General features: G+C 40.8%; 1 protein-coding gene across 1 annotated transcript; it reads left to right on the top strand.

The window, feature by feature from the left end:
• The first annotated feature begins 18,497 nt into the window (after positions 1–18,497).
• Tmem236 (transmembrane protein 236) lies at positions 18,498–62,420 on the top strand. Its single transcript, XM_005081263.4, has 4 exons — positions 18,498–18,828; positions 37,997–38,069; positions 43,133–43,268; positions 59,339–62,420. Exons 1-4 carry the CDS (start codon positions 18,572–18,574, stop codon positions 59,905–59,907), a joined length of 1,035 nt encoding a protein of 344 aa, XP_005081320.1. The 5' UTR covers positions 18,498–18,571; the 3' UTR covers positions 59,908–62,420.
• Positions 62,421–66,532: the final 4,112 nt, after the last annotated feature.

Raw genomic sequence — 66,532 nt, 5'->3', positions numbered from 1 at the left:
AAGTATTTCCTTTATTTACTAATTTGTGACTTACAAATCAAGGGCTATTTATAACTCCTTAGTTTCTTCCTGTTAATTCCAAGAGCTGTATTTTGAGAAATGTACACTGTTCTCCAGAGTGCTTACAACCAACTGAAGAGAAGCTCACAATGGTCCTTTCCAGCAGTGGGATTTTGTGGATTGATTTTTGCCTCTTACAGTTGTGTTGGGCTGCTGATGATACAGTAAGTCCTGCTATAATTCATACAATGTCTTAAAAATCTCTGTTCTGGGAAAAAGTATGCAATAAAAAATACCTTCAGATTTATGGGGGAAATTAGGCTAGAAACACAACATTCAAAAACTTCATCCATATCATGAGTAAATATGGGAATTTGATAAAACCGGAACAGTGTTAAATGACTCATGTGGAAGTTTAGGAGCCTGACAATAAATATGGCACTTTACCTCAGCAAAGAGTGGGCGTGTGCCCATGGAAGGGGGCATAGCAAGGGTTACAGCTGTGGTCTACGTAAAGCTGTGGGAGAAGTCAGTTGAAATAAGAAGTAAGCCAGTATGGGTGAGAGTGACTGCACACACCTGCAGCTGAGGTGGCCGCTGATGGTTTGGAGTGTGTTTGCATGTGTGTTTTGTGTATTCCAATGATGGCTGCGCTTTCCCACATCTCACCTTGCTTTTCTCCTAGATGAAGTCATGCATAAACAAATGAAATTTTGCATTTTGCTCATACGATTGCTCCATGTGTCTGCTTCCGGGAGCAAATGTGTGTTTTTAAGCAAATACAATACCAAGACTAAAGGTCGTGTAGGGCCGGAAGGGGTGATTCATTACCACTTTTTTCTAATTTAGCAAAATATCTTTTATCTGTTTGAGTAATGGGCAAGAATTATAGATAGCATCTTGGATCCAAAATGTTCTTTCCTCTTAGCAGATAAGAAATGCTCCAGTTAAATCATCTGGACAACTCAGTTATTTTATGTTTTCTCTAAATATAGTCTTGAAGAAATACCTTCCAGTACTAACTACCCTCTCATTCAAAAAAGAGTAGAACATAAGAAAATTGGAAAATTACGATTTTTTTCCATACTTAAGCAAGTGTGGCCCTTAAGCTATTATTTTAGTTTTGCAACTGTTCTTCATTTTGCTGTCTAGAATGAGTACAGGATCTTCAAGATTCATTAACTGCTTAAAGAGTTTTTGTTCCATAGTTGCGTGTCTGCCTGCAGACCAGGCAGTTTGACTCCATGTCATTACAAACCCATTTTGGTATTAGTAAAACTTCAGTACTGAGTGAATTCTATCCAAAATCTGTTACATAGTGCACTCTCAGGTCTAAAAAAGTCCCTGAATCAGGTGTTCCCCAAGGTCAGTTTAGTATGGTTTTGGATGTCTAAGAATGATGTTGCTGTGGTTTGAGTGCGAAGCAATTACATACAAACTCATAGTCCTTGAATAAATGGTCCTCTCTAGTGGCTATTTTGGGAGGTTGTAATACTTTTAGGGTCAGGTGTAGTTGGAGGAAGTGGGGTTCTGGGGGGTTGGCACTCAGGGGTATGGCCCTGCCTGTCATTCTGCTTGGCATGCACTCCTTGACTGGTGTCATGTGACAAGTGGCTTCCTAATGCTCCAGTGCCGCCTATCTAGCTACCAGCTGTTCTTCCCCACAGGGAAGTCCTGTGTGCTTTCAAACTGAAACAAAATAAAGCCCTTCCCTACTTAAGTTGTGTCTTGCCCAGAATTTATTCACATCAGGGAGGTGCTGAATTTACAGATGATGACATCAGACTGCAGACTTCAAGCAAAGTGTAGCATTGTTCCAGTGGTGTTAGGAAAGCACATGGCATATGTATGTTTCATGAGAAGACACATTTCAGTCCAGACTGGCTTGCTAACAGCCCATCTGGTGCGATCAACAGTTCCTGATGCCCCGTCCCCAGTCTCCAATATGAGGTATAATCTAGGCTGCCTGCTGTCTCCAGAGATCAATCTGCCTACGTTCTTTTTGCAACCTTGTATCATACTTTCTTGTCACTTGATCCATGTAATGATTATGGATGATCTGTCAGCTTCTTTTCTCAGAGCAGCTAGTCTTAGGGACTACCTGGGACTACCAAAGAAGTCTTGACAATTCTGGTTCCCTATACACAGGAGCTGACATGTGGTTCTTGTTTGAATGTAGCTTGTTCTGCTTTAACATGTTCTTCAGAAGCTTGTTTTCCTACAAACAACATACTTTGTTCTTAATTGTCACGGAAAAGGGCTGTCTATGTAATGTCTATCCATTCATGTGACAGACCCCTGGACCTGTGGACACCTGAACTGATTCCACAGTTTACTTGGCTATTGTAAACAGCGTCTTTAGTTCCATTTCACCTCAGTCAGAATGAGTATGAAACAAAATCAAAACAATATTAAGTGTTAATGGTGTGGTGGGGCAGAAGGAGCCTTTATACATCTCTTATTAGGGCTGTGTTCCTCAATTAAAATTAGCAATACCATTTGATCCAACTCTTCCACTCCTGGGTATATGCCCAGAAAAATCAAGTTACTACACAGTTAATACATCTGTGCATCCATGTTTATGATGGAGCTGCTCACAATAACTTGGAATCAGCATGAAGTTTGAATATACCATAGTAAGCTAGCTTCACCCTCTGCCATATTTTAACTCCAGAGTTGGGAAGAATACAGATAAACAAAAAATGAAAAATTTGCCAGAAAAACATGCCTATTCTTGGCATGAAGAGTTCTCACACTGCCTTTAGAGAGACAATAGAGTGCTAGGAAAAAAACCTCACAGCCTAAGACAAGATAAGCTCGTGTCCTGAGAGCTATACCTCTAGACCTCAGACTTGAAGTGATGTCACTCTCCATTAAAGGAAATAGAATTTCCCTTTGTCCCTCAAACTGTAACAAGGACATAAGAACTGTAGTAAAAAGACAGGCACTTTGGGGCCCAATGATAGAACATGTGCCTGGCACGTTTGAGGCCCTGAATTCCATCTCTTATATTGCCACCACAGAAGACTGGCAACTTGAAACACATAAAAAGTTGTTAGATCCAACTTGACATATTTGGCCTGCAGAAAATTAATTGTATGACTAGGTGCTTTTTCCCGAAAACCTGAGGTTTGGTGTTTTTTGTTTTGTTTTAAGATTTATTAAGTGTCTGGGTGTGTGTACATAGATGCATAGAGGAGTCCGAGGCAGCTAGAAGCATTGGATACCCACGGATCTGGAGTTAAAAGCAAGCCTCTTGACCTGGGCAGTGGGAACTAAGCCAGGTCCTCTACCTGCAGAGTCATTTCTCCAGCCCCTGGTGTTTGGTGTCTTGAAAACTCACACCTAACACTAGTGTCCTGCATCTAACCACTGAGCCCCCAGGGAACTCCTCTCCGTCTCAATAGCTAGGGGCAGCCAACACTAACATTATCTGAAGTGGGAGGATAGATTTTACTTAGAAATCACTGCAGCATGTGCAGACCTGGTCTGTGGGATATAGTAGGTGGGTGAGGGGAAGTAGTCAGTGGATGAGAAGTTAACAAGAGGAGGCATCAAAGATAGGGAGAGTTCTGGCATCTCCAAGCTGGGGTGGTCAGTTGCCACGGATGAGGGGGGAATTGTCTCTAAACCAACTCAGAAGGAATAATTCTTTTATCTATAGATTCATTTGTTGTTTCTTAAGTGTACGTGAATGTTAGTCCGTATGTATGTATGTGTACTACCTTCATGTCCAGTGCCCACGGATGCCACAAGAGGGTGTTGGATCCCCTGAAGCTAGAGTAATAGGCAGGTATGAGTAGCCATGTGGGTATTGGGCACTGAACCTAGGTCTGTGGCAAGAGCAGTAAAGTGCTCTTTACCACTGAGCTGTCTCTCTCACCACCACAGGAATCTTTAAACTGGGCTGTGCAGGCCAGGAAGATTTGGTCAAGGTCAAGGAATCATGGAGAGGAGACTTTGGAACACCTGGCTGAAGAGTGATGGAGAGCTTGTTCTCCATCTGATGTAACCTCACTCTAAACAACTGTGATTCCTGCTCTAGGGAGAGTGGATCCAAAGCTGTACTGCCCAGTTGGACCACTAGACATTTTTAATGATTTGGTGTTATTGTGGAACTGAACTTAAATCTTAATTTGAATTTAGAAAGTTTAGAATAATTAATATAGACTAATGGGCTTAACTTGAATTTATAATTGAAAATTAATATATTTGTTGTTTTAGTGGAATTTTATGTTATTGTTGTCACTGTATCACATAAACTAGCATTGGGGTGGTATGTGTTCTTTATGTTTTCTGATATGGCTACTAGAAAATTGAATCATATGACACACGTTCTGGTTTGGGGGCTTTGCTTGCTGTTTTTGTTTGTTTGTATTTCATGCCTTTTATAGGGGCTTTACATGGATTGGTGTACTCATGGGAAAAGTTGACAAAACCTAACTGGAAAGATAGAATTTGTTAGTAGGTGGTTCTCTATAGGACGTGGTCCTCCATAGGTGCTTATACATAGTTCTTTTGTGTGTCTGAACATCTTGCAGGCAGAGGCACTGACTTCAGGAGCAAAGAGAAAATTCTCTTGCAGCCTTATAAGAAGTGGTTAGCATTTCCGCGAAGACCCAGAGACAGGCAGGTTTGCTGACATAAAAACTGGGATCTCTAAGCTTGAGTCCCTCTCTTGTTCTGCAGCCTATTGTATGCATGGTGTGCTACCTGCCATCCTATTCCTCTGTGCCCAGAAGAAGATGCCAATGTTCTGGCCACTGCCAATGCTATGAGTAAATGGTTTTACCTCTTCAAGCTGTATGTCTTTGTCTTCCATCACCATTAGAAGAACTAAGCTTTTGTTTGCAAGTAGAATAGTCTCAGACATTTCAAAGGTCTTGGCAGTGTGTTTGGTAATTAAATTCAAGAAATTGTTCATTGTACAACAGAAGTTAACATGCTCCTAACTAAACTTTTTCGAGAATAGATTTAGATGCCTATGGAATTTGCATTATTGAGAGGATGATTTCTGTTTTGTTGCCTAATCTTGCTTTATCTATTTCTAACTGTTCTGTGTCCATGAGCAGACCCTCCTGGGAGTGGGGCTTTCCTGTGTGATTGTGGTTTCTACTGTGCTTTACTGTATCCACTTTCATTCTTCACCATGGCTCTCTTTACTTATGTTTTTCTGGGCCTCAGTGTGATCACCTGCAAGATAAGAGGATTGTATCTTTTAATATCCAGGTGTCATGCTGATCTCTGGCCACCATATGTTCATATACAGGGGAGGACATTTGCATGCATGTGTACACATGCTTACATCACACACATACAGAGACAAACACAACATTCTTTTTCAACTCAGTTCCCCCTTTATTAATTTGAAGTTTCAAGTGTACTAATGGAATCTTCTTCCTCTGCTATACCAAGGACAAATTTTTCCTTCCTTCCTTCCTTCCTTCCTTCCTTCCTTCCTTCCTTCCTTCCTTCCTTCCTTCTTTCTTTCTTTCTTTCTTTCTTTCTAACAGAATTCACTTACTAGGTGTTGAGTAATACCAATTGCACTTCTCAGTGTGCAGGTGAGGCTGAGTTTCCAGAGGGTTCTTTCACGGTCAGTGCCTTGGAAGAAACAGAAATGTACTGAGGGTATTCATATGAGCACTCTTTCAGGAAAGAACTAATTAGGACTAAGGGAACAGGCTGGGGAGAAGGCTCAGCAGACAAAGTGACTGCTGTGCAAGCATTCACATTTGGATTCCTAGCTCCTATGTGAAAACCTGGCGTGGTTGCATGCACTTGTGACCCCAGTACTAGACAGGCCAAGATAGGTGGATCTTGGGGACTTGCAGACCAGCAAGTCAAGCCTGAGTTCAGTGAATGACTCCTGTCTCAAAAATAAGGCAGAGAGCAACAGAGAGATACCTGGTGTCTTCCTTGGACCTCCAAAGGCATACACAAGAACGAACATACCACTTCCAGTGCCCTGCTCGGAGCCTCCTGAGGCCTGGGGACTGCACCCTGGGGAACCTGTCCCGGCAGACAAGCCCATCCAGAGTCTGCCAGCTTCGTCAAGGTATTAGTCCCACCTCCACTCATGGGAGGAGATAAGAGTGGGCTTGTTTCCAGCCCACCTTCCAGTGCCCTGCTAAGAGTCTCCTGAGGCCTGGGGGCTGCGCACAGGGGAACGCATCCCAGCTGGACAGCCGATCCAGAGTCTGCTAACATCACAGTACTAGTCCTGCCTCCACCCACGGGAAGAGGAGAGCCACTGGAGTATTGGACCTGCTTGCACCCACCAGAAGAGAACCTTAGTCCCATACCAACCAGGAGATGGAGAGACCCCACCATTACCCACTGAAAGAAGGGATGGGAAGACAACAGTATAAGAACACAGTCAACAACATAATCTATAATATGACGCCACCAGAGTCTAGGGACTCCACACCAGCAAGACCTGAACATCATAACACAGATTAAGCAGAAGAGAACAACCCTAAAAACAACTTTATGAAGATGATAGAGACCCTCAAAGAGGTAATGAGAAAACCGCTTTAAAAATGGAAGAAAAAAATCAAGACAAACCAAAAATTGAAACAATTCAAACAGTGCAAGGTTTGAAAGCTGAAATAGAGATAATATAAAAATAACACAGTCTGAGGGAATGCTGGAAATAGAAAAGCTGGGTAAATAATCAGGAACTACAGATGCAAGCAAAACCAACAGAATACAAGAGATGGAAGACAGAATCTCAGGTGTTGAAGATTACCAGATCACAATGCTTTAAACTTAGAATTCAACAACAATTTGCAGAAACCCTACAAACTCATGGAAATTGAACAGTGCGCAATTGCACCATTCCTGGGTCAAGGAAGAAATAAAAAAGAAGTTAAAGACTTCCTAGAATTCAATGAGAATGAAGACACAACATACCCAAAATTATGAGACACTTTGAAAGCAGTGCTAAGAGGAGAGTTCATAGAACTAAGTGGCCACATGAAGAAACTGAAGAGTACTCACACTAGAGAATTAACAGCACAACTGAAAGCTCTGGAACAAAAAGAAGCAAACTCATCCCAGAGGAGTAGACGCCAGGAAATAAATTGAAGGCTGAAATCAATAAAGTAGAAACTAGAAAAATAATACAAAGAATCAATGTAACAAAGAGTTGGTTCTTCGAGAAAATAAGATAGACAAACCTTTATCTAGCCTAACCAAAAGGAAGACTGCTTTCTGAACATAACACCAGTAGCACAGACACTAAGATCATCAATTAATAAATGGGACCTCCTGAAAATGAGAAGCTTCTGTAAGGCAATGGACACATTCAGCAAGACAAAACGCCAGCCCACAGAATGGGAAAATATATTCACAGCCCCACATCTGACAGAGGGCTGATTTTCAAAATATACAAAGAACTCAAGAGCCTAGCCACCAAAACACCAAAATAATCCAATTAAAAAGTGGGGTACAGAACTAAATAGAGAATTCTCAATACAGGAATCTAAAATGGCAGAAACACACTTAAGAAAGTGCTCAACATCCTTAACTATTGGAAATGCAAATCAAAACAACTCTGAGATACCATCTTGCTCCTGTCAGAATGGTTAAAATAAAAAACACCAATGACAGTTTATGCTGGAGAGGATGTGGAGAAAGGGGAACACTCCTCCACTACTTGTAGAGTGCAAACTCGTACAACCACTCAGGAAAATGGGAATCAGTCTACCACAAGTTCCAGTAATTCCATTCTTAGGCATATACCCAAAAGATGCACATTCATACAACAGGGATATCTTTTCAACTATGTTCATAGCAGCATTATTTGTAATAGCCAGAACCTGGAAGCAACTTAGATGCCCCTCAGCTGAAGAATGGATAAAGAAAATGTGATACATTTACACAATGGAGTACTACTCAGTGGAAAAAAAAACAATGGAATCTTGAAATTCGCAGGCAAATGGATGGAGCAGGAAGAAACCACCCTGAGTGAGGTAACCCAGTCACAAAAATACAAACATGGTATGTACTCAGTCATATATGGATTTTAGACATGTAGCAGGGGATTGCCAGGCTACAATCCACACTGCCCTGGCCAGCTAGAGTTTATTTAAAATACTGATTTTAAATGATCAGTAGGTGGTGCTGCTGAGATTTAAATGGAAAGATTGTATATGTGCTGCTGAAGTGAGCACTAAATGGAAAGATTGTAAAGTAGGCATTTAGCTGAGGATTACCAAGACTTCATTCACCAGTCAGTTAATTTCTGATCCACTGTTTTATGGTGTGACATTTGAGAATCATTGGCTTTTAGAATTTTGATTGACTTACTATGTTAAATATTCTAGATTCATCCAACAATCAGAAGAAAAGTGACTTAGATCTATGTCTCTGCAGAATCAGAAGGGTCATGTTATTGAACATTGGTAGTTTTGACATGCTGCAATGTGGGTATCTCTTGTCATATGTCTTACTCAGAGATATCCAATCAATGAAGCATAATGTATATGAGGAATTTTTTAACTACAGTTTGAGTTTTCTGGAGAAGGGAATTACATGCATTAAACTTCAAAGCTTTGCCTTCTGGCAACATCACAAGTGACCTTCTGATGCACCATTTCCTCACCAAGTCTCAAGACAGAGAAAATACTACAGACTGTCACGAAAAAAAGTGTGTCCATAAAAACCACAGTTTTACAAAATGTTGAATCTGGTAGAGATTTTTAGGATGCTGGAGTTCTGATTTTTAAATCTGCATCACAGAGTTTTTTTAAAAAACAGTTTTCTTGCAGTTTGTGTGAAGAATCTGATTTAGTCAACCTGGGATGGGGCTGGAAAACTATATTAATAGGTGTCCCTCTTCAGCCTCTTCTTTTTGAGCTAAGTCTCTTTATCCACTCTAATCCAAGGTTTAACCATCCTCTCTGAGTAAAAAAAAAAGCCATGGATCCCCAAGAAATCTCTGAGCTTCTGCCTGTGTAACTCATAAATCAATTTAAAACTCCAGCTAATCTACCAGCGGAGTGTTGGTTTCATTATCCCCAAGGCAGAGACTACAGAAATAGACAGCTTTTACAGATTACATTCTGAAGCAATGAGAAAATTAAAAACCAAAGTAATCTGTGGTTTCCTTTAAGTGTGAATGTTTCTCAAGATAGCTAATCGAATCTGTTAATATTCGAACCAGGAGTTTATGTGGTATAGTCACTAGAAATTTCCAGGAACAAGAGATGATAAAAGAGGCTGGTAGTCTGTTAAGGTATATCTTTTTCATCCCCAAGACATGGCTTCTAGGCTTTAGAGCATCATTTGGAACTAGCAAGTATCATTCTTATAACTCAGTGTTGATTTACAAATACTCACCTCAAAAGTTGCCAAAACAGTGTTTACCATCATCAGGCCTGGATCCTACAAGAAATCAGATTTCTTCAGTCCCTCAACACCGATTTGAAATTACCACACAAGATTAGAAACCAGTAATAAGAATACAATAAAAAGGAATTGAGACTAACAGGGCATCGGTCAGTGGTTCTCAATCTGTGTGTCTAGACCCCTTCAGCAAACCTCTATCCCCCAAAATGTTTACATCATGATTAATAATAGTAGCAAAATCACAGTTATGAAGTAGCAACAAAAATAATTTTATGACCAGGAGTTAGTAATGCACACCTTGATTCCCAGAAATCTGTGAGTTCAAGGAGGCAAGCTTGGTCCATACAGTGGGTTTCAGGATGGCTAGGGCTACACAGAGAAATCATGCCTCAAAAATGATAATACATATACATATATATACATACATACATATATATATAATAAAACATATATATGTTAAAGCATGTACAGGCCTCCAGCTCGTGGCAGTCTTCTTGCCTCAGTCTCCCAAATGCGTGGATTACAGATGTGGGCCATCTTACCCAGCTCTCTTTCTTTACGGCAGAGGAAACCCTCACTGTGTGTGTACATACCCCATTTTCTCTGTCTGTTCACTTACTGATAGGTATCTAGTGTGATTCCATATGGCTGTTGCGAGTAGTGTGATGGTAAGTGTGTGCAAGTGTCTCAGTAGTATGCTAACCAGGGTGATTTCTCTCAGCCATGATGATAGTTGTATGTCAGTGCTCTGAGTGGCCTGCCCACTGATCTACACAGTTGCTGCACTAATCTACATTCCCTCTAGCAGGGACCTACAATGGTTTATTTTTCATTTGAGAACATATTTTTTAAAAAACATTTTTTGAGACAGGGTCTCACTTTGTATCCCTGGCTAGACTGGAACTCACTGTGTAGACCAGGCTAACCTGAAACTCAAAGCTCCTCCTCCTCCTGTTTTCTGACTGCTGGGATAAAAGGTGTGCACAACCACACCTGGATCTTTCGAGAAACTTTTACCTGAACCTCCAGGTTGCTCAGTGTCCTCTCTTCTTTCCTCCCATGATGCCTTGGGTCTTTCTTATTGAGCTCTTTTTGGGATTCCCTGAAGATATTCCTTTCTCTCCCATTAAGGTGAAGCTGGGATTGCTGGTACAGTAGAAAGTATAGAGAGAACTACTCCGTTTGTTTGGGAAAGCGGCCACTCCTTCAGCAAAGACTTGCTGAGATCTTACCGTGTGCAGCAGCACCAAAATAGGTTTGATTATAAAACAGAGACAAAACCTTGGAAAAACAGACAGAAAGCCCACTTTCCTCCAAGAAACATATTCTAGTTAGGACAACTAACATACCAAACGAGTAGAGTTAGCATCATGCCATTGTTAAGTTTTAAAGAAAAAAATGGGGCAGAGAAAGTGATAGGAAATTTCAGAGGGATGTTGACATTTAAGGCAAGCAGGTGTCATTGAGGTGGCATCAGTGAAGAGGGTGAGGTGGGTGACTTCCCTTGGATGTTTGGGGACAGCTGTTCAAGAGAATTTTTGGGTCTGAAGCCAAGTGTTTGAAGGACCCTGAGGAGAGCAGTGAAAAGGGAGTAATAGGATACTGAGTTGCAGAGAATGGGGCTGGGAGTGGGGGCGTGGAGGGCTTGTTTGAATACAGTGAAGAGGAAGTGAACTCTGGGGAGTGGCTCTCATTTACCTGGTTCAGTGTCCACTGATAGCAGATTTACATAGATGCAACTGTATTATGATTTACCTGGTTCAGTGTCCACTGATAGCAGATTTACATAGACGCAACTGTATTATCTCTCCAAGACTCACACCTTTAGACTACATTTTATTTATTATATATTTTTAAGTTTTTTAGTGTTTGCTTTTTTTCCAGTGCTGAAGTGTAAACTCAGGGCCATTATACATGCTTACCATGTATTAAAAACCTGAGTTAGACTATTTCCTAAAGCCTTGATTTAAAAAAAAGATATTTTTATTCATTTTATTTACCAACCAAAGTTCCCCCTCCCCTCTTCCTCCTCCCCCTCTCCCCACTCCTACCCACTTCTCAGAGAGAATAAGGCCTCCCATGGGGAGTCAACAGAGCCTGGCTTATCAAGTTGAGGCAGGACCAAGCCCCTCCCCACTGTGTCAAGGTTGAGCAAGGCATCCCACCATAGGGAACCAGCTCCGGAAAGCCAGTTTATGCACCAGGGATAAATCCTGGTCCCATTACCAGGGTCCCACAGAAAGACCAAGCCATACAACTGCCACCCTTATGGGCCTAGTTAAGTCCCACGTCTGCTCCCCAGCTGTCAGTCCATGAGCCCTTACTGGCTCGGGTCAGCTGTCTCTGTGGGTTTCCGCATCATGACCTTGAGCCCCCTTGCTCACGTGATTCCCTCCTCCCTCTCTTCCACTGGACTCCTGGAGCTGAGCCCAGCGAAGGCTGATTTCTAGAGGATCAACTCTAAAACCTGACTTAGAGAAAACCAAACACGCGCCACCCAGTGGTGTTAAGGAGCACTGCTTTATGGGCAAACTGCTGGGAAGTTTTAATTTCATTGATCAAATTAACTGCCTCTTTTGAGTCTGTGGGCAATCCTACTGAGTGCTTTCAAGACTTTTAATTTAAACAAAAACTAGATCAATTAAGTCCTCAGTAGTAGGAATGTGGAAAATTTCGTCCCAAACACCCTTATGTGTTTGGGAGTGAATTCTTCTTAATTGATTAGAGATACACGCACATTTAGATAAGTTTTGATTGTGTAAATTCATTACTTTGAAGTCCTAAAAGGCGAACTCAGTTCATTGTCCTATCTTGAAAAGCAAAATTTAAGAATCATTGTAGAGAGTGATTTCTTTCCTTTTTTTTTTTTTTTCTTTGCTGTCGTACTACAAGATCCATAACTACCTTTCTCTGCAGTGGAGTAGGCTTATAGAGTGGGATGGGAAGGCGTTGTTTTAGTTTTCTCCTTTGAGATCTGGACAGTGTGAAAGGAGAACATTTAAAAGGCACGGGCCTTCTTTGCATTTTGCTGACTTCAGGAAGGGTCAGTTCTGAAAGGGCTTCCTAAGTGAATATGGTATTGCTCCGGTTCTTACACAACGGCTTCAATTATTACTACCGGAAAGATGAAGTTATAGGTGAGCACATATTAAATTTAGTAGAGTTAAACTATGAAATCGTAACATCAGAGGAGGGGCAGAGAACACAAGGAGTCATAGCTTATTAAGATGACTTCCAGTGATTCATTGGGTCACACCTGCTTATGAGGCTCAGCAAGGTTTAGAAACTGTAAATCAGGACCAGGAACATGTTTCCACCTCCACCCCAGTCTCTGTGCAGATCCAGCTTGATCCCAAGAGCAGTGTCACTGTCACCAGCTCCTGACTTTATGCACTTCAACACCACGTGAACACAGGAAACAAACCCCAAACATGCCAGAACATTCTTGGCAGTTTGTACATTTTGTTTCACAGACCTGCTGAAAACAATGAATGAAACTTGAGATTATAAATGCTCTCACTAACAGTTTTTAGAGACTTTCAGGTTTTGACTTCCTGCCTGCAGGAAGGAAATGACAGTTGGCAGTGTGGACAACAGGTGTCCTTTGGATGCAATGGTGTCTTCTGCTTACTAAAATAAAAAGCACTGCATCAACACTCCTGCATGGAAGTGAATTCAAACCACAGGAGTCAGTCTCTCCACCCGCGACCCAGCTTCAGAAACCAAATGTGTTTTTTCTCAGGAAGTTTTGACATCCAGCCAGGCAAAAGCAGGCTAAGGCATAGGCCTCTCAACTTAGTGTTGGACTCTTTCCAGCACAGCATTTGGGGCGTTTGAAAAGGGTGTTTGCACACCTTCTGGTTGTTGAAGTGCAGTTGCATGACAGATTCATCAGGGAACTTAGGAGGGAAGGCGACAGGACTGGAGTACACAGCTCTCCCCTGGAGGGTTGGTGATTTTTTTAACCCTCTTGCGTCTCCCTTTGTCTTTGTCTCCAAGTCTGGCCCTGGCATTGTTGCTTCCTTACAGCTTATTGTTAGCATAGTGAGCAAGCTAGTTGCACTATCACTCAGATGTCCTCCCTGCCTGCCAGTCTATTAGTTATAATTCAGGCAAATCAGACAATGAGATGTGAAGACTGAAATCACTGAAGGCTGTGCCTTGGATGGTACAAACACCAGGCAGTTCTCTCCTAGTCATCTTTGTTAGAGCTCAGGTCTGCCATGCAATATGGCTTTGAGGGTACATAGGTTGGAAAATTTGGGAAAGATATTGTAGTGCCTTTGTCTGGAAAGGGCCAAAATTATTACCCAGTATCGGTTATGAAATGAGTTGTGTAACCCCCTAGACTTTGTCTTCCCTCTCTGACCTTAGGACCCCAGAGAACCATATGATGGAGGAAGGAGACATAGTAGGTGTAAGTATGACCAAGCAAATAAATTGAGCATGTGTGCTGAATGAGTAGGTTATGAGGGGACAGATGGCTCTCTCTTGATTTATCCTGAAATGCAGTGTTGGGAACAACATCATTCCCTTGGAATAAATGAGCTGTTAGCCATGAGTGAAGGCTGCATCTTCTGCAGCTGCTCTGGGCTTCCCTTTTTGTCTTCATTCATTGCTTCCACGAATATGTGCTAAGGGGCTGTTCTGTGCTGAGAAATGATGACACAAAGATGAGGGCAGATGTTTCCTGCTTTCAAGGAGTGGATGTCCTCTCTGGAGATCCAGTCTGTAAACCAGGATATAGATAGTTAGATAGAACTGAGAGCCCAGAGGGCTTCCAAAAGCACTTGGCACAAAGGAGGAAATGTCACTTGGAGAAAGTGACCACAGAAAGTTTGAACAGGAGAACGTACTCCAGATGAGCACCAAAGGATGAATCCATGCTTCTCAACTAGTCTGCAAAAGGAGGAGACAGTAACTCAGTTCTACTTGGGAAATGCTTTTCCATGGCTTTCTCCTGCTTGATGTTAGTTTTGTGGCTGTCTGCTTCTATTTAGTTTTTCCATTCAGAGGTTAAGTGGAAGTGAAATTTGTTTATCTAGCTCCTGCCCAAGGAAAAGGAGGGAAGTGAACTGGCAAATTGAGGACTTAAATACAGTGCAAGCTTTTTATTCAATTGCAGTGATTATTTTAAATTTATTTTTTTATTTTATGAGAATGAGGGTTTGGTTGCATGCATGCATGTGTGCCTGGGATGCATAAGAGGGTGTCAGATCTCCTGAAACTGGAGTTAAATGAGTTATGTGAGTGCTGAGAATAAAACCTGAGTTCTCTCAAGAGCATCTTAACAGTTGGGCCATCTCTCCAGCCCAATTGCAATGATTTTAAAACACATTTTTCTTAGTCTACACTTACCATCTAATTTCTTAGGTTTATGAAATATTTAGATGTTGGCAATGCTAATAAAATGATTTTGAAGAAACTCTCTTGTATACTGCTCTCCCTCATTTCCCAGGCACAACACTATTAATTTGTTGGGTCTCTTTCTGAATTTTGCATTTATATGACTATCACTACAACATTTTATAGTGAAAAATGACATTGCATCACTGAGAGTGTTAATCATTGTCTCTTCAACTTGCTTCTCCCTTCTCTTCAGCTCTGTCTATAGAGCATGAACACTCTTAACAAGAGTTTTCAGAGGGAGGCCTTTTCATTCCCCTATGCAAACAAAATGCTTCAGCAATAAGTAGATTTTGCTTTGAGTCAAGAGGAAGAGTGGTAGAGGTCTGTACTCAGTTCTGAGAATGGTCCTCTGCTTTCTACATTTTTCCCAGTGTCATGTCTTCTGAATTACCAGCTTTTGCACGTGTCTGAATGTTATTTATCCCTTGTACCTAAACCTCACTTGTTTTTCTTGATGTTCACAGTAAACTTTGTGTGTGTGTGCATGCGTGCACGTGTATGGGAACACAGATGCAAAGAACAATGGTTCCCTTTTGTATTGGTTCATATGAACAGTTGAGGCATTGCTAGAGTGGGTGTTTCTTGCTGTGCTTACTTATCAGTCTACCCCAGTCATTTCACTCTCTGGATTAATGTCACCCTTCTGCTGAGTCTTCTGTTCCCTCTGCGTCTGGCTTCTGTTTATTTACTCATTCATCACATAGTTTACTGTCTTAGTTAATTTTTTGTTGCTGTGAGGAAATACATTGACCAAAGCAACTTAAGGGAGAAAGAGTTTATTTTGTTGGCTCACAAACTGGGGGTATGGTCCATCCTGGACATACAGCAGGAGCTTGAGACAGCTGTCACATTCTGTTCCCAATCAGGAAGTGGAGGGATATGATTGTGGAAAGAAGACTTTCTCCTTTGTGTTCAGTCTGGCACCCTGGATGGCACAGCACACAATAGGCAAGTCTTCCCAACTTGTTTAGCCTAATTGAGATAGTCTGTTTGTCTTAGTTAGGATTTCCATTGCTGTGCAGAGACACCATGACTCCAGCAACTCTTATAAAGTAAGGCATTAACTGGGGCTGGTTTACAGTTCAGTGATTGGAAGCTTTGTGGTGCACAGCAGACATGATGCTGGAGAAGGAGCCAAGAGTTCTACATCTAGATTGGAGGCAGCAGCAAGAGCAAGAGAGCCACTGGGCCTGGCTTGGACATTTGAAACCCAAAGCCCACCCTCAGTGACACATTTGCTCCAACAAAGTCATACCTACTCCAAGAACATTTTGGGTTTTTTTTTTCAATGTGAGACAAACTGGGCCATGTGGGAAGAGGGTCCTCAGCTCTGAAAATGCTTTCGTTAGATTTGCGTCTTGGGGCTGAGTCATTGCATGGTTTTCAGGGATTGACCTGACTGGGGCCACAAGAGAACAAAACAATGATAGAAACATGGACTCAAGGGCATAGAAGAGCTGGAATCAGGTGGGCTGGGGTCTCTGAAGGAGAAACCACAGTAAATTTAGTATATACAGTTGCGTGGGAAGATGGGGCTATCACATTCTGCCGAATAAAGGTAAGAACAGTCTCTTTAGGGTAGCAATCTTCAGACTGTAAGCATTCATGGCGGGTGATGGGGAGAAAGCTATGCTGTACATTCTCCGCACATGCTATCAGTCCCCACACATAGACAAGAGGTGCTTAGCCATCTCTCTAGGCCTCACCCTGGAGGGAAGGCTTTGCATTTACCCATGGATCTGAGGCTATGGTCCTTGACATGACCATGACCATGACCATGTCAATAACATGTTCACTCAGACCTTCACACACTCAGAGCTTCCTCTATTCCTCACAGGTAGACAACTCCATTGGGGGCATTTTCTTGATTAAAGATTGATAGGTCAAGGTCTTGAGAGGTATAAGAATGAGCAGCCAAGTGTGAGCCTGGAGCCCAAGCCAATAAGCAGCATTCCTCCATGGCCCCTGCTTCACTTCCTTTCTCTAGGTTTCTTGCCTGGAGTGCCTTCCCTGACTTCCCTTCCTGATGAACTGGAAAGCTGTACAATGAGAGACCCCCTTCCCACAAATTGGTTTTGTTGGTTTTTTATCATAGCAGCAGATAGCTCACTTTCTGGAGGGAAAGAATCTGATGGGCTGAGGGGACTTCAGGTCTTAGGTAGATTGCAGGATGTCCTGTGACCCGGTGCCCTTTGTTCAGGCAGATGTGGCTGGAGAAGAGTGAAGGAATTAGACACCAAGGCTTTCCCCATCCCTGATCTGTTCAGCACCTTCTATAAGGATTTCCAGGTTTTCCTATGCATTTGTTTCATCTTGCATAGGGACTGCAGTGATCTGGATACATTAAATATTCAGTGGATATCAATATAGTCAACAATTATTCCCATGGTATTGGGTTCTCTGTGGGCAGATAGCAAGAATCACAGCCAGAGAGATGGCTCAGTGGTTAAGAATACTGCTCTTACAGAGAACCCAAGCTCAGTTTCCAGGTGGCCTACACGTGTGTTCCTGACACACGTGCATACACTCCCCCACACCCCACACCCCCACCCACATGAGAGAAAGAGAGACAGAGACAGAGAGACTAAAAAGAAAACACTGAGGATTTTTTTGTAATAAATTCTTTCCATGCCACTGTTCTACACTTATCGGATATTTATTTGTGGGGGAACTCAGTGGAGTATTCTAATATAACCTTCTCCTAGTCCCTGCTATGCTCTGCTGGCTCTTGCTGATCATTGCAGCTTCCTCTGTAGTTTTCTATCTGAAGTATCACCAACATCCCTCATTTATCTTAGTCATCCTTTATCTTTCTTTCCCTTTCTCATGGCCCAAAGGCAAAGTTGTCCCATGCTTTAGCTTAACTGTATCATATAATTTATACCTTTGGTCTTTGCTCTCTGTTGTTACTTATAGGTTTGTTCTTTCTATTGGACTATGAACACTTTCAGAGTAGGCAGCTCTGTCAGTCATTGTCACACCATAATACCAAGTAAAATGATCATCGTGGGCCCTCAAGTAAGTTTTACAAGGAAAGTATCCTTCATAAGTGGCTATGCATTTTACATATTTCATGTAATTTTTAGACAAGATACTGAGTTATGAATGTGGAAATCCTGATAACAGGTTTCTAATAGCACTATGACAGTTTCCTGACCATGGAATGAAGAACAGTGTAAATTTGTGTTGCACACTCATCAGCATGAAATAATGAATAAATACTATATCAGGAGAGATCCTGGTTAGGAAAATGATAAACTGAATCCAAACTCCCTTTCTCAGAACTTTGAAGAATTACAAAAAGTAGATTTGAAGATGAAGACTTAAGAGTTTGAGTACCTCTCTGCATGAATTTACTTATATATATATATACATATATATATAAATGGAACTAAAAGTATAGATGTATTCTAGTAAATGAAATCCTTTTCAACTGTAGAATTACATTATTCTAATAGTTATACCTACTAAGGGTTAACTATTATATAAGTGACTTGCACCAAAATTATCCATAAGCATTACAATAAAAACAAACAAAAACATCTGTTTTTAACCAGTATTCCCATGCTTGAGAGACTTCTAATAGGAGATGTGTGAATGCATTTAGTGGTCACTTCCACAGTGGCTCTGTTTCTTTAAGAGACTATGGTTGTTAAGTCAGAAGATCATTGAACCATGAGGGTCAATAAAAGAATAAAATCCCTGGTTAGCTATTGGAGTACAAGGAACTTGATCCCGGTGTGTGTTCGTATGCTGCTCACAGTCAACAGAGGAGTGCCAGACACTTGGTTGCTTGCTGCTCCTCAGGATGGCTTCTGGCAAAATAATTAAGCTGGTGTTTTTTGAGCTTCTGGAGTTTGCTGCCTTCTCCATTCCTACCCTGGTGATAATGGAACAATTTGCTACTTCCTATCAGAGCACAAAGATTTCATCTGACAGAACGCACTATTGGCTCATTGTTTCCTGTTCCATTGCCTATGTGGCTGTAGTGAGTCTCTTGATCTGGGTTCCGATAAAAGTTGTCTTATACAAGAAACGGCATCTTTACAAAAAAATTATAGGATGGTAAGTAAAAGAGCTCATTAGCAGGGAGTCCCTGCCATGTTTTTAATTCATGAATGTGATGTGCACATGTGTGCCAAGCATATGAACTTAGCACAAGTGTGTATTAGATTAATGATGAAATTGCACTCGCTGCCTGTAAATGTATTGATGCTGTGGTATCTTTTATATCTTCTCTATAAACATATTGATGTTATGCTATTGCTACATTTTCTATGATCATTTTTTCTGAATAACAAATTATGTATATTAACAAGGAATGTTGGTTTGACTGCTGCCAGTACTTTCTCAGTACTCTGAACTGTACAAAGTCTCCAGAGTTTCCCTACACACATCATGATCAGAAGATTAGCATGCAGAATTTCATGTTTGTGCCAACTGAAAGCAGCACTTCCTTCTAAGGGTTTACGTTGCCCTTTGTGGGTCCAAGGCACGATTTGGCCGCTCATTAACTGAGATGTTTTAGGCAACTTGATTACCAAGATTAAGTGGTGGTAAGTCCCATTATCCCTTGCAGGGAGAAAATATGTCTGTGATGATGCAGAATTACCTGAGATAAAGATTTGATGTTGCTAGGTTCAGTAGCATATGCCTGCACACCCAGCAAGCAATCAGGAGGCTGAGGTAGCAGGATCTAAAGGTTCTAGGTCGGCATGGGCTACATAGCAAGATTCTCAAAAGAAAAAAAGTGAACATAACAATGAAATCATCTTACTTTGGCATCCTATAGAACTACTGGATAGTACTGCAATCCTTGTTACTACGATATTTTCCCTTTTAGATCTTTAGATCTAGTTCTCACTTCTGGAATTTCTTTATTGTCTCTGATGAGTTAAATTCTCTTTGTTACTTTGTTACCAATCCTTTACTTTACAGGTGAGTAATGCGTAGAGAATTTGAAATAGGAAGAGCTAAGTGTTGTAATATAATTTAGGGCACAAACATAAAAGTCAAACATACATGGTAGAATAATCTTTGGAAGGGTGTTGACACAGAGAGCTGAAGTATGAGTAGAATTTACCAAGGCTCCTTAGCTTCTGACACTGAATGTGGCTCCCTGAACCTTGCCAGGGCGTTTTCTGTTCCTTAAGGGCAAGGCTTCTCAGAACTAAATCATTTTGTGGTTGGCACTGCTTTTGTCAATGGGAGGCAGAGACTTTCCAACCCTGGCTTGAGTCTCAGGCTCACAAATAGGGTACCTTAAAGGTGAACCATGCACCCCAAATTCCTTTGACACTCCAAGACTGTTGAATGAGTAAATGGTTTTGAGGAAATAGTGGCAATTCCAAATGACAGAGTGAAACAGTAGGACAATAGTCTACTGCAGTGACCCCGCCCCAAGACTCTTGGTTTTGATGGCTTGTTTTGACATTGTCTCATTTCTAGCACCTTATGCTCTTAATGTTATTCAGATCGCTAACTTTTTCATATAATTACTTTCCCATATAATTTATTATCAATATGAGTATTAAGCTACAATTGCTTTTTCACAGATCTGTGTGTTGAGGGTGTTATACATGGATTTTTATTTCTTAATTCTGACCACCTCATACAAGTATTTTACCTCAAAAAGTAGATGTTTTTAATGGTTGTGTCATTACTATTGCCAAAAAAACTTAGAAACTTTCCCAAAACCAGTTTAGTAAATAATAGAACTGGGCATTGGACTTTGGCCTGTCTCAGGCCATACTCGATATTCCAACCACGATTCTACACTATCTCTGATGGACAAGGTCTTGGCCTTCAGGGCAATTGAGATTGAGAAGCCTTTTGTTGCCAGTCTTCAGTGCATGGTGTACTCTCACCCTTCTGCTGTCTGCTCAAACTTCATTGCACACATCTGTCCCCACTAGTCCGTGGATCAAAGGGTCTTTGTTTGTTGCTACAGCTTCATCTTTCAGTGAGTTCTTCTGGGGAATCCTTGCCCTGTCTTTCTTTTCTGTTCATGGGTGAGGCTGGCCACAGGTGCTGTAAATGGTTTTTCATAGATATCAGTTTTATCTGTAATTTCAGTGAACTCTGCAACTATTTCCTCATGAGCTCATTCATGAACACTACCTAATAGTGACCTTTTAGTGTCATTAAAGGGAAGAAACAGCTCATGAAAACAACTTGTAGGCGTTTTACACACTCAGCAAACCTAAATTTAGACTTTATGGCAACTCAGTGCAGTTAGGTGTTGCTGTCCTTATGTTCTGGAGCAATAGAAACTTAAGTGATAACTTTGTTAGGAGATACAGCTGCCTTAGGGTGGGTCTGGGATCTGTAATGCCAGAGTTGTCTGATTCTGCACAAGTTCTTCTACTTTAGAAAAATTTTTTTCTTTCTTCTTTCTGATTTTGAAGGCCAGCCATGGTATACTTTAATAGTATTAAAATATATTTCTCCCAAGGATGTGCATTTCAGTAGTACTTATAACATGACTTCCAATGATATTTTGTTTGTCAGTTGAACATATGAGAGGCAATGCAGCAGTGATACCATTATAACCTCAAAGTTGTTTTTGCATTTACACAAATGCAATCATGTACAGTGTATCAAACCTTAGTTGCTATATGAAGATAGCTTTAAAAAACAAGATATATAGTGGGGAGTCACAAACATTATTATTTTAATTTATTATTTATTGTTGAGTAACTAGGTAGACAGTTGTTCATATAGTTTCACAAATCTTTAAGTTCATAGGTTTGATACTGATGAGACTATTTGAGAACTTCTCCAAGAGGCCCACATGAACCCTGTAGAATTCTGTCCAAAGAACAGGGGTAAGAAAGAGCAGACATGGATTCAAATCTCAGCTTTGACATTGTCAGATGTGAGTTATTTGTATTCCCTGAGCTTTAGTTTTCTCAAGAACCAAACAGGGACCATCTAGTCTCCATTTTTGGGATTTTTGTCTTAAAAACAAAAAACAAACAAACAAAAAAAAAACAGCATAAGACTGTGCATCTCAAATTGCTAATGAAGTGTCTCAAAGCACTATATGGATATCAGTGTTAGTGACCTCCAGCCAAACTGACTATATCCATTTAAACTGTGAGCTTGTTTAATCCATAGAGTATTAATCTATGAAAGACGTCATGATAAAACTGAAGTAATGTGGTGCTGTCAGTGGTACTCCTAAAATGTGAATCTCTTTTGTCATTTGAACATGAGAACCTGTAGAGTGATACCATTATAACCTCAAAAGAATTTTTGCATTTACCCAACTGCTTTGAGTTTCTCTTTCTCTGTGACCTACTGGACCGTGCTGCAAATTGACTAGGTGGCTATAAACCTTTCGTAAAGAGGAAGCAAGTCACGGAGCTGAAGACATAAACTAAGTCAACAGTAGAGACTGAACTTTCACTTGTGTCAAACACTTCCTCATTCTTTTAGAATCATTGTTCCTTTCTTCGTTGCCTATTATCATTCATATGGATTAGGGAGAGACTAGGTGGAACAAAGAAAAGCTGCTTAAGTTAATACCCAATCCATAACAGAGAGCTCTTCCTGGAGGAACAGAAGGCTCACCAGGGACATGTCTGTAGATATGTGGAAATTCCCAGATTGCCTCAGGACCAAGAACTGGGTTTCAGAGATCCTTCCCACTCTTTTTCATAATTCAACTCTTTCAAACTATGATGTACCAGGGATCTGCAGGATCTCAAAGTTTGAAAGGCCATGCTTTGAATTTGGATGTCTGTCTTCAGGGTCCTCCAGTAGGACACACAGCACCTGTGACATCTGTACTGCATTGCAGGGAATGCAGCCCACTGTTTTCAGTAGGATATCAGTAACCATTTATTATTATTATTATCATTATTATTATTTATGAGTATGATGGATGTTTTTGGGGTATAACAGAAGCATATCAAACTTTGTGTGTAGCTGATGATGACTTTGAATTCTTTAAGTCTTTTACCTCCATCTCCTAAGTGCTTGGATCACAGAAATGTACCCCCCCCACACTCCCAGTTTTGTGCAGTGCTGGGGATCAAAACCAGGACTTTTTGCACATTAGACAGGCAGCCTGCCAACTGAGCTGCATTCCCTCCTTGATCTGTATATCGGGGCCTTATAGTTATTTACTTACTAGTGCTCCCATGTGGCTGTCACTTTCCTCTCTATTCAGAATCAGTGACTTTAGCATTCTAGAATGCAGGCTTTCCTTCTTTACCCTACTCTATTTCATAAGACAGCAAGAGCTACCCTTTTGGTCTCTACCCACCATGTGCAAAAGGTCTCCATAGTCCATCATTTCTTCTCTTGTGGACCAGCTCCCTTTCCCCCTATAGGACCTTCATTTCCAGTCCCACCATGGATTTGATTTTCTGGCATGTTTCCTCATATTTTATATATTCAGACACAATATCAGGCCATTGTCCTGAGTTTGTTTAAAGAACAAGAAGAGCATGTTGCTAATTATGGCTAGGGTTGTGGAATTCTGTTCATCTCTCATTCTTGTCTAGTCCTTTTTAATTAGGATAGTGCAGTCATAAGTATTTAAAGATGGAATACCTTCTAAGACATGAGTCTCTTTTTTGTTGTTTGTTGTTTCGTTTTTGAGACAGGGTTTCTCTGTATTGCTTTGGAGCATGTACTGGAACTCTCTTTGTATACCAGGCTGGCCCTGAACTCCTAGAGATTTGCCTGTCTCTGCCTCCCAAGTGCTGGGATTAAAGGTGTGCACCACCACTGCCCATCAAGAAATAGTTTCTTGATGCTTCAAGAAATAAATGCCTGAGTCCTCTATACATACTGTGTACTGCTGAGGACATTTTTTTTCATTTGTTTGCAGTACTGAAGATCAAAGACAAGGCCTTATGCATTCTGGGCTGGCTGATCCTCTATCACTGAACTGCACCCCAGTTTTTTTGTTTTTTATTCTTGAGACAGAGTCTTGCTGTATGGACCACATTGCCCTGGAATTCAGTATATTCCCACATCCATCTCCAAAGTGCTAGAATTAGAGGTATGTACCACTATGTCTGGATAAAGAGTTTTTTAAATTGAAATATTTAAGTATATTTTCTTTTAATGGTCACATAGTAATTATACCCATTTTGGAGGCACACTGAGGCATTTCAATACATGTATATGATGTTCAAGGATCAGGTTAGGGTAACTAGCATATATATATATATGTATATATATGTGTATATGTCTTTACATGTTCTCAACTCTGCACTGAAGATATGAGTTTTCTCTTTTATTTGAAATATTCAGCTAAGTGGTGTTAACTCTACCATCCTATTGTTATTCTTCCCATAAGTCTTCACCCCTGTACTCCTTAACCTTCCTTGTCCATAAATTCCACTTCTGCATTCCTCCTGCCACTCCTAGCAGCTTGTTTATGAAGTAGGAGTACAATATAAAACAACAATAAAAGCACAGAATAGTAACCGTAGAGACCACTAACATGCTTATCACCATTTTGGTATTATATACTGTAGATGGATTGTATGTGATGTACTTTATGTTTGGCAGCATGATATATATATATGTATATATATATATAGTATACATTATCAAAAATATGTAAGTAAATCCTTGTGTTATGACTATAAGCTGGCTATGACATCACCAGGTGAGAGGAGTTTTCAAATCCATTGTTACCTTTTGAGATTGCTGTCATATATGTCAGTCATTGTCTACATAATCACTTTGTGGCTCATGGCTGCCTTCCTCTTTAATAAAGGTTTCTGAACATCATCTTTGTCCCTTAAAAATCAACTTGCTGGCTAGAAGAAATCTAAGAACTCAGGGTCTAAACTATTTCTTGCAAGATAGATAGACCATCTATCTCTTTTTTCTCCCTTTAAAATGGGATCTTAGTGTTTTCTGTGGTTTTAATTACCAGAATGGTCTTCCTTATTTACCAGAAAAACTCTGCCACCATGCAGCTTCCCTCCTGATCCACTTTCAAGACTTTGCTTCCCTTTGTATATCAGTGATCTTGGCCATGGCCAGGATATCTGTCCATCCCTCCCATTACACCCCTCTCTCTATGTTCCTTAAGCGTATCAAAAATATAAACTGCCATTTCTGTGATGTATCTTCAGGTTACTTCTAGGAGCACACTGTATCTGTCCCAAAAGTTTTAAGACACATGAAGGTATTCATGTCACCCTTCTGTCCTCAGACATGGTCCTGATTTATTTTTCAGTTTGTAGAATACCAGTCCTTTTTAACCATGGTTCCTGGACTTTGTACAGTTTTTGGAAGTCTCCTTGGGAGGCTGTCTGGCTTCCTAATGTCTGAATATTGTTTCTTCACATCCTTTTGATGTAAATACTGACTTAAACCATCAATTCAATACCATTGACTTAATTTGTTGTCATGCCACCAGCGTTAGAACTAAAGGTCAAGTCAACTGAAACTTCTATAAGACTTACTTCAAAGTGGAGACTTCTAAAAGATGTACATCAAAATAACTATAACATATATGCAAAGAACCCTGTATTGACTGATGCAGACTCTATGATTGCCACTTCAGTCTTCACAAACCCTATGAGCCCTGCTTAATTGACTTCTGTGAGCCATGTTCTTGTGGTGTCTTCCACCCATATGGCTCCTACAATTTTCTCCCCCCTCCACTCTTTTTGGGTAGGAGAACGTTAATGACTGTTTCTATTTTATTAAGGGTTATAGGTTAATTTGAGTTGTTTATCTGATCTTTGGTAAGTGGTACCTATGGAGAAAATTATCCATTCTTTTAGATTTTCCAAATTTTGTGGATTACAGGTTTCTAAAACATGACCCAACGATTTTTTGGATTTCTTCAGTGTTGGCTGTTATGTTCCCTTTTTCATTTCTTATTTTGTTAATTTGGAGATTCTCTTTCCATCTTTTAGTTAGTTTGGGAGAGATTGTCTATCTTATTGATTTCCCCAAGGAACCAACTCTGGGTTTTCTTGATTCTTTATATTGTTCTCTTTGTTTCTATTTTATTGATTGCAGTTTATTTCTTAGGTTCAGTTGCTTGGAAAATCTTTTCTAACCCTTTATTCTGAGGTATTGTTTATCTTTGATGTTTAGGTGTATTTCTTGTATGCAGCAGAAGGATGGATCCTGTTTTCACATTCACTCTGTTTGTGTCTTTTTCCTGAGGAAATGAGACCATGGATAGTGAGAGATTTCAATGGCAAATGATAATTCCTATTATTTTGTTGTTTTTGGTGGTGGTGGTAGTGGTGGTGGCATGTGTGTGTGTGTGTGTGTGTGTGTGTGTGTGTGTGTGTGTCTGTATTTCCTTTCTTTGAGATTTGTAGGTGTTTCATGGGTGTACTTAGCCTTCTTGGGTTGGAGTTTTCTTTCTAGCATTTTTCACAGGGCTGCATTTGTAGATACTGTCTCAATTTGATTTTATCATGGAATATCTTGTTTTCTCCATCTATCGTGATTAAAAGTTTTACTGAGTACAGTAGTCTGGGTTGGCATCTTATGTCTCTTTCAGCTTGCAGGACATCTTTCCAAATCCTGCTGTCTTTCAGAGTTTCCATTGACAAGTTGGGTGTAATTCTAATAGGTCTGTCTTTATGTCACTTGGTCTTTTTCCCTTACAGCCTTTAATATTCCTTTTTGTTCTGTATATTTGGTGTTTTGGTTGTTATATGGTGAGGGGACTTTCCTTTTGGTCCAATCTATTTGGTGTTCTGCATTGTCTTAGTTTTTATTCCTGTGAAGAGACACTATGACCATGACAATTCTTACAAAGGAAATGTTTAATTGGGGCTGGCTCACAGTTCAGAGGTTCAGTCCATTATCATCATGGCAGGACATGGTGGTGTGCAGGCAGACATGGTGCTAGAGGAGCTGAGAGTTCTACGTCTGGATCTGCAGACAGAAGAAGGACAGACTGCCACACTGGACAAGGCTTGAGCATATATAAAACCTTAAATCCTGCCCGCATAGTGCCATCATTCCTCCAACAAGGCCACACCTACTCCAACAAGGTCACACCTCCTAGTAGTGCTACTTCCTCTGGCTAAGCATTTCAAACACATGAGTTTATGGGGTCCATACTTATACAAACCACCACATATGTGCTTCTTTTACCTTTGTAGGCATCTCCTACTTTAGGTTAGGAAGGCTTTCTTCTATGATCTTGTTGAAAACATTTTCTGTGTCTTTGAGCTGAGATTCTTCTTCTGTTCCTATTATTCTTAGGTTTGGTCTTTTCATAGTATCCCAGATTTACTCGATGTTTCATGTCAGGAATTTTTTAGATTTACCATTTTCTTTGACTGATACCACCTCCTGTATTCTATTGATGATGCTTAGCTCTGTAGTTCCTGTTCACTTACCTGCATTTTCTATTTCTAGAATTCCCTCATTTTTTTGTTTTCTTTATAGCTTCTGTTTCTATTTTCAGGTCTTGAATAGTTTTATTGGTGTTCTTCAGCTGTTTGTTTTTACCTGACTTTCCTTAAAGGATGTATTCATTTCCTCCATTTTTTGTTCATTTTTCCCTTGATTTCTTTACATAATTTATGTGTTTCTTCTTTAACAATCTCCATCATCTTCATAAAGTTGGTTTTAATGTCTTTTTCTTGTGCTTCAGTTGTGTTGGAATATTCAGGGCTTGCTGTAGTAGGGTACCTGGGCTCTAGTGGTAACATATTGCCCTAGCTGTTGTTTATTGTGTTCTTACTCTTGCATCTACACATCTGGGTTTGGGGATGATTAAATGTCTGGGTGCTGATTTCTAGGTTTGTCTTTGTTGGACAGGTCTTTTATTCCTTGTTTTCTGTTTCCTCTCGGGTCTGTGGTTAAGAAGGGACTCTCTGCCTGAGTTGGGAAATGGTACATGTTGATGAGAAGGGTAGGGAGGATTTGGGGATTGTGTTTGGGGAGGGGCGGTACTGACAGTGTGGAGGAGGTCTACTGGCAGGCATCTTACCTGGAGTTCTGGTGGCTAGTACGGCTCATGGTGTAGCAGGGAGTTTTCACCTGAGTTAGGGGCTGGGATATAGTGATGAGGAGGGGAGGGGCTTGGGGATAATGTGGAGGGACACTGTGAGAGTGGAGGAGGTCTGTGGGAAGCCCATCTGATCTTCTGGCAGGCGTGGCCTGTGGTTTGGGCAATGGGTGTCTGTCCAAGGGAACTGAGAGAGTGGGGAAGGTCAGCAGGCAGCTGGCCTATCTGCCAGTACTCTTATCCCTATTAAATATAATTATACCAGTTTTAATCACTTCTCTACTTAGTTGAAACCTTTAAAATCTTGATAGTGTCACTCAAAGTTTATAAACTGACTTGATTTTTGTGTTGTCTGCAAGTGAGCTAAAGTAACTTCCTTACCTCCTGTCAAGTCACTTAAGATGTCTTAGCTTCAATGATCTTACCAGAAATTCTTCAGGTTCACAATAATCTAACAGTCTTTTCTACTGGTTTAAGCAAATGAAAGATTTGTATACATAACTATAAATTCAGCTATTGGACTTATTTGCAGTTCCTATTTCTTATTAATATAGTCCTCTTCTAAAAAAAACATTTACAGATTAGCCATTCACTGCCTGGAAGACTTGTTTCCAAACTGACAACCAGGATTCTAATTATCATATCCCAGGACTTAGCCTAACATTCAAGACAGTCTACCCTCTAACCTTGATATACCTCTCCAAACTGTATCATTATACAATTTCTTCATTTAGTCGATGCTAATCCAAAGCAACTAAATCTCTCATCACACTGGATACTACATCCTTCCTCAAAGATTTGGAGAATACTGTAGAAATTGCACAATTATACAGGGGAAATACTGATGTAACACTGACAGTAAGGGAGGGATTTTGTTATTGTATGTCTGTACGTACGACATATTCATTCATGTGTATGCACATATGTGTGCATGTGTGAAGCCCAGGGCTTGATGCCAGGTGTCTTCCTCCATTGCTCTCCAACTTTTTTTCCTTTTTAGAGAGTATTTCTCACTGAAACAGGATCTTGCTCTTTTGGCTAGAATGGCCCTGGGATCCTTCATCTGTTTCTGCCTCCCTGGTGCTGAGACTGTAGGAACACACCTCAGTGCCTGGCTTTTGACCTGGCTCCTTACACTTATACAGCAAACACTTTACTACTCCCTCTCCGCCTCCTGTAAAAGTCACTCTTTATGCCCCACCCTGTCTCACTCCATTGTGGTGCTTTGCATGCTGCAGGTTTTCAGGTTTGGGTGTGTGTGGCCACAGTTTTCAGAGTAGAGCAAAAGCTCATGGTGTAGACTTTGAGATGAGCTTGGAAAGATGAGGGTAGAAGATAAACCCACAGGTGAGTGTGGGCGACGTTCCGACAGAGAGAGAAGAATGCACGTTTTAAGAAGTAGGAAGAGGTCTGTGTGTTTTGAGAAGAGCTAGCAGAAAGAAAGGAGCCAGGCAGCATCACAGCCATTGGGACTTGAGGTTTGCAGTCAGAACACCCTGGATTAGAACCCAACTTTTACACCCTAAGGGATGACCTGGGATATACTAATTAAACCTTCATCACCAGCTTAATCAGTGAGAGGCTTTTTGTGGGGGTTGAGTGATGGACATGCCATGTTTCACCACAGCATTCAGCATTCAGTAGCAATTGTACAGTAGAAGACTATGTGGGAGTGTTCTGTTTGGGGGAGCCAAGAACAGATTCAAGGGGTTCTTGGACTGGAAACTTTGATTTATTGACAGAAAAAAGAGAATCTTACAAGTTTCTGAGCAGAAAGTAACTTCCCAAGTAATTATCTGACCTCTGCCCCACCAAGCTTCCTCCATGAGTAATCTCAGGGCAAGAACTTGCTGCACAAACAGGAAGTTTTAACCCTTTGTGGCTGAGTTTGGTCTTCTGATAATGTACTCGATTCCTGGGACAATCTTCTCATTGCCCATTCAGTGACAATGGCTGTTGAAATCTTGGGGCTTGCACTTTTTCAATGTGCACCTGCCACCATGACCACAAGTTTTCTGCCCCCCATGCAGTATGTAGAATTGTGGCATCCTTTTAGTTTAAACATAAGTTGACATTCAAAGATTCACTGATACCTCTATCTGAAATTCTTTTTTTTTTTTTAAGAGACAGGGTTTCTCTGTATTGTTTTGGAGGCTGTCGGTCCAGCCTGGCCTTGAACTCACAAAGATCCACCTGCCTCTGCCTAACAAGTTCTGGGATTAAAGGCATGCGCCAACACCGCCTGGCTAAGCTGAAATTCTTTTATTCTGCAACATTCTAGAATTGCTAGGAAGAAAAGTGTATATGCTTGGTGATATAACAGAATTTGCTGTCTCAAAATTTTAGAGATTTAGGAGTCTGAAGTCAAAGTGTTAGCAAGGCTGGTTCCTTCTAAAAAGACACGGGGTTGAGTTTGTTCCACACTCATCAGGAAGTATACAGTGGTGGCCAGCTATCCTTCCATTCCCTGATCTTGACTTTCATGTTCACATGACATTTTCCCCATCTTTCCTCTCCTAGAAGTCACTTTGTGCATGTCTGCCTTCAAAAATGTTCCCATAACATTGACTTAAAATCTGTCCTGATATCCTATTTTAACTTAATTACTTTAGTAAAAGCACTATTTTCAAATAACTTATATTCTGAGGGTCTAGAAATAGGGATTCAGCCATAACTGTGGTACAAACTTAATTCCACAGCATCCCATCCTTTGAACCCTCAAACTTCACATTATTTCCTTTAAGAGAGTGTATTCACCCCAACATCTCAAAAAGCCTTATCTGTTCCAGTATCAATTCTGTGTTCAAAAGTTCATCTAAACAGCATCTCAAAGAGACCCGAATCACCATCTTATGAGCAAGGCTTGGGGAATGACTGTCCTGGGTCAAAATTCCTATCAGTGACTCAAAAGAGATGAATTAAGAATGCTTGTTTCTACTACCCAAGGTCTCATAGATTGCCTAGACCTCCTCACTGACACCCACATTCAGGGGATCAGGATCAGTCCCATGCTGGCTTCTCAGCCATCAGTCTGGGGTAGATCAGTATTTGTCCCTGGCATACAAATGGACTTTGGATGTCCATCCCACAATGAGGGATGCTCTTTCAGCCTGGACTCTTGCAGGAGGGCATAGGCCCTGCCCTGAACAAAGTGGACAGACTCTGAAGATCCCCCCATGGAGGACCCCACCCTCCCTGGGGAATGGAGTGGGGGCTGGGTGGGGGCTGGTGAAGCTCATTGGGGGGTTGGGGAGGAGGGGAGGGAGAGGGAGCTGGGATTGACATGTGAAGCAAGATTGATTTTAATTTAAATAAATAAAAAAAGAAAATGCCTCCATAAGATTAAGATATAGGCAAGCCTGAAGGTAATTTTCTTAATTAATGACTGATGGATGAGGGCTCAGCCCATTGTAAGTGGCACCACACTGGGCCAGTGGTCCTGGGTTCTATAAGAAAGCAGTCTCAACAAGCCAATAAGAAGTAATCCTCCATGCATCAGCTCCTGTTTGAATTCCTGTCCTGACTTCCTTCAGTGATGAACAGAAATGTAGAAGTATAAACCAAATAAACCATTCCCTCCCCACAAAAAAGAATGCTTGTTTCTCTTACAGAAAACCCAAGTTCAATTTCAAGCATCCAGTTGCAGGGGATCTGATGGCTTTTTTCTGGATTTTTCAGGCACCTGCAAACATATTCCCCCCTTCCCCCGACAAATTCATACATAAAAAATATGAATTTTTTAAAAAGGAGGTTGCTTGTCTGATCGACAGAGCAAGTTCCAGGACAGGTTCCAAAACAATACAGAGAAACCCTGTCTCGAAAAACCAAAAAAAAAAAAAAATTAGGTTGCAGGCTGGGCATTGGTGTAGCATGCCTTTAATCCCAGCACTTGACAGGCAGAGGCAGGCGGATCTCTGTGAGTTTGAGGCCAGCCTGGTCTGCAGAGAGAGTTCCAGGACAAAAAAGGAAAAAAAAAAGAAAAGAAAAGAAAAAAGAAAAGAAAAGAAAGAAAAAAAACTAGGTTGCTTCCAAAATACAATGGTGGGACAGAATCGACATAACATTCTTTGAGAGACAAATATGGAAAAGCAATAGGTTCCAAAAAAGAGCAAGCTTAGGAAGGAAAATTCCATTCAGTTATAAGTCCAGGGGATGATTTTCTGTTGCTGGATGCTTTGTTCTCAGGACCCACCTTCCAGACCCAACCATGCTGGCTTCTGGTTGGTGGCCCCCTGCTCTCTGAACTCATAGAAAAACTTCAGCTTGTTCAGTCTCTTAACCAGTCAGCGCCACTCTTACTCTCTGGGCACAACGTATTTGCAACCAAATAAGTCTATCAGTTCATTTCCTCCCTAGAGTCTCAGAAGTTCAATAGCCCCCCTTCATCTTATCCTGGGTCACCATCATTTTCTGCCCAAGGGTTTCTGCTGATTTGATGGACTGAATTCACAAGCCAAAATCTTGATTTTCTCTTCTGAACATTTTTAAAGTTATTTATTTATTTTAATTTTTTTTTTCAAGGCAGGGTTTCTCTGTGGCTTTGGAGGCTATCCTGGAACTAGTTCTTGTAGACCAGGCTGGTCTCGAACTCACAGAGATCCACCTGCCTCTGCCTCCCGAGTGCTGGGATTAAAGGTGTGCACTACCAGCACCACGCATCCGTGAACATATTTTTGTCTCCCCCCCCCCCCCGCAATATGGATGGGGTAAGAATTTTCTACATAGTAAAGTTCTGTTCTCCTTTTTATCCCATGTATTTTTTTTTCAATGAATTGTTCTTCGGTTACATTTTTACCACAAATAACAAGGAGAAAACAGACCATAACTTTAGTTCCTTGCTTAGTGATGTCCTCAGTGCTGTATCTGATTCATTGCTTGCTCTTGTTGTGGTTCGAATCTGGATGGTTCCCACAGGCTCGTGGTTTTAGCACTTGGTTCCCAGCTGTGATGATTAGGAGAGGCATCTGGCTACTGTAAGCTGGTGACTAGAGGTGGAGACTGAAGGCCAGACCTGCCCCTGGTTCCACTCTAGATCTCTCTGCTTCTTGCCCACTGGTGTGTGAGGAATGCCTAACACATCCTACTGCCATGAGTTGTAGAGTGCTTTATGCATTATGATGATCTGAAACTGTGAGCCAAGTAAACCTTTCTATCCCCATGTTGCTTCTGTCAGCTGTTTTGTCACGGTGACAAAGAAAGTAACTACTACACACACTCTGTTTTCCCCCAAACAATTTGCCTCTTTTCTGCCTTTGTTCAAAAGGTATGACCTGCCTTCCAGGTCCCAATGATACGTCCCTTGTTTCTCCATTACACATCAGAAGTTCCTCGCCAGTCAAACTTCTAGCAGTTGTTTGTTCACAAAGCATGTCTGTTTTCTGAGATGACAGACGTTTTCTATGAGCCATCCTGTTGTCTTCTCCGAGTCCAGCTAAGAATCTCCTATACCTACATTTCCGCCAACAACCTCACCAACGTGTTCTGCTTCTCTGCCACACATCTCCAAAGTTCCCCATTACTCACTTCCAAAGCCAAGTATGTTTTTTCAGATATTTCAGTAGCATCTCTCTCCCAGTGGCAAATCTCTATTTGCTTCCATAAATGCTAGAACAAAGTGCCCTCAGCCACATGGTAGATACAACACAAGTTTATTGTTCACTGGATTAGAGTCCAGAAGCCTGAGATAAGGTATTGGCTGGATTAGTGCTGAGGGATGTGAGGGAACTCTGTTTCCGACCTTTGTCCTAGCCTCTGCTGGATTTAGGTAGTCTGTGACACTCCTTGGCTAATACAGAAATCACCAAGATTTCTGCTTTTACTGCCATATGACATTCTCCCAATGTTTCCATGTCTTTTTTTCCATGCTAGTCTGTATTATAAGAATATTGATTATATTGGGTTAGGGCCCACTCTAATGATCTTATTTTAATTGGATCATTCCATGTAAAAATTGATTTCCAAATGGAGTTGTGTTCCAAGGTACTGGAGAGTTGGGATTTCAGCATGTCTTTTAGGTGAGTATATCACTTAATTTATATATCTTATTAACAAATTATAGGCAGGACCTAGATATATGTGAAGATTTCAAACATTCATTAAAGAAAACCTAAGCAGGGGTTGGTATTTACTTATTAACTATCCCATTAGTTTAGTATGTAGTAGATATTTTATAGCACTGTACCAAACTAATGGAACAGGTTATGAACAAATATCTTGTCAGTGAAAGCTATCATTTTACACAATATAAATGTTGGGAACAACCTATAGCACTATGATCAGGAATTATAACTTATCACATGATCTATTCATGCCACATGGCAGATATAGCAGATACTTTATAATCTGGTTCACAATAGTAATTACATTGATATTATAAGTGGTTACAGTCTCCATTAGGTTTTAAGGGCTCCACAACTGGTGAAATACATCTGTAGGCAGCTACATGCGTTACTGTGCTAAAACATTCCAAAGAACTTGAATAATTGTATGTAATTCTGTAAGAAGGTTAGAGGCCTATGGAATTATTCTTAAAAGTTTAGATAGTTTCATTTTAATCTGTTATGAAAGTCTGTATTTTATTTTACTTATTTATATTTAACCCGAGAGGATACCTCAGGAGTCACTAGATTCCCGGCTGGTTTTTATACATGAAATGATTCAGAAACAGTATTTGAGATGGTAGAAACAAAGAATAAGCCATTTAAGTTCAGTTTTGTGAGATGAAGAAAGAGGAAGAGGGCCAGTAACAAAAGCAGAAGAAAAGCTGGGTGTTGGTGGCATACGCCTTTAATCCCAGCACTTTAGAGGCAGAGGCAGGTCAATCTGTGAGTTCAAGGCCAGCCTGGTCTAAAAAGTGAGCTCCAGGACAGTCAGAACTGTAACACAGAGAAACCCTGTTGTGAAAAGCCAAAAAAGAAAAGCAAACAAATAAAAACAGAAGAAAACCAGTAGGATTTCAAGGAGGCATAAAAGTCAAATGCATAAATCATGTATAGAAGGAATGTGAGAAAATGACCAAAGTGGGAGAAACTGACGATGACGTGGAACCAGACTCCACCAAAGCAGATATGTCAGAACCCCCTAGCAGGAGACACAGATGGTGTAAGACTGAGGAGAAGCCAGCATGAAGAGATGACCAGATAGCTGGAATGGCTGGAGTTAAGTAGGGGCAGGAAAGGCAGGCCATTTTATTTTATTTTATTTTTCATTTTTGTTATTTTTTTTTAATTTTATTTTCCAGTTTAAATTTAGATAAGAATCAAGGTTGCTTCACAAGTCAGTTCCAGGTCCCTCTCCCATTCCCTCCCTTCCTCCCATGCCCCCCCCCCGTTATCCCCTCATTTCTCCAGGGAGGGTGAGGCCCTCCATGGGGGTGTCCATAGTGTGTCATTTCATATAGGGCAGGGCCTAGACCCTTTCCCAAGAGTTCAGGGTGAGAGTGCACCTCACATTGTTCTATTGGAGTCCAAAGTCCGTGTGTATACTTGGGATGGGTACTGATCTGCTGCCCAAGGCTCAATAGATTCCCTAGGCCTCTTCACTGACACCCAGATTCAGGGGGTCTTGATCAGTCCCATGCTGGCTTCCCAGGCTAATGCCTGGGATTCAAGAGTTAACCTTTGTCTGGTCAGCTGTTTCTGGGGGTTAAACCAGCCCAGTCTTAATCCCTTTGATCATCAGTCCTCCCTCTCTGTTACTGGCTTTCTTGAGTTCAGCTCAGTACTTAACCAAGGGAGTCTGCCTCTTCCTCGATCAGCCACTAAATAAAGTTTCTGTTTCCCAGACTCTCTGGCCATAGGATTGTAGGCTGGCACTCCCCAGATCTATGTCTAAAATCCATATATGAGAGAGTACATGCCATGTTTCTCTTTTTGTGACTGGGTTACCTCACTCAGGATGGTTTCTTCTAGTGTCATCCATTAAGGCAGGCCATTTTAAAGGAGGAAACTAGAAGAAGGGAGGGAAAGGATTTCTTGAAGAAGGTGTGGGCTTGGGTGAGAAGACTCCACTGTATTCCAGCTGCATTGCACATCCATTAGCGGTATCTGTGACTGTAGTAAAATAGACATAACATAAAATTTATGACCTTAACCATTTTGTGTACAGCTAGAGGTATTAAATGCATTTGTGTTGCTGGGCTACCATCACTGTCAACCATCTGTCGATAAACCCTTCTCATCTTTCAAGACTGAATCTTTGTGCCCATTAAACACAAATTCTCCACCCCTGCCCCAAGCCTAACATCTTTGGAGACAGAACAACAAAATGCGTTTTACATTTTAAATGTAATTTTAGGGGAGATAGTGAGATGGAGAAGGGTGCCAGCATGAGAAACTGAGTTTGAATCCCCAGCACTCATGTAAAAAGCCTGGCATGGTGGCTGTGTGCACTGTAACTCCAGCACTGCAGGGGCAGAAACTGGTGGATACAGAGAGATCACTGGGCACAGAGTCTAGATGAAAGGGTGAGGTTCAGGATACCCTGTCTCCAAGTGTAAGGCAGAGACCAATAGAGGAAGACACTAGATGGTTTCAAGAACAGAAACTCTAACAGGAAACCCTGTTAGAAACGCTACAGTTGAGAGATGATAGTGAATGGACTATGGTGTGAGCAGAGGATGGGCTGGACTTGGATTTTTGCAGGAAGTCAGAGAGGATGGAGTGATGTGTTAGAGTGACTGCGTGGGTGGGACTGTCATTGTTTTTTAGACACATCTAGTCTGAATTGCCTCCGCAACATTCAGGTAGAGATATCAGTTGGTACAGTATGTATTGAGTGTCCTGGAAAAGTAGGTTAGTAACTATAAACCTGGGAATGAGGGAGACTGTTTAGAGAAGATCCCTGGAATAATCCCTTCGACATCCTTTTTATTTTTTCAGAAGTTGGTTCCAAAGATGAGAACCGATGAGAACCCCACATATGCTAGGTCACGGTCCCTTTAAATAGCCTCATGTTGCAGGATTGTAGTTCTGGTTTGAGACACCAAGCAAAGCAACCAACTTTCTCCTTTATATTTTTATTTTATTAAAAAGAACAAAATGATTAGTTTCTGATATACCAACTTTAAATCCCATCATACCTATTGTAACATGTATTGCTCTCTGTCAGCTGCCTGGATCCCACCACTGTCTCAGCCCCCAAATAACACACAAGACACTATATTAATTATGGAGCTGTTGGTCATTTGCTATGGTTTCTTAATGGCTAGCTCTGACTTAATTATTAACCTACAATTACTAATATATATTTTTTATAAGGACTGATCTTTCCGAGGACTCCCCACCCTTGACTACATTTCTCAGAATCCTCCTCGATTCCTACTTCCACCTATCTTGCTTCCTTATTGGTCAACAGTGCTTTATTTATCAACCAATCAGACAAACATATACACAAAAGGACTTCCTCCATCAACTTATCATTAGTCATTTGCACTGGGTGTGGCTTACAGAGGGGTTGCTGTCTCCCTTGTTAATTATGCCTGTGTCTAAGATGGAGCTGAGGTAAGAGAGGCATGGCAGAAGCAAGGAGAAATTGTTACCAACTCAAAACTTCTTATACGTGAAGCACTTTATACGAGTGTAAGGTGTTCAGGGAAAGAGGAGGTAAATACTGTAACGAAAAAGTTTTGATAGGCTGACAACATGGCTCAGTGGTTAAAGTGCTTGTCCCACAAACATAAGAACTTGAGTTCAGTTCTCTAGAACCCTCATGAAGGGCCAGACTCTGCTTTTATAGGGAGTTAGGAGTTAGGGAGTGGAGACTCTCCAGAAATTCATGGGCCAGTCCACCACACCCAGTGTTAAAATAATGAGAAACCCTCCCTCAAACAAGGTGGAGGTGAGTATAATCCCACGTTATCCTCTGACCTCCACTCACAGGCTGCCCTGTATGTGTCTGCACTCACACAACCTACACCCAAAAGCTCTGTCTTTTGTTGATTGTCATTCAAGAAGCTAAGCACCTATTTGAGCTTTCCCTGCCATAAAAATGCAGCATGATATTTGTTTCATATCTCAATCACTAGTTTGCTAATTATTTGGGATATTTGGAAATCTCTCAGCCCTTGGTTGGAGAAAAGAATTCTGTTTTTTTTTTCCTGCACATGTTACTTTGCCATACTCAAACATTTGGGAAATGGAAATAGGGAAGCAGTGAGATTCTTAGAAAAACTATAGATGAATGAAAGAGGAACTATGAAATTAGGGACATATGACAGGAACTGTGAATGTGCTGTGTTATTGCTGTTGCTTATTTTTTCTCCTTTGCTAGGAGACCTGTGCTGCTGATGTGTGTGGCGCTCACCACTCTCCCCAGCTTCAGCTTTTCTATAGCAGTCACCGAGGTATGCGATTTTCATTTCTTCTGCTGCAAGATTTCGTGGTCTTAAAATGTCATGGTTTTGATTTTTCAAGAGAGAAGTATGCCCAAAACATTTTCTAAAGTTTATTTTACTTCAATTTTCTTCCAAATTGATATATATATGTATATATATGTATGTATGTGTGTGTATAATCCTTGTTATAAGATAATTATCACTTCTGTGATTTGAGGGATACCTTGTGCGTATGACACAGAGTATATTTCAAAGTCATAAAGAGTAAAAAAAATCTCAGTCAATCTACATTCTTCACAATTATCTACACAATTTGACACAATTATCTTTGGTAAGTTACCCAATAATAAATATTTTGCACATGTTAATTATGTTGATACCCTTTTGTTTCGATGAAATACAGACTGCCAGACCATAGGACAGGACTATTATAGGCAAGATTCACAGGACTAACCTCACTCTCCGTGGATTTCAGGGAAAGCATTACCAATGACGTTATTAACTTCCAAGATATTGGGAAAGAGGAGAACATTATCAGAACAGGAGGAGGGGTCGGGAGGGATTCTTAGAAGTTCTAATTTCAGTTCATAAAATGATGGTATGTCTGGGGTGTGAAACTTTTTTGTTATTTCCTAAGATGTCCTCTTTTTTAAAAAATTAAACTTCCATGGAATAGTCACACATTAACAGAAAAGTGCTTGAGGCATAACTGTATAGTGTCAATGGAATGTCACAAAACAGATCCTTATGCCAACACCACTCACATCAAGAGACACAGCTTGAGCAGCTGCAGTCCCATGGACTCTGCCTCCCTTCCCTTCCTCCCTTGCAAGATTACTTTGACCATGATTTTTGTAACAGAGCCGTTTATCTATTTTTTGAATTTTCTATTGGGGAAGTCAAATTGTAACTACATTTATTGATTACATAGTGTATGTCTTCTATTTTACTCAAAAGTATGATGTGAGGGTCATTCATGTATTTATGTCTAGCTGTTGCTACAGACCCAAGTATTTCATCTTAAAAGCTATTATAATTTGTTTATTTTGTGGTGTTGCCATTGAACCTTTGTGAGTGCTAAGCATATACTGTACATCTGAGCTACACCAGCCCAGCCCAATGCTGAAATTTACATTTTAGTTGTACAGCTCTATTCTGTTGCTGTTGCTGGCTGCGGAGGATTGATCCTGGGGGCTTGAATTTATGAGGCAAACACTCTACCGCTGACCTACGCTCTCAGTCCTATCGTGCTGCTCTTTTTAAAAACTGATTTATTATTATTTTACATCCTGATCACAGTTTTCCCTCCATCCTCTCCTTGCAGTCCCTAACCCCTACCACTGCTCTGTACCCCACCCACTCCTCCTTCATTTCTCTTCAGAAAAGGGCAGGTCTCCCATGGATCTCAAGCTTAGGTAAGACTAAGCATCTCCTCTCATATTAAATGGACAAGACAGCCCAGCATGAGGAACAGGGTCCCAAAAGCTGGCAAAAGAGTCGGAGACAGCCCTGCTCCTACTGTCAGGAGTCCCTCAAGAAGACCAAGTGACACAATATAACACAAGCACAGGGCCTCGGTCAGTCCCATGCAGGCTCCCTGGTTGTCGGTTCAGTCGGTGTGACTCTTATGAGTCCACAGTTGGCTGCGTGAATTTTCTTGTGATGTTCTTGACCCTTCTGGCTCCCACTATCCTTCCTCCCCCTCTTCCACAGGCTTCTCCCAACTCTGCCTAATGTTTGGCTGTGGGTCGAGGCATCTGTTTCCATCAGTTGCTGCTTGAAGCCTCTCTGATGACATCTGGGCTAGGCACCAGTCCATTAGTGTAGCAGAGTATCATTAATCATCATTACATTGAATTGACTTTTTTTTTTTTGCCAGTCATTTTTGGTTTTATGCTAGGTTTCTGAGCTATCCAGCCTCTGGGTCCTGGCCCTCCTAGCAGTGTCAAGGGTGGGCTCCCTCTAGTGGCATGGGCCTCAGGTTGGACCAGTCACAGTTGGTCATCCCCACATTTTCTGTGCCTCTTTACCCAAGCTCATCTTGTAGACAAAACAAGTTGTAGATTGAAGGTTATGAGGCAGGGTTGGTGTTCCAGTCCCTCTCCATTGGAAGTCTTGCCTGGCTACAGGAGATGGCTAGTTCAGGCCACATATCCCCTATTTCTGGGAGTCTTAGCAGTTCCACTAAAGTCAGGAACAACACAAGGCTGTCCACTCTCTCCATATCTATTCAGTATTGTACTTTAAGTTCTAGCTAGAGCAATAAGACAACTAAAGGAGATCAAGGGCATATAAATCAGAAAGGAAGAAGTCAAAGTCTTGCTATTTGCAGATGATAAGATAGTATACATAAGCGACCCCCAAAATTCTACCAGGGAACTCTTACAATCTGAGAAACACCTTCAGTGAAGTAGCCAGATACAGGATTAACTAAAAAGAATCAGTAGCCTTCCTATATAAAACAATAAAAGGGCTAAGAAAGAGCTCAGGGAAATAACACCCTTCACAATAACCACATATAATATAAAATATCTTGGTGTCATTCTAACTAAACAAGTGAAAGACTTGTATGGTTGTTCTGTTCTTGATGATAATATCAGTTGTTTCCTTTTCAAGCTAATGTTACCAGAAACTTGCTTAATCACTTTTATACATGTGATTGTATCAGTTGTTTTAACACCTAGTAGAATGGATGGGTTATACAATATGCAACTGGTCAATGTAATGAATTATATCAAACAAGTTTCAAGAAAGACTGTGCTGACATCTGCTTGCAGACTCAATAGCAGAGATGAATGCTCTCTCAGCTTCATGATCTTTCCACAATTTGCTCTTTGTTTTTAGCTAATCTAAGAGACATGTTTTTGAAACTCATTGTACTTTAAAATTTCTTTCCCGCATATTAGTGAGGTCGAGAATCTTTTCATCTTTGCTTATGACATCTTTTTATCTTTTAAATTTGTTTTGATTTACACAGTGAATAGGTTGTATTTATGTACTTAGGAACACACACACACACACACACACACCAATTAAAGAGAGAGAGGCCATGAATTTGAAAGAAGGCAAGATGGAGGGTAACATGGGAAAATTTGGAGGGAGGAAAGAGTAGGGTAAATGATGTAATTATATTATAATCTGAGAAAATAAAAGTTACTTGAAAAAATTGACTTGAAAGTGCTGGTTATACATTCAAATTATAACCCTTTTAAAATGTATGTACTGTAAATTTGTTCACCCTGGGACTTGCCCTCACACTTTTCCTGGTGCTTTTTGATAATAAGTTTTTTCTTTAAAATAGCTCCTTTCATTTGTGTGAAATGCTTCGGAGAGAGAATTAAGGAGATTTATGAATCTAAACTGCACCGTCCTGAAGATCTTGCCCATCATGGACTTATCTCATCTTTTTGAAACTGTGTGATGCCCCCCTTTCTTCCCTTAGATTCACAGCCCAGCTCCAATGGTGTTTTGTTATGTTGCGTAGGGGTGGGTCAAATTTTGTTTTGTTTTCTAATGAGCAGAGTCCCATTGTCTAAAGATTTAGTCCTTTGTCTGTTTCAACAGAATTCTTTTTGTTATAAGCTAGGTGTTCATGTGTCTGGCCTGTTCCCCAAATTTTTTTGTTTTGTTGCTTTGCCTAGCTGTCTATCCTGTACTCGTACCTCACAGCTTATTCTTACAGCTTTATAAGTATTCTGCAGAATGAGAAGAGCAAAGCATTCTATCTTCCTTTTCTTCTATAATGTTTGCCTTTCTTTACTTCCATACACATGTTAGAATATACTTTATAATTGACATGCCTACTGAAGTTACAGTTAATGGTTTTACCTTTTAAAAATCTTATTTTTTGCCATTAATAGTTAATACTTCCATTTGGGAGCATTTTCTCCAAATATACTTACATAGTTTATAGAAAATAATGTTTACATTTTCTTTGTATTTAATACAGTCTATTATTTTCACTTGACTTATTAGACTCTTTAAGGTATCCAAGATAGGTTGATTGGAATTAATCATGAAGGCATCTTTGTATTGTTTCTGAGAGGAAACTTCCAATACTTTACCAAGAATATGATGTACTACAGCTTGTTTTATTGTTTTGTTTATAGGTATCATAAGGGGGAAGCTTATCTGAGCTTACCTTGTCTGTCAGGACTCTGCTTAACGGTGGAGGTGGAAGGAGTGGCCCATTTACCCTTTACTGGGAACATATACACAGAGAGAGACACACACATACACACAAAGAAACACACAGATGAGCATGCACAGATACAAACACACACACACACACACACACACACACACACAGAGGAACACACTGTCTCAGTTAGGGTTTCTATTGCTGTGAAGAGACACAATGACCATGGCAACTCTTACAAGGAAAACATTTGATTTGGGTGGCTCGCTTACACTTCAGAGGTTCAGTCTATTATCATCATGGTGGGGAGCACGATGGCATGCAGCAGACATGGTGCTGGAGAAGTAGCTGAGAGTCTGACATCTTGAAGGCAATAGGAAATGGGCTAAGTGTCACACTGAGCAAAGCTTGAGCAAAAGAGACCTCAAAGTCCACCCCCACAGTGACAAACTTCCTTCAACAAAACCACACACTTCCTAATAGTGCAACTACCTTTGAGGACCATTTTCTTTTAAGGCACCATATATACACACAAAAACACAAACACTCAGAAACAGACACAGACACAAGATACACACACACACACATACACACACACACACACACACACACACATACACACACACACACACACACAGAATCCAGGGCCTCATGTAGGCAAGTGCTCTACCAACTGAGCTATACACATAGCTTCTTACTATTGTATTTTTGCATGCATTTGGGGGGCTTTATTTTTAATTAAAAAAAACTATCCCACTTGTATGAATCCTCATTGCATATTTAGAAATGCTTCAAAGCCTCAAGGCTAAAATATGAGAAGTTCAAAACAGAACTTTTAATTTTTCAGTAAATATATTTATGATAAATTTAGCACTGTCTGCAGACCATTGATAGCAAAGTAATTAAATGTGCTTTAATGTATTTCTGAAAACAGGTTCAAAAGAATGGCAATGGAACACTGCCTTCTGATTTGTTACCTGACCTGCCAGTGTCTGTGGTTCTGTTGTCCCTGATTGTGGTTGACATTATTGAGAAACTCAGGATATACCCTCTAAGAGGAAGTCAAAAGAGTAAGTAGCCCTTCACAAATGAATACTTATACTTAACGTCGTTTTTATTCATCTTTTATCTTTCTGCTATTCTGTTGCTTAATAAAACATTGAATGAGAACTTTTCTTAGAGGTAACATCACTGAGTAAAGGTTGAAAATGAAGGTACCTAGACAAAAATATTTTAAAACATACTTTGGTACTAGTCATTATTACTTACTTGTATACTGGTAGTGCCTACAGACTTGTAAAAATATCAAATATTTAATACCAATAAAGTTGTTTGCTCTAGCAAGAAGACATTGTTGACGTATTATATTAGGGGTGTTCTTAAGTCCTTAAATTTAGAAGAATAAAATAAATTTGAGCCTGGTTTGGTGACACACACCTATGTTCTCAGCTGAGGTAGGAGGATGAAGAGTTGAAAGCCAGCCTGAGTTGCACAGCCAGACCCTGTCTCAGAAAACAAACAATGAAAGGAACAAAAAAGTCATTTTGTTTGAGCACCTTTGCTATAAGAATGAGTGTAATAGCTGCAAATCCTACTTATGTCTTAGAGAATTACATATTTCAAATTACGTATTGATAAAAAAAGCCAAAGTTCACATTAGTAAAACAGAGACAGGTGAGCGGTGGTGATGTAAGCCTTTAATCCCAGCACTTGGGAGGTAGAGGCAGGTGGATGTCTGTGAGTTTGAGGCCAGCCTGGTCTACAGAGTGAGTTCCAAGACAGCCAGGGCTGTTACATAGAGAAAGCTTGTCTTGTAAAACAAAAACAAACAAAAAACAAAACAAAGACAAACCACATCCCTACAAAGTGAAAAGTTGAAATTAAATATAGACTGGCCTTTAAATATGTATCTCACTAGTTGATTAGTGTCTTTGTTGAGACATAAATTCTTTCTAGCTCCATATACCTTCATGTTATAAAGTGTGATTGACATGCTGTATGATAAGAATAAAATTTTGTAGTGAAAGCATGCTTGAAATGGGCAGAGACTGGGAGGCCACCCCCCAAGAGGTGGATGGAGTCAGCTGACAAGGATAATGGCCAGAGACAGTTAGTCATTTATGGGCCACACAGCACCATTGCGTGGTCACTCTTGTCCTGGAAATTGTAAGGAAGACTGTCCTGTAGGCCACCAGGGAAGCAGAACCTTTCAATTTACACATTGTTTGTGGGTGGGAGATTGTATGCCATTATGTTCAACATTACACCAGTGTCAATTCAATAAGAGCACAAGGGAAAAAGTACCCCCAAGCTCCATCTTCGCTCTAAAGTCAAGTGTCTCTATTTTAAATCTTTGGAACTCTACTACCTTTTTGCTCACTTCTCCAGGTCCTGCAGACCTGTATTTAGGTTGTTCTGTTCTCGAGGACTCCATATTTTGCATTTTGATGTAAACTTTCTGTCCGACTGAAAGTTCTATTTTAGAAAAAATACACCTATGTATTTTTTTTAGTACAAGTTAATGGCACTTCACTGTCTATAGTGATGATTGGAATCTTCCTTCTGTATCCAGCAGTGATGTTTTGGGAAGGGGACTAGAACAGAGCGAAGCCCTGCGCTTCTTACTTGAGACCCTCCCGCAGGCCCTTTCTGCCCAAACTTAAGAGGGCTGACCAGCATATACTGTAATAGCTTTGCCATTCAATAATAAAATCACACTTTAAAAGCTAAAACTTGTTCGAAAGACCTTTGCAAATATTAATATTACATGTATTCAATATTTATATAAATTTTGAACTCTATCCTCACTTTAGTGCGCATATTAATACAATAAATTACATGACTTTTGAGTCTATAGTATATTCTCCTTTATCCCCTGGGACTTACTGCTTAAACACATTTGTTTTAAAATCATTTTTAAGACAGGCTAGCTGTGTAGCTCAGGGTGATCTTTAGCTCTGAATCCTCTTGCCTCTATCACTTGAGCGCTTGAATTACAGGTGTGCACCAGTGACAATGCTGAGGCATCCAATGATATGACAGCATTCTGAGTGCAGTGTTTCATCTAAAGTGGACCACCATGGGAAGAGGCTGCCGGTACATGGATTTCTGTGGCATGATAACTTCAGAGATATATATGGTCCTTACTATGGCCAGAACAAACGACAAGAAAACAATAAATAATCCGTGTCTCATTTCTAGCTGAGTCTCCTATTAATGACTATATTTCTATCTTCTCTTCCTCCACCATCTTGTTCCTGCTTCTACTGACTCCTTTGTGCTCTTACTTGGGTCCAGACAGTGGAATAACCACTTCTTCTTTGCTTTCAGTGGTCATCTTGTCCTTCCTCTCACTTCAAGCCCCATCTCCTTCTGAGTTGCCTGTGTTCCTGTTTGTTGGTTCAGACTAGTGACTGTCCCAGAATTCCCACTTTAAGAGTAGCTGTCTTTGATGTGTGGTTGCTTACCATACTCAGCTCCAAATACTGTTAGCTTTGTGCTTAGCATCTGGAATGAGCCTTGGTGCTCTTTCTGTATTTTGGGTGGATTGGCTCTTTTTCTGCCAGCTGGAATGCTGACTTCTTCTGCCGAGTTTTACTTTCCTAGAGAAGTTGCAAATGGAAGATTGGAAGTTTTGTTCGGAAACACAGCTCTTTAGCTCCAGGTGCTAACATATTGTCTGGGATTCAGGGATTTCAAGTAATGTCCATTACTTTCCACTGGACAACACACTACCCTCTCCTACCAATAGACCTGAAGCTGAAATCAGTAGAGTTAGATTTCTTTTGAGGTAACATTACCTAGAGGATTCATAGGTCTTCTTAATTTAGGATTTATAATAGACATTCCATTGCCTGAATTCTAATGTTGTCTATTGTTTGATTCCTCCTTCTGCCTCCATCAGGATTTCTCAACTCTGTAGAAAGGGGAAGGTGCAGACATACCCATAGCTGAGTGGGAGTTTTCGGTCCTATTAGCAGAGCTCTGTTAAGTAGAGTTTGTAGGCTAGGTTGGATTTTATATTACAAAATGATAAAATTATATTTACTGCTAAAGTGCTGTACAGTCTGTATGTAAGATACTATGTTGAACTAAAGATGAAGGAATACTCAGGTCATTTAAGGGGTTAGAGGTCAGCAGAGACGAAGGGAGAAGTCTGGGTTTGTAGAAGTCTGGGTTTGTAGGTGGATATGGAAAGGAAACTTTTCTCCATTGAGCAAGCTTGGACCTCAAGGAAGTCAAGAATGCATGTAACCCATGGGCATGTTCCAGAAGTAAAAGTAACAAATCTTTTGCTGGAATAGAAGATGCTTTCTTTCTTTCTTCTTCTTCTTCTTCTTCTTCTTCTTCTTCTTCTTCTTCTTCTTCTTCTTCTTCTTCTTCTTCTTCTTCTTCTTCTTCTGGTGTTTTTGAGACAGGGTTTCTCTGTGGCTTTCTTCTTCTTCTTCTTCTTCTTCTTCTTCTTCTTCTTCTTCTTCTTCTTCTTCTTCTTCTTCTTCTTCTTCTTCTTCTTCTTCTTCTGGTGTTTTTGAGACAGGGTTTCTCTGTGGCTTTCTTCTTCTTCTTCTTCTTCTTCTTCTTCTTCTTCTTCTTCTTCTTCTTCTTCTTCTTCTTCTTCTTCTTCTTCTTCTGGTGTTTTTGAGACAGGATTTCTCTGTGGCTTTGGAGGCTGTTCTGGAACTAGCTTTTGTAGACTAGGCTGGCCTTGACCTCACAGAGATCCACCTGCCTCTGCCTCCTGAATGCTGGGATTAAAGGCGTGCGCCACCACTGCCCAGCCAGAAGATGCTTTCTTAAAAACACCTATGACTAGTTTGTCAATCTATCACTTTGAAAAACCTGCAAAACAGCTTCAAGAGCTATGGTGAAAGCTCTGGGGAAGAGGACTTGGACAAGGAAGTAGGAGATGTAATTAGATCAGAGGTCTCAGTCTGACAACAGGGCTTTTGTTTACAAGACATTTTATGTAAAGTGCCGTCCGGAGATAGCAAGAGGTTTTTCTGCCAAAGGCTGGACGACCACTAATCCAGCAGCTTGTTTGGAGCCACAGAATGCACCTCCTGTAGGGCAGTTCCATGACTGAAATAGGCTAGCGGCTCTATAGACCTGGCTCCTGGGAAAGCATGGCTTTGTAACAGAAGGAGCGGAACACAAAGTCCCAACACATGTTCAGCCTGTAGGCCCAGCAGGCCTACCTTGATGGAACACACAGGGGCCAGGCACAGTGCTCTTGCAAACTATGCAGCTTTTTCATTACAGTATTTTTACCCTTTCATGTTGATTGCTTTATTTTCCCCAAACAATATATAATCATTTAAAGAGATTATAAGATATGGTTCATAAAAAGGAAAAAAAACAACTGTAATTCTATAAGCTAGAGACATAATTGATGGGATCTTGTTACATATTCAGTTGAAGGAACTTATTTTGTGATTTTTTCACTACAGTGTATAGTGAGCTTGTTATTCTTGTTATTTTAAATACTATACTGCCATTTTTACTGGTCAAATAGTATTCTGCTATATTAATGACTCACGTTGCATTTAAGTCACCGATTGTTGGGTACCTAGCTTTGTGATGTGTTCTTCTTAAAGTTTTTCCTATTATAGGCATTCTGCTAGAGAAGGACGGGGGCATGGCTAGAGCAAGTCAAGCAGTGTCAGTCTGACTCAGGAAGGAGAGGCACGTTGAGGGCAGAGCACTTGTACAGTACAGTGCGGGTGGCCTGCCTTAAAGTGACCCTGCACTGTGTGGGAATTAGAAGCCACACAGTGAAGCGAATGGGCAAACAGAAGCTGGGAACAGAAAGAGTTAAACACCTCTGGACTGTAGCCTAAAGATATCAGGGTGATGACTGCAGAGTGTCCTCAGAAGACCTGAAGCATCTGTTCACGCCCAGACTCCTTGGCAACCATGTTGCCAGAAGACAGTGGCTACTACAGGCTGGCTGCCCACACAGGGAAATATAGAAGGGGATGGTAAGCCAGTGTGGTGTGTGGCAATCGTGGTTGGACCGCATTAGAGCCTTCTGCATATTCTGAGAGGGCTTGCTGGAGATGAGGTCAGCAGGCTATTTGAGTGGAAAACCTCAGCGCTCTGTGGAGCCGAGGTGGTGCCAGGTATGCTGTTGGCAGGGTAAGGTTTTCAAATAAATCTGCTCACAAGGGCCCTAGTCCAACTCCTGTGCCCTCTTTTTAACTCACAGTCCCAGGCTAAGCACTGCAGGGACCTCAGTGGCACAGGTGAATATTTCTTTAGGTTCCACGGTCCCATGTAGGATTTCTGATTCAATGTCCACGTAAGATTGTAAGGTCTTTTGTCCATTCGTTAGTTTGTTTGTTTGAGCCTGACCTGGAACTCTCTTTGTAGAACAGGCTGGACTCAAACTCACAAAGATCCACTTGCTTCTACCTCCTGAGTGCTGGGGTTAAGCGTGTGTTCCACCACTGCCCAGTAACTGTAAGATTTTTAATATATGCAGCCGAATTGCTGTCTCTCCGAATGCTCTCTCTCTCCATTACTCACAGATGACTGAACTTTTGGGGCTAGCTTGGACACGTGCTGATTATCAAACAGGAAACCTCAATGGATGAGCCCCTATGTGTGTGTTGAATTAAGAGCAGTGGCACTCATTCTTGGCTGTATATTAGAATCAGTTAAGGGGTCTTGTGATGTTTTGAAACCTTGTTAAAGCTCCCTAAATCACTGAGTGCCTATTCTGATGAGCCTGCCTGGGGACTTAATTACCCCCCAGATTTCCATAGAATGCAGCTCATCCCACCCTAACTAAATCGGATATAAAACGTGTGACTTTATATTGAGGTTGAAAGAGACAAAGTGAGGCGGGGTGTCATTTTCTGTACTGGTCCAGCCACGGGGGCTCCAGAAGAGAAGGATGGTATCACAGGGAAAGGAGTGGGGACACCACAGGATAACAGGGATGAGTATGATCACAATAGATTGCATATATTCATGAAACCCCCCCCCCAAAGGGAAGGGGGCACAGGATATTTTTCCTGAATAAAATAGCGTTTTGAGTTCCTCTTTGTTTCTTCTTAGGGAACAGCTTATTAAACAATATGGGCACATACAGCGTGAGCTGGGTTTCCATGATGTGTGGTTTTGCAATGTGCTTTGGGCTGAGTCTGAGGAACACTGTGTCCAGGGCCATGCCAAGAATGAGCCCGTTTCCTTCCTTGCAGTCCCTTTGGTATAGAGAAGGAAGTTTCAGAACACTAGTTCTAGAATTTTTTTTCCTTTTCTGAAGAAATAAGTGACCGTTTCCAAGACTGTGGGGGAAAGTGGAGTAAAATTTCTGATCTTATCCCTAATGAAGCACTGGCTGTCAGGATTAGACAGGTCCCCAAAAGCTCTAAGCATAAGCCTCCTGTCAGCAGACACAGGGCATCAGTGCTAAATAGCTTTGAGTTCAGGCTCCATTTGATCAGGTCAGCTACTTGCCTCTGTCTCCCCGTATGAAGATTAGCATGCACCAACCCTTCCCCAGATTTGTATGCTGGTGTTGGTCAAATCAGGTCCTAATGCTTGCAAAGCAAGTGTATACCACATGAGCCATCTTTCCCATCTCAGTTTTAGATGTTTTCCCTAGGGTGTTACAAAATGGTTACTTTTCTCTTCATTAGGCAATGAACCTTGAACAAATTTAATATGCAAAAAGACTACTGAAAGTTGCAAGGTATTTTGGAAATAAATATTAAGATTTTCAGAGAGACTGATAACAGTAAAGGGCTATGGAAAATTCAGTGTATTTTTTTTTTACAATAAATACCAAGCCCTGTTTTCCACAGCTATATTAGCCAAGACAAGTTCAAAATTACAAGCTTGAGTTACGGAGTTTTCCTTGTCTACACATCCGTACCTTAGATAAGGGGTACTGTTTACACAATGAGCACATGTTTACTCTCTGTTTATGTTGTGTACATATTGACGGTGGGATACTGTCTCTGGTATCATTGCTTTTCTTATGCTCTGCTTCTCCCAAGTCCGGTATTTCACTGGGTGTGCATGGGTTGGTTATTGGGTGTGTGAGCAAATGCTGCTTTCTATGAGCTTATAGTTTTCTCTGAATTCTAATCAGCACTTTTATTCCCTAGCTCCACGACCCTCGATGCTACTCATATCTGGGAGGCCTCTGAAATCCAGTGAATGACAGCTGCTGGGGGTGGAACCTTTCTCTCTCCCTGGGTCCTGTGGGGCTATGCAAATGCTACACTATGCTGTCATTCTTCTCTGGGTCCAAGGCCATACCACATCTTCTCTTACCATAGAGTTACATAGCTTCTCATACCACAGTGCCAGCTTTCCTGATGTCCTCAAGGGTTTGTAAAAGGACTCAGTCTTACATGAGTCCTGCCTATGTAAGGACAGGGCAAGGGGCCAATCCGAATGGTAGAGCCTATGCAGAACTCCAGAGTGCTTTTGTCTGTTGAGTCAGGGGCATTGTTTTTGGACCATGCTTTCATGCATTGGCGTGCTACCTTAATGAAAGTTGCCTCTTTCCCAGAATGCTCACTGCTCCCCCATGTTAACAGACTCCAGGATAGATATTCCTCCCATCCCTTACAAATCTGTTCCATAGTAAGGTAACTGGGTATTCTACAAGCTGCTGGGGTACAAGAGGAAGAACAGACTGAGGCCTCATTGTGGAGCTCATGGTCTAGGGGCCTTGAGAAGATTTAAAGAAGCTGCAACACTGAGCACACATAAATAAAGCTGAGATGGGTATTCTGAAGGGAGTGAATCAGCTCACGTTCCTGTGTGTCACCATTTGTCACTCAGCTTGGGCTCATATCAGCATTTCTAACTCTAGTCTGTACATCTATATACTTGAACACCCCCCCCCCCCATTATTTGCAGCAACACAGGAAATACTAAAAGTATTTCACCTTCAAAGTTTAGAATTCCTTATGCCTAGGTATGTGTTTAAAAATGCTTGGCATGCTATTTTAATTTTGTACATGGAATATATTTAGAAATACATATGCTACAAATGTATAATATTGCAATTTTTCTACTCACATACAAAGTTAGGAAACCCTATTTTCCAACCTAATTTTACTTGTGGAGGAAGGTCAGAACAGCCTGCATGAGAAGCTGGGGGCTAGGAAGTTCTAATCAGGAAGCTTTTTCAACATTCAAAAATGAAATTGATTACTCCCAACACTGTTTCAACCAGGTTTTAGCAATTCTTGGTCGGTGTTAGATCCACCTGGGAAGTAATGGCAGTGGAGAAAACCGTCTCTAAACCTCCAGCCTTCCAGTTGTATCCCCAAATGAGAGTTCCTTGAACAGCTTCCACTGCTTAAAACCCAGAGACGACACATGCCTTCATGAGCTGATACATGCAATGCTTGACAGGGAACTGAAACTGGACACTGGGCCTTCTGAGTAGCAACGCATTGTCTTTTTTATGGAATTGGCACAACTATTTCACAGCCAGGAATGTGTGCTCATGAGCCCTTCCTGAAACCATGGTGGGATGACTGTCTTGGGTTGCTGCTCCTTTTATTCATTTCATCATCTCGCATGCCTTATACTCCCTCTCCCCTTCTTCCTCCTTTCTCTCTTTTCCCTCCTCCCCTCATCATTTGGGGGGAAACTTCATGTGGTTTTGGGAACAACCAATATTATGTTGGTCAATGTTTAACCATCTGCTCTCCAGGGTAAAACTCTGAGTGAAGAATCTGACTTCCAGTTGTGTGTGTGTGTGTGTGCGTGTGTGTTTGTGTGTATGTGTATGTGTGTACATTTTCATGTGTGTGTGTGTGCAAACATATGATGGTGCGTAGGCACATGTGTGTGAACATGTGGAGACCAGAAACTGATACCAGGATGTCTACTTCAGTCATCCACCTAGTTTTTTGAGACAGGGTCTCTCACTAAACTTAGAACTTGCCAATTTGGCTAGACTGGCTAGCCTGTGACCCCTTAAGATTTTCCTGTCTCTGCCTCCTTACAGATGAGAGCCATCCTGCCCACCTTTTATGTGTGTGCTTGGGATCTAAACTCAGGTCCCCCTGCCTGCATGGCAAACACTTTGGCTAAGAGCTATCCCCTAGCCCCTGATTTATAGTACCTGACAGTTTCCATGCTGTAAACACTCCTACAAAGACCAGTGTGCACAGCCAAGATGAATCCCTGACTACTGATCCTAGAATTGAGAAGAGGTGTACACTGTGAGCTCTTGTTAGAGGGTATAAGCTGTCTCTACTCCAGATGTTATATCTGCAGGCCTGGGGTAGCATTCTTCTTTGTGGTGAGGATGGGCAAATATGAGGAATCATCTCATTTTGTCAAGACAGTAGTGTAACCCTTTTGGACTTTCCCCATGGGCACCAAGCTGCCCACGACCACACTGTAACAAGCTTCAGTTACTCTTACTCACTATTTACTTCACCTTCTTGACTTTCTGTTCCTCTCCAATTAATTTAAAGCATTACATTGTTGAGTTATTTCTGTCTGTTCTTTTTAAACACATCTATAACTGTTGTAGGAGTCACGCACTAGTCAATATTCGTGGACATCGACTCATTCCTACTTCATAGGGACTTTGTGAGGTAGGAGGCACACCTCATTGTTAGTTTGGATTTTTGTTTGTCTTCTTTATACTGCAAGGGGACTATAGTGTTAGAGTCATGGTGCCCGTCATCTCCTTTGACCTTCTTTTCTTTTTGTCTTCTAAAAGTGTTATGCTGAAACATGCTGTGTGACTACTGCGTTTTTGAGAAATATTAAAACAACTGATTTTCTGTAGTTCCCCCACAATGTTCTGTCTGAGTCATTATAGGTTAGTTTTCTCTAGAACATCTTTCTCTCAGAGAAAATGGTTTAGAGACTGTTAGTCTAGACTAATGTCACTTTTTCTGAGTAATTCTTTGTGGCCAGAAAATAGAGATCTTACTGTCAGTTGCGCCTTTGCTGACTTCACTGGTCCTGTGAGGTCACCCCAGTGTCACCTTCTATTCTCCTTTAAGTGGCTCTTTCTCTTGCTCAGATCTGTTTTTTAATTTTATTTTTTTTACTACTGAATTCACAATAAAGTCTGAAACATTGGTCTTGGGTCCAAAGGTTTCATTTAATGTGTCTGTGTCTCTACCACAGGGAGTGTTGTATATTGTTGATGGGATTGAGATTCAAGTTCTTTTTTTTCCTACTTGTGAATTCTGTGGCACTGGAAATAGTTCTTAATCACTCTGTACCTCAGTTTACTCATCATTGCAAGGAGAAAACAATGCTGTTCATATATATATATATCCCCCCTTAGAATTGTGCCTGACCGAACATAACAGTGAATGTTAGTTTCCCACTGCATCTCCATTCTTTCAGAAACTCTTTTCATTTCTGATAACTGAAGGATATTGACTTGTGCTATTCCTGCTTCCTGTCAAGCTCCTTTTTTTCTTCTGTCACCTCTCAGATAAAGTCTCCTTAACTTTTGTGGTTATTTGGAGATCCCATGATCGCGTTTCATCACAGAATTTACAGTTGCCCTGTCACCCCCACCATCCATGGTTCCTGCATCTACATATTTACTGACCTTACATCAAAAATGTTTGGAAGATCTCGGGTGATGGCTCTGGGGGTAATGTGCTCGCTGCACAGGCATGGGAACCCAAGTCTAAACTCATAGGATCCATATTTAAAAAGCCAGGTGCTTGTGATCTGGGAAAGTGGAGACAAGAGAATCTGTGGGATTTGCTGGCCATCCAGTCTAGCTGAATGTGTTAGCTCTAGGTTCAGTGAAATATTCTGCCTGAAAAGGGAGAGAGCAAATGAGTAGGATATCTCCTAATATTGCACACCCACAAAGGAACACATATCAAAGAGTAAATAGCGGAGAAAAATTGCATTTGCACTGACAATGTACTGACTTCTTTTCATCATTCCCTAAAAATATATATATCATAACAAGCATAGAACATTCTTGCTGTATCATATTTATAAGCAGTATAAAGGAGATTTAAACTCTATAAGAGGATATAAGCAGCTTATTTGTGGATGTTGCATCATTTTTATCATGAACTAGAGCATCCTTGGATTTGGCATTCCATGAACATTTTAGGAATCAACCCCATGGGATGACTGTACTATCCTTTTCTTGCATTAGTTTATTCTTATTGCTTTGACTATGGGAGATTCAGAGTCATTGCAGTGAGGCCCATTTCCATGCCAATTGCTTCATAATTTTCTAAAGTATAGCTTAGTCTTGATGCAGTAAGTTTGTTTATTTGGTTGCCTTTTTACCTTTTGAGATAAAAATCTTGCTATGTAGCCTTTGCTTTGCAAACTGCCCTTGAATTCATGGTGATCCTCCTGCCTTGACCTCCCAAGTTCTGGGATTATAAGCATGCATGCCACGCCCTGCTGTTATATGATACCCTAATATTTGCTTGATCAGAAAAGGCAGCGGGGTATCTAATTTGTGACTTTTACTATCAGCTTCATTCCTGCTTTTCAACTTCCCTTCCCCACAATCCTTTCCTGTTACCTTTCTTTATTCTATTTATATAATTTATTGCCTTCTTTTCTTTGCAAAGGGAACAATATCACAAAAAAAAATGCCTCACTACCAATTTGCCCTGGTGTACCATATTTTCTCTATGTAAGCCATCACAGACTTTGGGAGAATAAATGAGAAGTAGAAATTAATCGATACAAGTAAAAGGTGAAATAAAGTAGGCAAAGATTACCTATTGAAATGCTTCCCTGTTATCAAAATAATGTCATTTAATTGTTCATTTAGTACAGTAAAGACAGAAAGCTGTTTCAGCCACTGACACAAATTTGCTGTGGTTTTCAATTTGTTCAGGGCACCTTGAGCCTCTCAGGGAGTGAGTGTGTTGTACCCTATAACTTATATCTTTTGTTCATTTTACTCATATACACATATAGCTTTGCCCAAATAGAACAACTAGTTAACAGAATTAAAAGAATGCCAGTTGTAAGAGGAAATTTAAGCAGTGTTAACTTGGAAAAAATGTTAGTCCTTGGGTCAGCTTTTGAACTCGAAGTATTTCTGTTCACGATAGTCCACTGCTAGTCTACTTCAATGGCCTACATGTTTCTTGGCTTCTTCAACTCATTGCTGGTCTACTCTAATGGCCTACACGTTTCTTGGTCTCTTCAACTCTCTTTTATCCCACTGTGAGGCAGAGAGCTCTGCTTCATAGTTCAAGCCTTTCACACTGGAAATTAGAATGACGCCCCCAAATCTAAACTAGTCCCCATTGAGCAGACATGACACGTGATGTTTCCAGACCCAACTTTACCACATATACATACTCCTAGTGTCTTTTCAAAATCAACTGTTTGTTAAAAACCCAGTGTTCTGCCAGGAGGTAGTGACACATGCCTTTAATCCCAGCACTTGGGAGGCAGAGGCAGGAGGATCTCTGTGAGTTCGAGGCCAGCCTGGTCTACAAGAGCTAGTTCCAGGACAGCCTCCAAAGCCACAGAGAAACCCTGTCTCGAAAAACAAAAACAAAACAAAACAACAACAAAAAAACCCCAACCAACCAAACAAACAAAACCTCAGTGTTCTGACCCGCAGCTCTCTGGGGACAGCACAGCTCTCGGTGACCATTTAGAAAGTGTTAATGTATCATTTCTTGCAGTGCCACTTCCTGGCCTTGAAACAAAGCTGAGTTTGCAATCGTTTGTCAAGCTGGCGTTGGGAATGGTGTTCTTAATGTTGGCAGAAGGATTCTAGTTTTTTACTTTTTCTTTTTTATTGATGGGCTTCACTCATATTCACAGCATACACTCCCCTTGGCCTTCTCTGTCTCGTCTTCTCTTGCTGGTCTCCTTCATCCTGTCTAATAGGGACCCCCTTCTGCTTTCGTGTAATGTATATCCTAGTACTGTTTTGTTTTGCACTTCCCTTTCTTTTTACAACTTTAAAGATTTGGTTTTCCACATAAACAATTTTGTCTAATAAGTGGAGCAAAGAGGTCTCCTTGCCATGACATATTCTAAGAAACATATTTTCTCTTGAATTCTTCCATGTGTGCATATACATGCATGTGTTATATGAAAAAATTTTCTTCGGGGGAGATGCAACACACATGCCTATTCACACTATATAGGGAGACCACACAGACCAAAGTACGGATACCACCAAAGTCCAACTAGGTGAACCAATGGGGTTACTTACAGGATCAGAAATGACTCAAAGACAGCTGCACCAAGAAAACCCAACCCAGCATGGCTAACAGCTCACAGAATCTGGGAACCAGGAGCATTCTGCCCAGCCTGCAGGCAGCTCAACAGGTTGGAGAGTGTCTTCTGGGTGCCTCAGTTGGCCTAAACCTCTTCCAGGCAGCTGGTCTGGCTAGAGTCTTTTTACAGCTCAGCTTGTCTAAGTCTTCTATGAGGTTCAGTGTGGATGGATTTACATTGAGGTCTTTGATCCATTTGGAATCGAGTTTTGCCTAGAATATTTCTTATGTTTTCCTCACACCCAAGCAGAAAGCCAGGCACCAAGGTGCTGAGGTAGGTACAGGGGAGGGGTATGGATGACAGATCTGAAGCTCATGACCAGCCAACCTCAGCAAACCAGTGAGCCCCAGGTTCACTGAGAGACCTTTCCTTAAAAAAAAGAGCGTGGAGCTTGGCATTGGTGGCACACATCTTTAATCCCAGCACTGGGGAGGCAGAGGCAGGCAAATCTCTGTGAGTTCGAGGCCAGCCTGGGTCTACAGAATGAGTGCCAGGATAGGCTCCAAAGGTACACAGAGAAAGCCTGTCTCAAAAAAGAAAAAACCAAAAACCAAACAAACCAAAAAAGAATGTGGATCTATGAGTGTAGCAGGATGTCTTTAGGAGTCATTTTATTACTGCTCTCCATCCCCCCAGAACAGTAGTATTTGGCTTTACCCTAGGTTCCTGGGCTATGTAATATATAGTTCTGGATCACCATAACAGTTGCTTAGGCACAATCAGTGAAGTTTCTTCCTGCAGCAGATGGGAATAAATACAAAGACCTACATGTGAAGAGAGTGAGAGACCTTGAAATGTCTCTATCAAATCCCCGCCCCCTCAGGGATCAGGGAACCCCATGAAAGGCGAGGCTGAAAGAATATAAGTGTCAGAGGGGATGGAGGACATCAGGAGAGCAAGGTCCTCTAAGTCAACTGAGCAGAGCTCAGGTGAACTCACAGAGACTGGAGCTGCAAGCACAGGGCCTGCACGGGTCTGCACCAGGCCCCCTGTGTGTACATTATGGCTTCCAGTTTTGCCTTTTTAAGGGATTTCTGAGTGTGTAAATGAGTGAGCCTCTGATTTTTTTTGTCTTCCATTGGGCTCTTTACCTTCTGTTTGTTTGTCTTGTCTAACTCCATTATATTAGTTTTTTGGGTCTTATTATATTTCATTATTATCCCTGAAAATCCTGTTTGTTTTCTATTGAGAGACAGAAAGGGAGTAGTAGATCTGAATGGGAGGAGAAGTGGGAGGAATAGAAGGAGGGGAAACTGTAATAAGGATATATTAAGTGAGAAAAAAATCAATTTTCAATAAAAAGGAAAAAGTACATTTTATTTAAAAAGAAAGAAAGGAAGGATAGAAGACAGAAAGAAAGAAAGAAAGGAAGGAAGGAAGGAAGGAAGGAAGGAAGGAAGGAAGGAAGGAAGAAAGGAAGGAAGTGAACACAATTAGGGAAGGCCCTGAAAGTCCACCTCTGGCTTCCATATATATTTATAGTTTATAAAAATACTCAGTTCAACCTTAAATTTTTAAATAATTAACTATATGGAAAATTACCGAGGTTTACTGTATATTTAATGAATACTCTTAGTAACTAAGTATCTTAGTCATGAATCAAAATTTACTTCTCTCACAATGTTTTCACTTTCAGTCCAACACATTTTTATTGACATTGTCTCTTTGACTTTCAGATCTTCCCACCTAACATTCTCGTTCCCTTCTGTTTTCTCAGTAGCAGAACCTCTCAGGATGTTTTCTCAGTAAACTTTGCTAGGCTGATAAATCTTAGCAACAAAATCATGGTGTTTACGTGGATAGGTGTTTGACAAATAATATGCTAAGAGGGCTCAGGAGGTAGTTCAGTCAGTAAAGGGCTTGCAAGCACGCATGAGTACCTGAGGTCAATCCTCAGGACACATACAATCTGGCCATGGGGCTGGAGAGATGGCTCAGCAGGTAAGAGTACTGACTGCTCTTCCAGAGGACAGGGGTTTGATTCTTAGCACCTACACAGTGGCTAACAAGCACCTGTAAATCCAGTTCCAAGGGATCCAGTGCCCTCTTCTGACTTCTGTAGGCACCAGATACACATGTGGTAGAGACATACAAGTAGGCAAAATACCCATACAATTAACATAAAATAATCCCAGAGAAACATAAAAATATTGGATATTGTGGCAGGTACTTACAAGTCTAGCACTGGAGAGATGATGACAGGTAGATTTTCTGGGTATTTCTGGCTAGCCACCCCAACCCTGTTCTCAGTGGGGGAGATCCAGTATCAAAAAACAAGGTGGACACTACTGAGGGACCAACAACCAACGTTAACCACTATCATCCACATGCATACATCCTTGCACAGGTACATTCATCTGCACACACACACACACACACACACACACACACACACACAAACACACATACAGTGTGACAATAATCCGATATGTTCCCATTCATCTGACAAGTGTATAGATTGATTCCCAGCCTCCTGACCCAGATGTGCTGGGAACCAAACTCAGGTTCTCTGGACCCTCCGGCAGAACAGTATGAATCATCACTGTTATATGGGCATGCTTTTGTCAAGATGGGCATTTGGAAGCCAGAGAACCTTTGGTAGTCAGTTCTGGGGATTGAACTCAGGTCATCAGTCTTGCCTGACAATTGACCAATCTTGCCTCTGTCTGTCTGTCTGTCTGTCTGTCTGTCTGTCTGTCTATCTATCTGCTACATTGTCTGTTCTTGAGTCAGGGTCTTGCTATGTACCCTAGATTAGCCTATATTTTGCAATCCTCTGGCCTTCATGTCCCCCTTCCATACTGCAATTACAGGATCACCATTAAATTCAGTTTATTAACAAGTAAGTTAAACATTTTTAGATTAAAAATGCTTAAAATGCAAATTAATCAATGTTTTTCAGGTTATGAAGACAATGACATCAATATAACCTCTTTGCAGCAGATAAAAACTGTGACAGAGCAGGTGGTACATCACAATGGAAATCCCGCGCCTGCCCAGGCAACCAAGCCCTCTATGATGTCCCTGCCCCACCACCACATGACAGCACTGGTGGGACCCCAGGAGCCCTCCTTTCAGGATGGAATCCTGAGGACGATGTCTCACAGAGACGTCCGGGCTGATCTGTTCCTGCGAAGCTTCCTCACATGGGCGGACACTATGGAAATGCTGCGTGTGGCTGGACATCCATCTGTGTACAAATCAGGCTGGCTGTACCCAGTCTACATATTCAGTTTCATCTCTCTGCTGAGGATGATCTTCACGCCTAAGAACCCTCTTCTCAATTCCATGGGGGTCCTGCTGCAGGATTTACCATTTATTTTTCTGAGACTCAGTTTAATCATTGCCCTGGGGACTATCACACCAGTATTGGGCCTTTGTAAAAATGTCCTAGTGACTGTCTCCTATATTTACTTCAACTATGTAACGAAACTCAGGCCTTTCTCTGCCTTTGAAACCTCTCCATTTTAAGCAGCAAATGTTAAGAGAGTAAGTCCTCTTGATTGTGCATATAAACACAGTTGCAAAGTCTTTCTAGGTATAAGCGTTTGCACTATATAGAATTAACTGCTTCCAAACTGTAGCATAGCTATTTTTTTTTACATATACAAATGGTGCTACGTTTAAGCAAAGTTATAACCTTCCATATTGCCTCTTCTGGGCTTAGTCGTTGATTTTAGCCATGCATATCCCACCTGTTGCTAAAAATCACTCCCAAGTGAAGCCTTTTAAAGTGGTGGGAACCATGAACTAGCTCAGGAATCAGATTTTCATTATGTGTACATTGAAGAACATTGTATAACTCAATGAACTGAAATTAGGTTTATAAAATAACCTGAAGATATAGAATATATTTTAGAGTTTGCTTGAAAATCTGAAAACTGTGGCTTTAGGGTCTCCTTCAAACATAAAATTACGTATATTCTCTGTCTATAGTCTGTCTGATTTTGTTTTCAGCAGTGAGGATTAAATCAGAGCTCTGGACACACTATCCTAGTGCTCTACCAATGAGCTGCATCCTTAGCCTTAGAAATATATTTTATTTTGGCCCTGCTATAATGACCTCTATTCAACTCATTGTTTGTGTAAAAGCAAAAAGCAAGCAAGCAACCAACCAAACAAAAAATCCATGGGACTTGAGCTGCCACCAGCTCAGCAATGCTTCATTAGCGTTCCTCGGCTGGAGTAGCAGGGCAGTACGTCAGTGTCGAGTCATGGAGACAAGGTACACTGTGAGTCCTAGATAAAGTTTTATAATGGAAGCCATAAACTGAAGACAAAGCAGAAGAAGGTAATATTTATGGAATTTGATACGATCATAAAACAATCAAGTACAAGCCATATTTAAAATGATAGTTTGAACTTAGCGTGGTGGTAAGGTGTCTTATCTAGCAGTAGGTCATAAATATCTTTGTGCTTTGGTAATCATGCACATAGTCATGGGCTCTGCAGGTGCTGTGTTGGCACAGATGTTTTAGCCACAGCAAAGGGTCGCAATTAAGAGAGGGTTGTAAGAGGCTTATGCGTGTAGAGTAACGATTCCTGTCACTCTCCTCCCTGACCCATGGAAACAAATAGCTTATGAATAGATTGATAACTCCTAGTGTTCCTGGCCTCTACACTGAGACCCACAGGCTCTTTTCCCATTGTGTTTTATGGGCCTCACGTTGAAGAGAAAATCTACTTACAATTATGAAGCCTTGGAAACCTTGCCTGTCAGCTATGTGATTTGGGTCTGATTCCTTGACAGCTGTGCCCCTCACTGCTATGTGTAATAGATGAACACAATATAAATACTCCTTTAATAGTGTTGGGTGATTGTAGGATTTGGAGTGCTCTCAACACAGTGTCTCATAATTAATAACACTTCCACACCCCTGACCCCACTCTGGGAATGATAGTTTATACCTGGCACTTGTGAGACGTAACATGTAAGAACTCTTAAGGCTACCTCAGACTACTAGGTTTTGTTTTTGTTTTTTTTAATCAATTACTCTTGTAGACAATAGTGAACGATCTGTTAAATACTCAGATGAAAGTGAATGTGAGAATTCTTTCTCCCATTTGAATAAAACTTCTATGAGTTTTCAAATAACCCAGACTATACCACTTTAGTTTTCTTTTCTTTTGATTTTTTTATTATGTAACCCAGGCTGTTCTGAACTCACTATATAGCTGAAACTTTTCTTGAACTCCCCATCCTCCTGCCTCCACCTCCCCAGTGCTAGGATTACAGGTACGTGCCACCTACGCAACACAGGGTCTTTTTGTTTTGCATTGCTGAAGTTTAAACGCAGCCTCATCAGCTCTCTGGTGCCACATAGGCCAGACTGCACTTTTTGATTTTGAAGACTTTTGATTATATATTTACTTTTCTTGGTTCCATGTTAACTTGTCAGTCCTCTATCTCCACCGGTATTTCTAACATAAAATGCATATTATATATCTTTTAAAATTAGGTAATGCCTATAACCAAGTGACTAATTTACCGTATCTATAAATGTGAAACTCATTTACATAAATGCATATATCTTTATATTGAAATTTAGAGTGAGTGGCATTCAGTAAACTTGGAAGTATTATCTTAGCCTGCATTTTGTATCTGGCAGTTGAACTTGAATATGCCTGATATTTGGGGATGTTGGCAATACTGTATACAGATAATGAAGGCATATATAATAGAGCATGTAAGTCCGGAAAAGCCTTGAGTCTCTAACCTAACCGAATGTACAGATGTTTATAAAGTTCAAGCCTATGGTATTTAAGATACATCACAAAACTTATGCTAATGTAGTAATGATAGTTCTACACTATGTGATTAAACCTGTATTACTAAATTATACTGTAATTCTCATAGCTGTTTATAGTTGCTGGTATTACGGTTTTGTGTCCTAATAAAAAGCTTAATTTCTGTTGTAAAGTGTGAATACCAGATCTGTTCTAGACTGTATAACATTTAACCTCAAATAAAATCTGTAGCTGTACGATGATTACGTCTTCATTAAATGTCAACTTCATATAAGGTTAATTGCTGAGACACATAAAAATGCATCTATGATGGAATATTAATACCATCTAACAACTTTTATAAAATTTAATTTTTTTGGTGCCTTTTCTTTCTGCAAGTTGATGTTTGCATTTACGATGTGCCAGTGTTACAGGCTAAGTTGTCCAGTTAGCACTCCACATCACTGAGTGGCCATTACCCTAAGGCACAAGCACCCGAAGGGGAAAGAAACAGCTTACTGTGTTCGGGACACAGGCTGTGTGCAGGGAACGGGCTGTGTGCAGGGCACCAGCTACACGGAGACACTGGCTGTGTGCAGGACACGGGCTGTGTGCAGGGCACCAGCTACACGGAGACATTGGCTGTGTGCGGGACACAGGCTGTGTGGAGCAAGACTTGTCAGTGAATGCTCCAACAGTCTTATCTTCCTAATAAACATTAAAAGTATGTTAAATTGTGTTTTAAAAAACACCCAAGAACTCACGGTGTCTAGCTCCCTATGCCCTAGAAGAAACAAATAATGAAAAGAAAACGTGTAATACATGGAACAAAAGTGTTTTTTAAAATCATTTTTAATCTTTAACCCTTTCCTATTTCTTTACTCATTTATAGACAGGGCCTCACTGTATAGCCCTGGCTTTCCTAGGACTCGTTACACAGTCCCAGCTGTCCTCAAGTCATCAGCTATCCTTCTGCCTCTGTTTCCCCAGTGCTAGATGGTTACAGGTGTGTGCCACCATGCCCGGTTCTTTTCACCTTTTAATTAAAATCCTGTGACTAAGCGACTCTTTTGTGTAGAGGTTAGCTTCACTTTGGGTGTGTTTACTAAACACCCTTCAGCTTCCCGGCAGGCTGCCTGTTATCCCTCTTTCCAGCTGTGTAGTCACGTGGTCCAAACACAGAGGCAGCAAGGTCAGGACGGGAGGAGATGGAGAAACAAAGGCATGTCCCTGTGAGAACACGGACTAATCCAGCTACCCTCTGAAAATGCTCCAAGACCATACAAAAGGCCTCAGTTCGCGAACTTGACATCACACCCCTGTGTGTAGCCGTCATGTTATTTATATATGATAGTCTTGACCTAGCAGACAGTTCCCCCTTCAAATCAAACCTGGCTCAAGCTGAAGATCCCTGGGAAGTGAAACCAGAGCACTGTGGGCAATAAGTCTAGGAACATTATACAACTATAAAAGTTGATTATTTATAATAGCTTATGGGCATATTGCCACGTTTATCCTCAAGCTTTTCATTTCCATTATGTTTACGTATCCCGTGTGCAGGGAGGTGAGAGGACAGCTTTCAGGGGCTGGTTCTCTCCTTCCATGTTGTGGGTCCTGGGAAACGATCCAGGTCATCAGCTCGGTGGCAAGCACCCTCACTGAACGAGCCATTTCTCTAACCCCATCACCAGTCTACTCTGAAGACAATTCTTTTTAGAGTTATTAAATTTTTAATAGTGTGTGTGTGTGTGTGTGTGTGTGTGTGAGTGTGTGTACAGGCATGTATGCTCACACATGTGTGAGTGAGCGCACATGGCAGAGGGTTCCAGAAGAGGGCATTATGAGATCCTCTGCTGTGGAGTTACAAGTGGTTGTAAGTCACCTGACACGGCACTGGGAACTGAACACAGGTCCTCCACAAGAACAGCGTGCACTCTTCATTACTGAGCCATTTCTTCAGCCCCAGTTCTGAAGACAATTACCCTGGATATTTTATTACCTCACCCATTCAACTAGTTTGCAAATCTGTCATAGACCAGATTGTGGTTTGTGCGAACAAATAATTCACAAGATTTGGAAAACTACTTTAAAAAGATGTTTAGTCTTATGTCACAAATTAACATGAATTTAGGGATAGTGTTTTCTATAGTAAATTGTATGTGAAGTTGGCATTTATACTTACACAAACTTTAATTTTCTAAATTTTCTAAAAGCTCATAATTTTCTTTATACTGAATTGGGAATATTAATGGATGTTTTTCAGGAATGCCTTCTCTTTCAACAAAGCATTTCTTTTCTTATTGTTTTCTTTTTCGAGACAAGATCTCACTATGTAGCCTATGTTGATCTTGGGGTGATTACAGACTTAGATCACCACCATACCTAGCTTCTTCTTCTTTTTTTTTACAAGTTAATTTTAGATGCTATAAAACATCTATATTCTACAGCATGTGAATGGATAAAATCTATTTTTCCATTGTTAAAATTCAAATTGTTAAAAATTACAGAGAGATTTATCCATTTGCTCAGTGTCTAAGTAATAATGCAGTATTTTTGTGTCTTAATATCCATGTATAAAAATCACATACCACTTTTAGATTATAAATACGTTCTGTAACTTAACCTTAATTTTCTACATATATTTAATAGTCAAACAACCTTCCAAATTACGTTGTAGAGTTGAATGTGTGTATCATAGTCCTGAGGAGGGAGACTTAATTTAAATGTGGACATCATCATTCCATTGTTTGGGGTCACAGTCTACATAAATAAGAGAGAGCATCAGTGTTCATCTCTTTCTGCTTCCCGACTGCAGATGCAATGGTGACCATTAATTTCATGTTCCTGCTGTCATGGCTTCTCCATCATGCTGGATTTCACCATCACAATGTGAGCCAAAATAGCTCTTCTTCCTTAAGTGCTTTGTCAGGAGTTTTGTCACAAGCATGAGAACAGTAACTGAGACGAGCACCTGCCATTCCAAGCAGCTGGAACCCATCTACACAGAGACAGGGCTCACCACTGGCTAAGTCTCTCTGGCTCTGAAGGCATACATGGCCCTCTGTATCTCTAGAAATAAGGCATTTTAACATGAAGGTATGTGCGTTTTCTAGACATGATGCTATTACAAACTTAATGGTATATGTATTCTGACATCATTACTCCTGCATATGGGAAATTTTTAAGAATGTGTAAGGAGGTTTATTTCAGCAGCCACTTTGTTATGAAGGCCTGGAAATGAATCTCATTCTGCCTAACACATGGCTGATTTAGGTTACCAAAGAATTTGTTGTGTTAATTTTCTGGGAACTCTTTCAAAGCACAGCAGACACCAAATTCGTTTTATGTAGAATCCAGTGGGTGTGAGGAGGTTGGTGCTTGAGAAGGTCTGGGAGGAAATGAAAGAGTTCAGCAATTATCTTGTCAATTACAAATGAGTATTTCCTTAATTGTTAGCTTGAGGAAGGTCTAGGCAAATAGCCACCATCATTAATAACCAGCCACAAAACCAGAACACAAATGGCTCAAAAATACAAAGTGGGTATCAAAGGTTTTTTTTTTAAGAATTGTGTTAAAATATACATATCATAAAAATTGCCACAGTAAGATTTTAAACCATACAATCCAGAGGTATTGAGTTTACTTCCAGTGTTATTTAACTACTGACATTGTTTTCAAAAAATTCTTGTCCTCCAAAATTGTGCCCATAAGCCAAAACTTAACCCTTTGTTTTCTCCCACTTCCAGTCTTTCTACCTCTTAGTAATCTCCCTTCTCTCATGGATTTTCCTATTCTATACGTCACAAGTAATTGGATTTTTACAATATTTGTCCTTTGATGTCCAAGTAATTTCACTTTAACAGCACATCTAAAGACTGTCCATATTGTAGCAGGTATCAGAATTTCTCTCTTGTGACTGTATAATGTCTCATTATATATACCAAACATGTTTTGTTTATGTATTAATTTTCCTGGTAGACACCTGGGTTGCTTCTCTCTTTTGGCTTTTTCAAATCATATTGCTATGAATGTTACAAATACCTGATTTCAGTTCATTTGTAGGTATAATAGAAGTAGAACTAATGTATCAGGACAATTCTCTACTGCATTCATTCATTGAACCACTGCCAAGCTCTTTTCCACATGGACTATTCCATTGAAGTCTACAATTGAATGAGGGTCTCAGTTTCACAGTGTTCTCACAAACCCTCCTTTTAGGTGAGAGAGGCATCTGGTAGTTGGATTCGCCTTTTTCTGCTGGCTGTTGTGGTTGAATTTCTTCACATATGCTTACTGGCCATTCACAGATTTTTCTTTGGAGAAAGATTAGCCCATGTCCAGTGTTCATTCTTAACTGCCTGTAGTTCTA

This window comes from Mesocricetus auratus, unplaced genomic scaffold (genome assembly GCF_017639785.1).
Source record: "Mesocricetus auratus isolate SY011 unplaced genomic scaffold, BCM_Maur_2.0 Super-Scaffold_100013, whole genome shotgun sequence".
Lineage (NCBI taxonomy): Eukaryota > Metazoa > Chordata > Mammalia > Rodentia > Cricetidae > Mesocricetus > Mesocricetus auratus.
This window is presented reverse-complemented; position numbering and strand designations above follow the sequence as displayed.

Coding starts and splice junctions, on each gene's coding strand:
- Tmem236 (XM_005081263.4), top strand. CDS start 18,572: ATGGCTTCTGGCAAAATAATTAAGCTGGTGTTTTTTGAGCTTCTGGAG. Junction 38,070..43,132: donor TTTCTATAGCAGTCACCGAG/GTATGCGATTTT, acceptor TTCTGAAAACAG/GTTCAAAAGAATGGCAATGG. Junction 43,269..59,338: donor TCTAAGAGGAAGTCAAAAGA/GTAAGTAGCCCT, acceptor AATGTTTTTCAG/GTTATGAAGACAATGACATC.